At 46.2% G+C, this 72,089-nt stretch overlaps 1 protein-coding gene across 1 annotated transcript; it reads left to right on the top strand.

Moving 5' to 3' along the window:
- Positions 1-17,863: 17,863 nt before the first annotated feature.
- LOC136572058 (nicotinamide N-methyltransferase-like) lies at positions 17,864-55,158 on the top strand. The gene is made up of 3 exons (XM_066572674.1): positions 17,864-18,035; positions 20,116-20,323; positions 54,486-55,158. Exons 1-3 carry the CDS (start codon positions 17,903-17,905, stop codon positions 54,913-54,915), a joined length of 771 nt encoding a protein of 256 aa, XP_066428771.1. The 5' UTR covers positions 17,864-17,902; the 3' UTR covers positions 54,916-55,158.
- Positions 55,159-72,089: the final 16,931 nt, after the last annotated feature.

The following is a 72,089-nucleotide window of genomic DNA, read 5'->3' as shown; positions in this document are numbered from 1 at the left end:
TGCTCGCTCATCTCTAAACACTATCAAGTACTGACACCCTAGACTCCTACTTTGTGCAGTGCAATTAGAAGGTGCTGTACATTCCCGCCTGATCTAATAGCATGGGTGCAACTAACTGTGAGCCTGTATGGTGCACTACACATTACTGTGTGACTGGCATCTAATAGAAGCCTTTTCTATGTACAACTACGGTATAATACTATGCAGCCTCCTGAATGGTAGGTGGTAGGCGAGTGACTGTTCATCAGCATTTTGCACAATTGCTACCTCCACCATATAGCATTTTGCCTTTCTGCATGTTGCTGTGACTTAGTGTTTGTACTTCTGTATTAGCAAGTATGAACTTTTTATGTAGTTCTACAGTATAATACAATCTGTATCTCGTGATTGGTAAAAGATAAGCTATATACTGTAGTTTATTTGCATGCACTGTATGGACTCATGTACTGGTTTGCACAAGTACTCACATACATGTCAGAGCTACAAAGTACCAGACCCAATAACACTGCTTCCAATAATGGAGGGAGGTGGGCCATCCTCCCCTTGACTTCCCCCCAACGAATTTAGAACCGACTCCAAGGATCCCCCCCCTGCCACAGTGAGTATGACTTGAAAATCGCAAGCCTTCGAAGCACCCCACAACAATAAAACTCTCTCAATCCCCTTCTGAATCGCACACTGCATTTAAATGGACACTGTCATTGAGCTAGTAGTTTCCGGGCCCTGACTCTAAGTCTGAATGCCTAATTACCACTTCCCCATTACGTGCCATAAAAGCGGAAATTGCCCAATTAATTTTCACCTGTGTGTCGGGACTCAAACCCAGAATCTCTTGCTCTTAGAGCGACGGCTCTCCCTGCTTAGCCATCCAGGCCTTTAGAGAAGTTCCCCTGCATACCTTGACCTTGTTTCCAGATCCTACTCTTGAACCCCTGTTTTAGCTCCGCCTGTTCCTGATTAGGACTTCCTATAAAAGCCTGGCCATTCCTTGCATTATTATTCTGCTCCACAGCATTGGTCAAGCTCCACTTCTGCCGGCTCTTCTGCTATTGCTACAAGACCTCCTGATACTGACCCTCGTCTTCCCTTCGGACCACACTACCCACCTCAAACATCTGTACTGGAAACAGAGACCTCCCGTTGTTGACTCCTGGCTCTTCTCAGACTACTCTCCAGACTTGCAGCTATTACATCTGAGGCTCCAACCCAATGCTTGAAACTGCTACAAAATGACACCAAAACATGGAGGCCATAGTAACCGCCCTGCAGAAGCAAGTTACAGAGCTCTGGGAATTTTGTGTCTCATATCAAGAGAAGTTCGCTGGATTACAGGCACTGGTGCTAGATCAACAAAAGGAAATAATCAGTTTACAGAGGCAACTTTAAATTTTCATCACTCAGACTCTGATGTCCACATGTCGCTGCCTGCAAAATTTGTTGAGGATTGTCGTCAGTATAGAGGCTACCTTAATCAATGCCAGATTTATTTTCAGATGCAGCCCACCTTGTTTACCAGTGATAGGAAGAAGGTGCTTTTCATCATTAACCTCCTCACTGATGAGGCTCTCGCATGGGCCTCGCAATACATAGAGACCAACAGTAATCTCCTTGACAGCTTCGATATCTTCACGGCCGCTATGGGTCAAATCTTTGATGATCCAAACCATTGTGCCATGGCTGAAGGGAGGTTACATAACTTACAACAAGGGCGACGTTCCGTTGCAGAGTATACAGCGGAAATTCGTTGCTGGGCGAATGATACCACGTGGAACCCAGCCATCATGAAATGAGGGGATTCCACCAAGCACACCTTTGCACCGCTTGTTCAAGATGGTGTGAAAACCCTTCCTCCGCTCCACCATTTTGTCCTCCTAATAGAGATCAAAGGAAATCAAAGGACGCAGTACTCAGCAATGTTGGATTAAGGAGCGGGGGAAAACCTCATGGACTTAAGATTTGCTCTTGACCAAAACATTGCAACCAGACCTAAGTCCATACCTGTTGATCTGGAAACCATGGATGGGTCACCCTTGTCCTTGGGACCAGTCACACAGGAGACAATCGAACTGGAGTTACGCATGAAACTTGACCAGCAAGAAATGATCAGCTTCCAGCTCATCTCTTCCCCTAAATTTCCTGTGATTCTTGGGACCCCCTGGTTTTCTACCCATAATCCCTCCATCAACTGGGAGTCAAGGACCATTGCCTTACCTTCAGAGTACTGTAAAAAGAACTGCAAGATAGCAGAATCCACCCCTAAACCAGTGCAAGCCCCTGAGGAGGCGTCAACGGGACTTTGAGAAGTTATCGGTTCAGTACTAGATGTTCAGGGATGTCTACTCTGTTTGGGTGGATCTACAACCTTTCAGAACTGGAGTTGAAAATACTTCGAGAATACGTGGACACAAATTTGAAAAAGGGGTTCGTTCAAACTTCTTCTTTCTCAGCAGGGGTACCCATATGTTTCCTGGAAAAGGTTGACTCAACCCTGTGACCATGTATCGATTACAGGGAGTTAAATAAGATTATGGTCAAGAATCACTAGCCCCTTCCCTTGATTTCAGAATTATTAGAGACTCCGCTCTGCCAAGATCTTCTCTAAACTGGAGGGGCCTATAACCATATACTAATTCGCTGAAGGGGCAAATGAAAGATTGCTTTTAGGCAAGATACAGTCATTTTGAATACCAATGATGCCATTCGGCCTTTGCAATGCTCCCACCACTTTCCATCACTTTGTCAATGACATATTTCGGAACCCATTGGACCAATTCGTAGTGGCTTATTTCAACGACATCCTTATCTTCTCTGATAACTTGGAGGAACATTGCAGGCATGTTCAGGTGGTATTTGAACGACTCCAAAAGAATAATCTCTACATCAAACTAGAGAAAAGTGAGTTTGAACAAACCCAAATGTAATTCCTAGGATTCATTATCTCCCCAGATGGCCTTAGTAAGGCTTTCAGCAAGATTAAAGCCATTATGGATTGGCCCATTCCAAAAAATTTGAAGGAAGTACAGCGCTTGATCGGTTTTGCAAACTTCTACAAAAGATTTATTAAGGACTTCTCAAAAGTCATCTCTCCCATCACCTCCCTCAGAAAGAAAGCACATACGTTTTACTGGTCCCCAGAGGCACAAATTGCACTTGAGAAACTAAAGACTCTGTTTACTTTGGCACCAGTACTGATCCACCCAAGACCGGAATTGCCTTTTGTTGTTAAGGTGGATGCCTCCATCTCTGCAGTGGAATCTATTCGGTCATGACAAGTCGGAAATAAAATGCAACTACATCCGTGTGCATTTCTGTCCTACTCCTTATCACACGCGGAGAAAAACTATGTCAGTGGGAAGAAGGAGCTTCTGGCCATTAAGGGGACTTTCACCAAATAGAAACACCTCTTGGAAAGAGCTCACCATCAAGTAATGGTTTTTACTGACCATAAGAACTTCAAATTTATCTGTACCGCCAAGAGGTTACCTGCGAAACAAGCACAATGGGCCCTGTTTTTTTTTCAGGTTCAATTTTATCGTGTCCTACCACCCCGGTTCCAGAAACGGCAAGGCGCATGCTTTGTCCAGGATATCTTCAGAGCCCGAAGAGGGGTCAAACATAGACTATACAATCTTGTCCCCAAAGAATTTTTTGGGTATCCTGCACTCTGAAGATCTTCTAAATAAGTTTAAGGGAGGATACGAAAATGACCCCAATTATATGTTCCCGAGGCTGGTCAACTCGAAGTCCTTAAACTAGTCCATGATTCCAAGCTTGCCAGTCACCTTGGGATCACAAAGATTTTGGAAGTTCTGCTTTGTTCCTTCTGGTGGACCGACTGCAAGAGGGATGTGAAGAGTTATGTCACATCTTGTGAAGTATGTGCTTGGAACAAGACACCACAAGCTCATCCACTGGGTTTTCGACAGCCCCTTCTAGTCCCATCCAGGCCATGGGAGTCTATATATATATATATATATATATATATATATATATATATATATATATATGGACTTCATTGTAGATCTGCATCCCTCGAAAGGGATGACCACCATTCTTTTGGTCGTGGATTGACTTATGAAGCTGGTTCACTTCATCCCTATCAAAAGAATTCCCACCACCGAGTACACTGCAGAGTTGATGATCCGAGAAGTTTTCTGCCAAGATAGTATTCCTGATGATGGGGTCTCTGACAGAGGGGTAAAGTGCACGTCAAAATTCTGGAAACACTTCTGCACGGCCCTGGGAAGTTTTGTGAATCCCTCCTCTACCTTTCATCCTCATTCTAATGGCCAGACCGAAAGAACAAACCAGACTCTGGTGCAATATCTCCGATCTGCAGGACGACTGGGTGGATTATTTATCGACCACAGAGTTTACTTACAATAACTCCCAACACAGTTTAACCGCCCAGAGCCTGTTCTATTCCAACTACGGTACACATCCCGTTTTTATTTCTGGTCTTCCCATCAACACTCCTATCTCGAATGTTAATCATAGGCTGATGATGTTAACAGACATGCAGAAGCAATTGAAGAAAATCTTAGGAAGCCCAGGATGCTTATAGGAAAGTGGCGGACAGACACTGCCAAGCTGCCCCTATCTTCTAGATTGGTCGCCTTCTGCCTAAAACTCCCTTGCAAACTTAGAATTCATTCGATTTCCATGTGTTGCTACTCAAACTGTTCAAGGAGAACATATTCCCTGCAAGAAGCCAGCCACCTCCTCCACCAGTGAAGGTCCAGAGTGAAGAGGAGTTTCAGAAAATAGAGGGAGGCTGCAGTACAATGGAAGGGCTATGGCCCAGAAGAGAACTCGTGAAAACTCTCAGGCTCATGAACCAGTTCCATCATAGGTACCCAGGAAAGCCGGTCTCTAGGATGTTCGGAGGCCACTCGATCCTGGGACCTTTTGCTCTCAGAGTAGTGGGTCTTCCTAATGAGCCATCCAGGCAAGTTCCCCTGCATACCTTGACCTTGTTTCTAGATCCTACTATCCCCACTCTGTTCCGCTTGTTCCTAATTAGGACTTCCTATAAAAGCCTGTCTCTGACACATCTTCCTTGCGTGATTTTTCTGCTCCACAGCATTGGTCAAGCTCTTCTTCTGCCTGCTCTTCTGCTATTGCTATAAAACCTCCTAATACTGACCTTTGGCTTCCCTTCTGACTACGCTATGCACCTCATCAATTTGTACTGCAAATCAAGACCTCCCATTGCTGACTCCTGGCTCTTCCCTGACTACTCTCCAGACCTGTGCTATTACACCTGGGGCTGCAACCCTGTGCCTGAAACCACTACACCATGCCTTATTAATGACTGACCTAGTATTGTGCCACATTTTACATGGGATAATTTCTGACCATACTATTACTAAACCAGGAAAAATAGACCAAAGGCACAAAACATGATAGCGGATATCTCGCATCAGCTCACCCAATGTGTGGCACTAAAATGTCTGGGGCCCCATCCAAACAGACAAAGCATTGTACTTTAGGTAAAACTTGGCAGCAGACCATGCCACACAATCCTAAACAGCGGACCATAGTGATTCGTGAGAAAAACCCAGCTGTCTACCGTTTGCAATGATTTTTGCCTATTCGGCGCCACATACATGTACGAATGGCCCAATATGCAAATTAGAGCTTGATCCCAACCTGCAAGATAAGAAAGAACAAAGCCAAAGCCGCTATGAAGTGATTAACCTTGGCTATAGACCAGCCCGCAATGTATGCATCACCCAGCCAATACAATAGTGCTCCCACTCTATTGTCCTCAGTCCGTATGTCACCCGAGACCACCCAATCCTCCATTACCTGCCAAGCTGCCTTGTAAGCTGTCAACGTAATCTGCATGCCGACGCATGAATGAGATGACTTGCTGCTCGTCGACCAATTTCCAAAGATATGATGGGCAAATTCTCCCTTTCTCCTCCGCTTCTGGAGCTAAGGATCGAAAACACTCTTACTGAAAGTGAGAGAGAGAGAGCCCGCAAGTGAATTCTCAAAACCCAGCACATGTACAACCACTATCCAAGGGACGGAGATTGTAACAAGCAAACTAACTACAGGAGGGGAGGACGCTGTTGAGCTGTCAGCAGGCTGCACCACTCCTAGATTATCACAGTGAAACCTAACCTTTTTTGTAAAACCATGTGGCCCATAGCATTACTACAACAATAATAGGGAAGAGCTCAAGCAGCACAAAATTCTGCACTATTCCTGACACAATCCAATTTTCTAGCCATTGAGTGGCGCAACATTGCCCTGAAAATACATGCCAAACCCAGAACTGCCCGTCGCATCTCTAAATAATTCACTGTCAAAATTTTCAATTGTCTCCAATGATTTCCCATTATATAGTTACAGAAAGGACATCAACACCTCCAAATCTGCCTTTTGTTTTCCAAACAAATCTAATGATGAGCCACTTTTACTCCTGATGTGACGGCTGCTGAACGTCGGCAAAAGACATGCAAAATTAGGTTTTCCCACGAGGGATTGTAAATCCCGTAGTGTAATCTTATTAACATGACAAGCCCTACCAATCTCTTACTGCAGGAAGTCCAATTTGTCTTCTGGTAATCTACATTCCATGTTCTCCGTGTCAATAATAATGCCTAAGAAACTTGTGCAAGTGGAAGGACCTTCTGTTTTTTTGGGAGCCAGCGGGACACCAAAACATTGTGCTACCCATTGTATTGTCAATAGAAGAGTAGGACATACTGGTTACTCGAACGAGCATCAAGCCGTGTTCGACCCTGCCCCAGTTTTTGGCTCCTCCCCGCTGTGATGTGCCTGTTTTGGCCCCTCCGCGCCGCAGCAGGCGTCATGGGAAAAATTTTTGTCAGGCAGGAAGGGGGGAGAGAGAGAGAAAAAAAACACGAACCAAGAGATAGAAAAAAAAAAAAGCTCAGGACCCAGCGTCCCACATACAAAAATGGTCGAGTCTCCCATTGTAGTCAATGAGGTTCGTTACTCGAGTAGAGCTCTCAAATTTTACAAAAAGCTCGAATCGAATAACGTGGACCCGAGCATTTGGGTGCTCTCTCAACTCTAGATGTGATAGATGATGTATTAGGCAAAACTTATTCAGCTCCTTTTTGGGGACCAATCAGGAAACAACAAAATCTGGAAAAGGAGGTTCTTTGAAAGGGCCAGTCATGCAACTCCAGAACATTTGTTTCTGCAGCTTGTCCCTAACTAATGCAGAAGGGCAGACCTGAGATTTCTATTGGAACAAGGAACTCGATGTAGCGGGTGAAATCCTAAAACTATCATGGAACCTATTTAGAAATGGAAGTTTCCCCGGCTTCGTCTCTTTGTCCAACATTAGATGTTCCCTTTCCTTTTTTTAAAACAGCGGAATGCCCTGTGGGATGCCCCGTTACAATGTGAACAGATGTGTTTAAATTTACAGTTTCCAGCGAACTTGCATTGGCCCCTCATTAAATTGCCAACACAAGCCTGTCTTTTGTCCTGCTGACTGCCCAGACTGTTTGGAACCCTAATGACTACCGGCTGAGCTAGAAGACCCAGCTCCCCCTTAAAAGGACTGTCCATATCTCACTGGGGCCATCATCTTTAACAAGAGGCCAATGTTCTTGTGATCCCACCTATTTAGACAAAAGTCTGTCTGCCATATACTCTGTATGATACCCCAATAGCATGCGTACAGCAAAAAAGTGGGAAACAGTTTTCTGGCGCCTTTTCCCCAATGACGCTAACTAAAATGGCGAATGCCTGCAGCCACTTTATGAACACCTGCTGGCCGTTGCTAGTGACCTGCTGCAGAGTCGACCGAACAGCTGCTTGATCCTACTATTCCTTTTTTTCTCTTTCCTCTGCAGGATGACTGGGAAGCTCCCCGACTAGAACCTTGCTAGGTGAGCTTCCTGCTGGGTTGTTTCTGGTAGCTGTCTTATGGGTGCCAGGCCCCGTGACCACCTCAGATCAGTGCCTACTACCCACCACTGAGCCCATACATCTCCTAAGATTCCTCCCAAGCCAACTCTCCCCACTGGTAGGGGTAGAAAGAAAGACCTGGCTTGGAGGGTCCTGGGGGCTCCTCAGATGCTGCGGGGCTTGAGGCGCCACATCAGTGCTGAGGCGTGTCGGTGGCCTTGTTCTCCTTGTCCACCACCTCTGACTGAACAGAGGAATGGCCACTGCGCTCGCACCTTGCAGGACCCCCTCGACCTGTTGTTGCAGCCACTCCAGGCCATGGATGACCGCAGCAGCACGGAGCTGCTCCAGGACCACTTCAATCTCCATGAGGTAAGTCTTTCTCTTCCCAGGCTTTCCCCTAACTGCTTTTCTCGCTCTTAGCTCCTTAATATTAACTCCTTTAGTGCCCCTTTCATCGCCTCTACCCTTATACCCTTAACCCTATGAATCCCGCTTCCTACAAACCCTGGTAATGTGGGTCTTCACCTGCAGCCCCTGGCCTGCATTCCGGCCCTTATTGCACAACCCTTTTCCCCTTTCAGTAACATAGAGGGGCTGCAGTCAATAACAGAGCTTAGCAACCAATTGCGCCTGTGTGAAAGAGCCCTTAGTAAGTAATTGCCAATAGATCTCATTCACATAAATGGGGCTGACCTGCAACACCAGACATGGCACATAGAGAAAAGTGTCACCTCTTTGTTGTCATGACCACTAGATACCCTTGTAGTCAGACCCCCAACCATGACCACACACTGATACAGTAGCACATCTACAGGTACATATTCAGCGTTGGTACACACTCCAAAATTCAATCTGGTTTGATGGCCGCAACAGGGGACCCCATTCTAAATAATGAACCCCTGTGATTACTCATTACTCCTTTCTTGGGAATATTTTTGAAGTGTCCAAAGACTGGTACCCCTTCTATTTTACCCATACTGCAAGGGTTCATCTAATATAAAAATGAAATTCTACAGTCAGACTAATTTCTTATGAGCTTTGCTGCATCTACATTCATTTGATCTCTTGCAGAGTTGTCTGGCTTGTCATAAACCCTCAGTAGTATGGTAATTACATGTGAAGTGAGACATTCCCAGTAGAGTCACACCTAATGAGAGACTTTTCCCAGTAGAACAGCATCTGACACGGAAGGAGAAAGGTACCGCACAGGGCTGTCATGAAACAAAACAGGGAAGGATAACAGCAATGCAACCTCATATGAAACAATTAAAGGAAAGGGTTTCATTGAGCCCGCTAGGTGACAGTGAATTAAGATGATATATCCGCGAGGTTTCCTTCTGTAATAACCGTCGATCGGCATTACCTCTTCGATTCGACATCCGTAATACCTCAATTCCCTGAAAAACCAGTTGTTCCGGGTTATCGGCATGTACCAGCTGCATGTGGTCCAATAATGGTGTAGGTTCATTGCACCTAATATTTCCAAGATGTCCCATGATACGCCTGCAGAACTGTTGGATAGTTTTACCCACATAGTTTCGTGGACAGGGACATGTAGCCATGTATACAATGTGGGAAGTCCGACAATTAATAACCTCACGGTTCTGGTATCTCTGATTAGTTGAGGCGCTCACAAAAGTATTGCTCTTCAGAATTAAATCACATGCAACACAGTTAGAGCAGGGGAAAGTTCCCGACGGTCTATGAGAACCAAGCCAAGTTGAGTTGATGGATAATGGATGCAGATGACTTTTCACAAGGTGATCTCTGTATGTTATAGATGGTGTATCAGGGAGGATTTGTCTCAGGTCCTCATCATTTCTGAGGATATCCCAGTATCGGTTGAGCATCTCTCGAACTTGACTTGCGCACGTGTCATAGGTCCCAACCACATGTGGTATGTTCTCATTTTCCCGAAGATGAGGGACCAACAATTCACGCCTATTCCTTTGACATGCAAATTCATAGGCCTGCTTGATCACATCCAGCGGGTAACCTCTTTCCAGAAACCTATTCATAAGCCAGTTACTTTCTTGCTCAAACTTCGTTTCATTGGAGCAATTACGTCTGAGATGAAGAAAGTGTCCCTTAGGGATACCCATCTTCAAGGGCCTAGGATGGAAACTTTTCCAATTGAGTAGACTGTTCATTGCCATAGGTTTCTGAAATAATGCAGAGGTCAGAGTACCATCAGGATTTTTTCTCAACCACTATGTCCAAGAATGGAGTCCTTACTTGTGGCTGAGGTGAAATGTAAATTCAATGAATTATCATTGAGTTTGGCCACAGAGGACAAAAATGAGGCTTCATCCCCTATTCCAGACGATGAACACATCGCCTATGAAACGGAGCCACAGCAGGATCTGGTCGGACCAATCATGCAGTTCCACCGGAAAGACCACCTTTTCCTCCCACCAGTCCAAGTACAGGTTGGCATACGATGGGGCACATGGCGTTCCCATCGGGGTGCCCCTGAGCTGGTGGAAGTACTTGGTGTCAAAGAGGAAATAGTTATGGCGCAAAATGAACTCCAGTAGTTCAACTACAAACTCGTTATGTGCTGAGCATTGGGGTCCCCTCTGTTGTAAAAAGAATTTTACAGCTTTGATCCAACCAGTGTGTGGGCTCAAGCTGTAGAGGGCCTCAATATCGATTGTAGCTAGCACAGTATTAGAACCAACCGTTATGCCCTCCAGGATCCTCAATAGATCCATTGCATCACGAATATGGGATCTGAAGGATGTAACAAATGGTCTCAGGAGTTTGTCTACATAAGTACTTAGGTTTTGGGAGAGATTGTCAACCCCCGAGACAATGGGCCTCCCCCTAAGGGGGCTAGTACCCTTGTGCAACTTAGGTAACGCGTAAAATGTGGCAACGGTTGGAGCTAAAGGATACATGAATCTAAATTCAGAGTCACTAATGAGTCCATGGGTTAAGGCTCTAATTAATAGTTCTTTAAGTGAATCTGAAAAAGCCACAGTGGTCTCACCGTTCAGAACCGAGTATGTAGCAGAATCACTTAGCAGGTCCATACACATATTAATATATTAGTCCCTCCCCATCACCACAATGTTCCCCCCCTTATCTGCTGGTTTGATTATCAATAAATCCTTAAATAATTGATAATCCTTATTATGAATTATCCTTAAAAAACATCTTCTTAAATATACCCAGCTCAGGACACCCTGGAGCAGGAGGATTCGATGTATTTGATGGTTTTAAATTTGTAAATGGTCCCTGGTCAGACGGACGGGCAGATTCAGTTTCCAGGTCCTGTAGGACCTGTAATGCCGATGCATCTGACATGTCAAGGCCGAGCTCCCGCAAATTCTCACGACTCTTGATGGCATAGAATTTTTTCCATCTTAGACGTCGTACAAAGAGGGAGATGTCCTTTGTCCACACGAACGGATCAAAGCAGGTTGTGGGGACGAAGGACAGCCCCCTCTCAAGCACACTAATCTCCCCTGCACTTAAGACACAATCTGACAAATTGATGACCTGAAGTTTGTCAGACTCATGTGCATGAACATCACGGGGGGTCGGTGGTGTCAGTAGAGAACCACCTATAGGGGCGGGTAAGGATCCCGTCTTGTGCGCAAAAAATAGTTCGAGATTGGTTGTCCCAAGATTCCCTCATTAGAGGAGCTACGTTCTTGGCCACGTCTATGTGAAGAAAAACAGCCACGACCGCGTCTAGAAGAAAAATGCCTTCTCGGTGGACCAGGGGCCTTTCTGTCCGAATGATCGAGATCCGAGGAACTAAAGTCAGAATCAGATTGTTTGTTATTACTAGAATAAGCTCGATGTTCCCTAAACTCAGTGAGATCCCGATTAAATTGAATGTGCTTGCGTTCTTTTATTTGACAGATGTATTTATCAACATTCAACTGTAATTTATTTTCTTTTTGTATAAAATCGGGGTCAATGGAGAAGATCTTAGCCTTCTGGATTAATTCTTCCAGTGACTGTTGGCTCTTCTGCAAGTTCATTTTCTCCTCATCGACACAGAGATCATATTGTTATTCCAGCAGCAACTTCAGATGACACATAAAGCACATAAAATCATTTTAGAGGTGTTGTATGAGTTAGTAAAAATGTCCCCAAATTCAGGGACCTGTACTTGGACTGGTGGGAGGAAAAGGTGGTCTTTCCGGTGGAACTGCATGATTGGTCCGACCAGATGCATGAACATCACGGGGGGTAGGTGGTGTCAGTAGAGAACCACCTATAGGGGCGGGTAAGGATCCCGTCTTGTGCGCAAAAAATAGTTCGAGATTGGTTGTCCCAAGATTCCCTCATTAGAGGAGCTACGTTCTTGGCCACGTCTATGTGAAGAAAAACAGCCACGACCGCGTCTAGAAGAAAAATACCTTCTCGGTGGACCAGGGGCCTTTCTGTCCGAATGATCGAGATCCGAGGAACTAAAGTCAGAATCAGATTGTTTGTTATTACTAGAATAAGCTCGATGTTCCCTAAACTCAGTGAGATCCCGATTAAATTGAATGTGCTTGCGTTCTTTTATTTGACAGATGTATTTATCAACATTCAACTGTAATTTATTTTCTTTTTGTATAAAATCGGGGTCAATGGAGAAGATCTTAGCCTTCTGGATTAATTCTTCCAGTGACTGTTGGCTCTTCTGCAAGTTCATTTTCTCCTCATCGACACAGAGATCATATTGTTATTCCAGCAGCAACTTCAGATGACACATAAAGCACATAAAATCATTTTAGAGGTGTTGTATGAGTTAGTAAAAATGTCCCCAAATTCAGGGACCTGTACTTGGACTGGTGGGAGGAAAAGGTGGTCTTTCCGGTGGAACTGCATGATTGGTCCGACCAGATGCATGAACATCACGGGGGGTCGGTGGTGTCAGTAGAGAACCACCTATAGGGGCGGGTAAGGATCCCGTCTTGTGCGCAAAAAATAGTTCGAGATTGGTTGTCCCAAGATTCCCTCATTAGAGGAGCTACGTTCTTGGCCACGTCTATGTGAAGAAAAACAGCCACGACCGCGTCTAGAAGAAAAATACCTTCTCGGTGGACCAGGGGCCTTTCTGTCCGAATGATCGAGATCCGAGGAACTAAAGTCAGAATCAGATTGTTTGTTATTACTAGAATAAGCTCGATGTTCCCTAAACTCAGTGAGATCCCGATTAAATTGAATGTGCTTGCGTTCTTTTATTTGACAGATGTATTTATCAACATTCAACTGTAATTTATTTTCTTTTTGTATAAAATCGGGGTCAATGGAGAAGATCTTAGCCTTCTGGATTAATTCTTCCAGTGACTGTTGGCTCTTCTGCAAGTTCATTTTCTCCTCATCGACACAGAGATCATATTGTTATTCCAGCAGCAACTTCAGATGACACATAAAGCACATAAAATCATTTTAGAGGTGTTGTATGAGTTAGTAAAAATGTCCCCAAATCCAGGAGTTGTGCTAAAACTTCAAAGATAGGGTATACTCAACTGTTTAATCCCCCCACCACCCCACTACTTCTGTCCTTCCACTGGGCTTTGTTAATTTTGGTTTCTGCAGATTGTTTTATTGTTTATTTGATGTTCTGCTGTGTTAGTGATTTGTAAACTACTGTGACTAGAAGAGGTGAGGAAAGGAGGAGCAGAGCTGAGCAGGAACAAGAAACAGGAAGTAGTAAGTCTATGCAGCTATGCTGCAATGTGGGCAGCTGGGGATACTCCATTGGATCTGTGCAGCCATGCTATAAAGTGAGCAGCAAGGGCTACTCCCTGGTGTTAGAAAATCTATAATCTAGATGAACCCTTCATGCGTGAGCTCCTCAATGGGACAGATGTTTCTTTTGGATAAAGACTTAGCTGAATACAAATATTGGAGAGACTTCTGCCTCCTTGTTCCGCTCCTCTCTTCTGCCCAAGAACGTTGATGTGGTACAGACCTGCTAGAAACTACATTACAGGTGACTCAGTAAGGACTTTTGAGAAATCTGTTATATGGGGAAAAGAGAACTTAGAAGACTGAAACCTCAGTTACCAGGTAAGGCTTTTGAGAAGCCTGATATATAGGTACTGGTCTTTTGACACAATGCCGCTAAACCAGATCCTCTGAAATAGCTGACCGGTACACGTCCCGGAGTCACCCCAGTATGGGACTTTAACAGTTTATCTGTTTTCTTTTTATGTTTTATTAAAGTTTGTTACTGAAAGCATACATTTCAGCTTTGCATTGCATGTGGGCTATCTCCGGAGTCTCCATGCTACTGACACTGTTGGGATTGGGGTTCGGGTAAGGGAAGTCCCTGAAAACTGCCTGCAACCCCTGTCCGTACCTATTTCCCCCTGGGCTAGGCCCTAGGGCGACAACTGGGCGACAGTCCCTAGGCTAAGTAGGGAAGCGGGGCAGGGAGTCAGACTACAGACAAACAGACACAGAAACAGGTCAGTCAATCTGGATCAGTAACGGGAGAGAACACAGTACAAGGGGTCAAGCAAAGGCGAATTCAGGGTCCAAGCAAGTAAGTCAAAACCAAGCATTAAATCAGGAAACCATGGGTGCAGTTGAAGTCCAAACATACACTGGCAAACTGGAAAGGAAGTGAAAGGTTTAAATGCTGTCAGAACTCCCACTCCAGCAGCTGATAGGGGCAGGGAGCCTGACAGCTGCAGGAGCCAATCATGGGACACTGAAAACACCGCCCCCAGCACTTGCTGGACAGGTGGAGACAGAGGACGTGACCCCGGCTGTCATAGCAACAGGAACGCGGCACGGGAGGGCGCCCCATGCGTCCCTGGCAACCCAGCGATATACATGACTAGGGCAGCCAGGGGAAGTCACCAACACAAGGGCTGCCCTGTGCACCCCTGCCGCCCAGGTGATACGACCGGCGGTGCGAGCATGGAGGCCCCGGGCGCCGCCGGTCCTGACAGATATATGGCACAAGAATGCTGAGGCTAGTGTTTGGGTGCAGCAGGCATATGGGGTATGCAAGCACATCACCACTCCAGCCAAGTAAGCAAAGCCCAAAGGAAAGGACCAAAGTGGCGGGTATTAAAGTGACCCTTCAGTTTTAGACAAAATTCTATCCCGTAAACAGAATGGTCAGGGAGTATGTATCTGCTGTCCTTCCTATTCACTGGTTCCCAGTCCTGCTATTGGTCATCCAAAATGGCCAACACAAACTTCAGACTACCAAATCTTCCACAGTGCATTAGTAGTGTTAGACAACCAATTCACTATACAGTACCTTCTCTCTGATTTGCTAGCATTGCTCACATGATCAGCCCTGACCAATCAGAGAACAGTGCACAGTGTACATTAGTTAGTTAAAAAATTGGCATGGCCATCTTTGACAGCTGAAAATGGAACCCGGAATCAGCAGATCAGAGAAATGGTAAAGAACAACAACTGCAGGTGATATACCCTCCTGCTTTCTCTCACCCTGTAACTGAATTTTGTCCTGAAACTGGAGGGTCACTTTAATATTAAAAAATGTCTTAAAACATATGTTAAATCAGGGGGTCTGAGAGGTGGGGTATCCAGGTTTGTCAGGAACCTCTTCCTGTGTGTGAGCCCCTGATAAAAACAAAGGGGGTCCTCAGAATCATGTCCTTTGGTGGGCCCAAGGATGTCCAGTTCAACACTCATCTATTCTGGTGCCATACTACATTGGTCACATCAGAGAAAATGTACATTAAAGGCAATTTTATTTTCACTTACATGCATGTATTTTGGGATGACAATCATTTTTGTTTTAGGGATTAATTAAATGCTTTGCACCCGCTGCCTTCTGCAGCTTGTACATATCACTGTATATAGATACTGTGATATATATGAACTAGCCCTTATTAAACTTAGCTGCCCATTTAAATCAATAGGAGCATTGTTATGTGTGCTGCTGGGATCTGTAGTTCAGACCTTGTCAGCAGCACAGCTCCACAGGAGGTTAAGGTTAATTGATTGAGCTGGCTGGGTGTGGTACTTCCTGCTAGCCAATCTCCTGGGTCTGTGCTCACATATAAACCCAGCTCCTGGTCAGTCTGTCTCTGGTGTTCATGGTGAGCAGTCATGAATCCTTGTCTGTTGCAAGTTTGCTGTGTGATCTGTGTCTTGCTGGCTCATGTCCCTTTGTTTGTTTATATTCTGTCAGTTTGTGTTAGCTTGCTGTGTGACCTGCAATCTGTGTCCTGTCCTGTTGCAGCGTGCTGTGTGAACTGTGTCCAGTTCTGCTGGACTCCTGGTTGTGTAGGGACTAGCAGTATAACCAGGAGCCGTGAAGTGGGCTGCTAGCTTCCACGTCTTGTACATAATGTCAACTAATACCTGGTATTTATATTCAGCTTATCATCTGTTGCTAGTGGTTACATTTTGGCTGCTGTATGGTGTGTATTCTGGTTCTGTGTGTCCTGTTGCTCAGTCCCTGTCATGTAGCATGTGTATGTCTTCTGTGGCGTGGCTCCTAGGATCAACTAGGGCCGAGATCCGAAGACCGCTGGGCTGCCCTTATTGGGGCAATGTCCCCGCTTAGGTAGGGCTATGCCATTCCCCCGTGCTTAGTTTGCCCACATGATCGTAACAAGCATGCTTGCGTTTTTTTAGCATGCAAAAACGCAGTGCATGCGTGAGTAAAAAGAAGGAAAAATGAACGCAAACACCCAATGGCAATAATGAAAAAATGCTGAACAAAATGTGCACGTAAATGCACTTATGATCAAGAGAATGAGCCTTTGTTGCATACATATACAGTGATATGTATAAGTGCAGAAGACAAACAGTGCAACATTTTTAATCAAACCCTACTGTAAGAATGATTATCGGCCCAAAATACATGCATTGAAGGGAAAAAAGTCCCCCCCCCCCCCCCAAAAAAAGGTGTCCCTAGCCTGTAAGTATGGCAGAGGTAAGGCTCTGTACACATCTGTTAGAGGCTCCGCATGGAGCCCCTGTTGCAAAATATGGCAGATTTCACAGGAAGAATATTACATGTATCGCTATTCATCTCATTCAATGCTGGCAACTATTTTAAGTCAATGAGCTCCATCATCACTTCCATTATAAATTCTGCTTCCCAGATCCAAATAAAAAAATGTCCAACTAGGGTTACCACCAGGCTGGTAAATCAAAGACCCGAACAGTATGTAAACGGTAGGCCAATGCCAGTAAAAGCTGTGCAGTGTGTATATAGAGCAGATACTGTACAGTTTATCTGTTGAGATGTAAATTGCATATATATTTAGGACATCTGTACAGGGGTACTGTGCGCTAATATACAGGATAGAACTGTCAAATTACACTCTGTGTTAAGCCACATCCCAAAACCATACCATTTTTTTTAACCCTGGCCGGTATTATTTGATGAGAAAGGTGGCAACACAAGGCTCAACATGAGCTTTTCCCAGACTTTGATCACCTCTGACCATTAACAGGGATTATACTAATCCAAAATTTACTGAAGATGTGACATTACGCTGATCCTTACAGTTAAATACATTTTATTCACCCGATTTCCCCCCAAAACAAGCAGTAACTGTGTGTACAGTACTTCTGATACATGCAATCTACATTCTGTTCACTAGATGGCAGCAAAGTCATTTGTACACAAGCTCTACATGACACAACCTCTGCACATAAGTAGCACAGAATGATGTAGAGCAGAGATGGAACAAGGACTTTCATGGACACAGAAGGCTCTTTTTCCGAACTAATATTATAGGGGAGCACCTGAATCCCCCTATGTAGCATGATGGAATCCACCCCACAGCCACTACATATATTAATAGGGATTGCAATGGTGAATGAACTCAGCAGTCATATCATAGTGACTGACACCTTTAATATTTTTCCTAAAATCACAGTTGTTAGATGACAAATATATTTCTAGATCAAGCATCACCATCTTATCTCATGATCGCTGCAAAGAAACATTACGTGCCAGCTTAAGTTATTGACACTAGTTGGGGGTGTGGTGAGTCTGGCAGTATAACTCTCAGTGTGCGCTCCTGATCCCGTATTCCTGAAGATGGAGAAGGCTCACTACCACGACAAACATGATCACACTGAAGCATTTTATAGGACGTTCCTCTCCAGGGATGCAGATCCACTTGCAGAGGAGGTCAATCTATACCCTGCGGAGAGATTACTTGGCATATTTGGTAAAGTAGAGTTTAGGCTTCTTCCTACAGTATTTTGCTGGCCTTTTTTGAGGCTTGTAAAAAACACTATGAATTTCAAGTATTTTTTACAAGCATTTTTAGCTGGTGCTTATTTATATGCATGTGCGTTCTTTTTTTTATAGAGAAGACTGTGGGAAAATATCTAAAATAAACTTGCATGCTGCAAGTGAAAAAAACCCACCATGGATCCAAAATGATGCACCAAAGTGAGGACAAAGGCCAGGGAAAACGATTGCTTACAGTGCATTTTATAAGTTGCTATTCATCTACAGTAACATCCTATCTATCTATCTATCTATCTATCTTCTATCTCATATCTATCCATCTCATATCTATCTATCCATCTATCTCATATCTATCTATCTAACAATCAATCTATGATCTATCTATCTATCTATCTATCTATCTATCTCATATCTATCTAGCTATCTATCTAACATCTGTCTATCTATCTATCTATCTATCTATCTCTCTCTCTCTCTCATATCTATCTATCTAACATCTATCTATCTATCTCATATCTATCTAGCTATCTATCTAACATCTATCTATCTATCTATCTATCTATCTATCTCTGGTATAAGTTATACATCTCCCTGTATTTACTGTATATAATTTCACCCTTCACACACAATTAAATACGCATCCAAACCACATGCAGTTTTTGATTGTGTCTGCAGCTCCTTAATGACATACGCGGTCTTTAAATACTGCATGCAGGTTTTTTATGTGTTTTTCTTAATTGTGGTCCTAAAGTACAGCAAAAACATGAACACACCCTAAGGCCGCTTTTACACGTGTTCAGAAAACGCAGCTTGTAATCATGGCATTTTTACTGGAATTTCGCTCAGCGTTTTTGAACACAGGTTACAGCGTTTGACAGTGCTTCTTAATGCACCCCATCATTGTGAGGAGGTGCGTTAAAAACCACAAAAAAGCAAAAATAAAACAGACAGCACTTGAAAATCGCGGGGTTAGAAACACCGCGTTTGAGTAACCTCATTAAAATCAATGGGAGTGTTGTACCGTGGTTAGTACGGCGCCCGGAACACCGCGCTAATAGCGGTAAAAAGTGGTGTGTGTGAGAGTGGCCTGCGGGGCTACAAACAAAACTTCATGTGCAGGAAATGCGTCATGTTTGGAAAGATTACGCCAAGGGGCTAGATCATATATGCAGCACGATATAGGTATGGGTACGGGGGAGTGTGGGGTTGAGGCCTGGGGTGGGGGGCCCGAGCTGAACTTTTGCACCCGGGCCCCTGAGCCTTTAGGTACGCCCCTGCCTGCAGCCCTTCTGATCTTTGTTGTGGAACAGATACCACCTGATCAGTGCAACCAATCAGAGGCTTGGGATGCCAGGAGAATGGTACTTGTCTCTGATTGGCTGCAGCAGTCAGGTGGTATCAGTTCCACACCCACGAGCTTAAGGGTCACAGAGCTGCAGCGCTGTATCACCAGGACAGAGGACAGGTAAGTACTGCTGCTTTTACTATTTTAACACATTTGAACATACTTAAAAAAATGTCATTCAACAGGACAACCCCTTTATCTGCATAGTCCATAGCAGTTTGGGTAGTCTGAAATCTATCTCCTGCTGCATCAGTAATTCATGCAGCAGCTTTATCCCCCTCCATGTTTTGCACTGCAGCTTTGTCCCCCCTACATGTTTTACACTGCAGCTTCCCCCATTCTATGATTTACACTGCAGCTTTGTCCCCCCCCTACATGGTTTACCCTGCAGCTTCTCCCCTCTATGATTTACACTGCAGCTTTGTCCCCCCTACATGTTTTACCCTGCAGCTTTGTCCCCCCCTCTATGATTTACACTGCAGCTTGGTCCCTCTCAGTTTTTTATATTGCAGCTTTGCTTGTTCACATTGCTAGTTATTAATAAGCAAAAACTTAGTGGAAAGTCAGCAAGCTTGCTGGGCAATGTAGTAGTCTGCTGCATTAGAAATATAGAGTACACATTAGTACATAGCTATAGCAGGTATATTGTAAACCATGTGGTGTATATATATATATACACTCACTAACTATATGACATCTTCTGTTCTAGAAATAATTTGTGGAGGCTCTGTGATTGAGTTAATTACGGGTCTAGGCATTGCCCACCTCCTAGTACTGCCAGACACCTGCCAGGACATCACTCTGTTGAATGCCAATGCACATAATGCTGCAGAACTGGAGAAGTGGAGACAGAACCAGCCGGATGCATTGGATTTCTCCCATACGATGCAGAAAGTTTGTGATCTCATCGGCAGCAGGTGAGGAATACGATGAATTGTTTTTGGATTGAAAAGGAGGATGTTAGTGATGTCACTGACTCTCACTGGCAGGCCCAAAATGGCAATCTGCCTGACCGGATAGTTCCCCGGTGGGCCTCGCTAGCCATTGTTTAACATAATGAGTGTCAATTTTGAAAAGGTCAAAACATATTAATGTAAGTAATATTTAAGGTTCTATTCCTTTAATAGCTTAACCCATCAGAGGTAAAATAGAATCAGCCCAAGTAGGGGGGGGGGGGGGATAGAAAAAAAATGAAGAAAGTATGTAAGGAGAAGATCAGGGGGTGAAGGCAGTTAGGCTGTACTTATTGCTTGTCCTATTGATGCATCTGTGTTGGGAAAGTAAAGTAAGCTCTTCTGTTGACTAGCTCTGAAGATATGTAAGTGTGTTTGGGGATAGAGGATATACTTGGTATGTAAGATAGATTCCCCTGGAAGGGACCATGATATGGCTGTTGGGTTTCAAAGATGCACACTCGCCATTGAACCAGTGAGTGGGCCCATGTTTAAGTACCTGTCATGCATTACTACCCTGTTCCCCTGAAAATAAGACATCCCCTGAAAATAAGACATATCATGATTTTCCAGAATTTTCGAGGATGCAAAATGATTTTTCAGGCTTTTTGAGGATGCTTGAAATATAAGCCCCACTCCAAAAGTAAGCCCTGCTAACAGTTAATTAAAAAAGTCAATTTAAATAGTGTCCAGGCAGCTATACATATAAAAATTAATATAAGACACTGTCTTATTTTCGGGGAAACACGGTAGTGCCTCCGACTTTGACTGCAGCCAATGCAAATACGTTTTTCCACCCCTTTTTAAGACTAACCTGACACTGGCTGAAGCACCAGAACGGTTCTCCACGCAGGCGTGTGGTCAGGACACTCTGTTCAGGTGGAGTTAATACTGCCTCTGCTTATTTTGGGCGGTCATGTTAGCTCCACCTCCAGACTAGTCCTGTGCCACTAGTACCTGGGCTGCCGGGTCAATTAGTAGGCAGCTGGAATAATTAGTGCACTGCTGCGTCGATTTGTGGTTGTCTGGACTAATTAGTAGGCTGCTGGACTAAAGGTTCCTTTACACGGGACATATGTCAGGCAAACGATACCCAACACTCGTCCCTGTATTTCCTCGCTCCCGTGCTCCTGCACAGAAGCTTGCAGAGCTGTCTGGACCCGGCAAATCCACCCTTAGTAGTAGATTGCTGGGGCTACCAGTTATCAGTGCCACCCACTCCATGAGCAGTTATGCTTCTGGTGAGATCTTGTGAGTGACACCACTTTCATTTTTAGTACACAGCGCTCATTAAGCGCTGTACACTCGGGGAAGAAGAAGGCAGAAAGGGTTAAAACTGCCTCCTGCCTCCAGGTTATCAGCTGTTACTAATAGCTGACAACCCATCCTGCTTCTGATTGATTGCAAAAGCAGAAGGCTTTAACCCCTGCCGTAATTTTACATACGGCAGGGCTTAAAGCCAGGGAACAGGAGCCATATATTTACAGTGCCTGGTCCTAAATGGGTTAAGTGCAGAAGGACTTATCCATACAGGCCTAGTGCAGACGCCAGGCAGTCAGCAGGAGAAGGGAATACTAATACAGATAGTAATATCAAAAAAGAGGTTTGGTACCATCTTAGCCAGTAGAGTAAAGTGTGATTGTTCTCAGTAAGAAAAACCAAGTACAGTAGAACCTCCAATAACGTCATTAATCCGCCCAAAAACAATGGACTTTAGTAGAAATCAATGTTAGTTGAGGACTAGAGATGAGCGAGCATGCTCGGATACAGCAGTTACCCGAGCGAGCACCGCTCTTCACGAGTAACTGCTTACTGGTCCGAGCGTGCTCAGGGGTGCGGTGGGGATGAGTGGTGGGGGAGAGAGAGGTCTCTCTCACTCTCCCCCCGCTACCCCCAGCCGCCCGCCACCCCCGAGCACACTCGGACCAGTAAGCAGTTACTCGAGAAGAGCGATGCTCGCTCGAGTAACTGCTGTATCTGAGCGTGCTTGCTCGTCTCTATTGAGGACATTATTTCCATAGGAATTAATGTAAATCCAATTCATTGGTTCTAGACGTTCCAAAAAACACACCAAACCCCATTTAATAGAGAACAACTCTGGTCTTTAATACTAAAAACAATAACAATACTGAATGAATATACAACATAGCTGTAAAGAATAAATTAACATTGCAGGGACATCATTATAGCAGTATGTATCACTGTTATATGTGGTTTGACATAGCACTGCAGGGACACACCCCTTCACTTCCAGTTGCAGGGTGTGGTTCACTTGTGAGCAGGTGCTAGCAGCTCCAAGCTTCTCTCCTTCTCCTCCAGGGCCTGGGACTTTTTGCTCTCTCCTACCCAGGAGGGAGTGAGGTCCTGGGCTATGGCTAGAGGGAGGACCACTACGCCCACTCTCCGGAGCCAGCCGGCGGAGGATGGGGATGCTTCACAACCGGCTACCCAGGAGGGGCTGAGGAGATCTAGCAGGAGACGCAGCGATGTGTCTCCTGCACCCCTCCTGGAGACCACCCGAGGTGGCCGTCGGGCTAGCCAGGGTGAGGGACGGCGGCCCTCCGGGACCTCGGCTGCTGGGACTTCCAGCAAAGGCCCTCCTGGAGCCAGGCCAGGTACTCCAGGGGGAAACCCCAGTCCTACCATCGAGCACTGGGGGACACTGCGGCCTAGGGAGGATGTAACCGTCTTTGCTGCCAGGCTCGCTTCAAGGACCCAGGAGTACCGTGAGGCCGGTGGCACCATCAGAAGGCTTCAGGAGGAGTTAAAGGCAGCCAGGTCCCTGGCCAACAATTCAGGTGGGTCAAGGAGGGCCCAATACAACCAGGCCGTCCAGGAATTGAAAAGCGAGATCCTCACCCTGGTTGAGAGGAGGGCGGACATCTTAAGGGGTGCAGGTCCTTTCGCAGAGAAGTTGGTGAATGGAGACCGGTTTGAAGGGTCTCAGCCGGCTCTGGCTGGGGTCTGTGAGGATATGAAGGGCCTAGTGTCCAAGATGGAGCAGGCCCCTGCTGGAGAACTGCAGACAGCGGATAGTCAGCAGTCCCTGTGCAGTGACCTTCCAGCTGGGCAAGCTACTATTATTTCAAGCTCAGACTCCTCTGGGGAAGAGGGCGAGGACAGCGGCCCGGGGGGCAACTAATGGCGTACATAAGTCATCTGGAATCCCCTGGAAGCCTGGAGGGTCTCTATTTTGGCAATGACCTTCCTGAGCGAGACCCCCCAGGCTAAAAAGAAGAAAAGTGGCAAAAAGATCACCCAGGTGGAGTACAGGTACGTCAGCCTCCCTGGGCAAGCCTCTGAACCAGGGGAGGGGGGTAGCTGCATGGGTAGCCCCCGGGTCCGACCCAGCCTGGACTCTGCTAATGTGGGTTCAGTGCAAAGGAAGGGGGAGAGTACTAGGCATCCTGATCCAAACACCCCCCCGGTTCGTAATAAAAGGAGGGGTGACGGGCAGAAGCTGGTGTCTGACAGTGAGATTCCTAAGAGTGGGGGTCATCCGGCGTCGGATGATCCAGGTAAAATGTCAAAAAAGGCTGCGAAGGTGGGGGGTCATCCGGCGTCGGATGATCCAGGTACAATGACAAAATAGGGTTGCGGAGGTGGGGGGTGCACCGGCATCAGGTGGCCCCCAGAAAGGCCCTGCGGTGGGCCTAAGTAAGGGGGGTCTCCCGGCGTCGGGTGATCCCAAGAGTTCAGGGAAGGTGGAGGAAAAGATGGGGGGTCATCTGGCGTCGGCTGGCCCCCAGAAAGGTCCTGCGGTGGGCCTAAGTAAGGGGGGTCACCCACCAGCAGGTGATCCCATAAGTTCACGGAAGGTGGGGGGTCATCCGGCGTCGGGTGGCCCCCAGAAAGGTCCTGCGATGGGCCTGGATAAAGGGGATTGCCCGGCGTCGGGTGATCCCAAACATCCTGGGAGTTTGGGGGGCCATCCGGCGTCGGGTGGCCCCAATAAGGGCCCTGCGGTGGACCCTAAAAAAAGTGGAGACCCAAAACGCCGGAATTCTTTTGCTGGGGTTACACGAAATATGATGGCAGGAGGCGGAGCCAAAGGTCCTGAATGCATGGCTGGAAGTCCCTTTCCCCCCAGTGCTAAGGGGGGTGGGTCTGGAGGCTCGGAGGGGACTATATTTAAGAAACCCACCCTGGGTTGCTCCCCTGCAGGCAAGGGGGGAGCGGCTGGGAAACCTCCGGGCCGCCAGGTGCCCCTTACTCTTCCGGCCAAGAGAGAAGCCATTACCGGTCTGGTCGCAAAGAATAGGGAGAATGATGAGCGTGAGAGTATGGAAGGCATGGAGGTGTGTGAAAGGGATGAAGGGAGCAACATCATGGTGAGAGGTGTGCGTGAGGGAGAGTCCAGGGGTGTGGGGAATCTAAATAATACAAGATTAAATGTTGGAGTGTCTGCTGGTGGAGGAGTATCTGAGGGAAGTACAGGTAAATTTACAAAAGTCACAAGTGAGGGTGGAGTGTCTAGTGGTTTGGGGAGGAGTGGGGGCCCTGGTCCAGCTGCCGCCCCGGCGGTGACTGCTCCTAGAAGCTACGCTAGTGTTGCCGCCGGGGTAAGTGGGGGACCTTCACCTCCCGGCTTCAGGGACCCCAGGTCACACGAGCTATTCCTATCCGCCTTAAAGAGGGGAGAGAGGTCCGTCACTATAGAGGGTGAAAAGCGCGACCTATCCTTTTGGATAGATAGGTTTGGCACAGGGGCCTTCCGAGAGCAAAGGCAGGGAGAAGAGGCATGGTCGCTTCCTACAGCCGGGCAGGGGGGGTCCAGAAGGAACGTGGTTCGTCTCCGATGGGAAGGCAGTGAAGCCTGCCCTAACCGTACTAGGGTGGTGGAGCTTCTCCTCGGGACGGAATTCAGGGTGAGTGACATCTTTGCCCTGATCCACCCCTTTGGGACCTCCCTGTTTGATGTTAGCTTCATGAGACCAGAGGGGCTTAAGCTCTTCTGGTCAAAATACGAGCTGGCTCAGACGGAGCCCGAGTGGCGGGATTTTGCAGTTCAAGCAATTACCCGCCAGAATGACACTAAGAGAGTGACCGTTCTGACTAGTAACGAGTCTCTCTCTTATGTTGACATCATGACCTGGATGGGCAGGTATGGGGAGATTCTCCATCCTCCCCAGAAAAACAGGGACGCACACGGTATCTGGTCAGGGGCCTGGACTTTCATGGTAAAGTTGAAACGTGCAGGTAATTCCGTTACCCACATCCCTTCTTCTGCGTTCCTGGGAAGGGACAGGATTCTGGTTTTCTACCAGGGGCAGCCGAAGGTCTGCCACAGGTGCGGGGACCCCACACATTTCAGCGCACAGTGTAAGGTGCTGGTGTGTGCGCTGTGTGGGGGCAGGGACCACCCGTCCTCCTCCTGTGGCAGCATTCGGTGTAACCTGTGTGGTGCTTTAGGGCACCCATTCAGTCGTTGTCCCTTATCCTTTGCCAACATCGGCCGAGCCCAGTCAGAGGGCCAGCGGGCCCGTCGCTCCAGGGGCGAAGCAGGGAGGAGGAAGGGCTACGGGGTCTCGGCGGGGTGCCTGGCCAGCCAGGGCAGGAGGGGAGTCGAGCTGCTGAGGCCCCAAGGGATAGCGATGTGGATGAGGAAACCAGAAGGATGGAGAGAGAGGAGGTGGCTGCCAGTTCTGCCGGATCCTCCCGTGAAGAAAGTGTGGACGAGGAAAGCGAGAAATGGCAAAAGCAGAAAAAAAAGGGTAAGGGAAGAACAAGAAAGAAAAATAGGGGTTCTTCCTCTCTAGAGTGGGATGACTCGGTCCCACTCACTCTGGTGCAGATACCAAAGGAAGGCCCCATCAGTTCCCTTACGGTCGACCTCTCTAACCGGTACCAAGCTCTCAATAACACCTCCTCTTCCCTGCCAGGGGGAGAGGCTGGGGGTGAGGTACCGGAGGCGGTGGCGGAGATAATTGAGGAAGGAACCCCGGGGGACGCTGGGTCTCATTCTGTGGGGGACCCGGTTTCTTCCGGGAAGGGGGCCACCCTGAAGCCGGAAGGTGAAGGCAAGGATGAGAGTGGTGATATGGATGTCTCAATTTCATTAAAAAGAAATAAAGGAGAGACCTCTTCTTCTGACAGGGAGGAGGGGGAGAGTAAGAGGAAAGCCATCCAGCTCGATCACCAATGATGGCGGCACTCGCCCTGTTGACGCTGGCATCCATTAATGTTGCCAGCATTAAGTCAGATGCGGCTAGGTTTGCGGCCTTTGATTTTCTCAGCCGAGTTGAAGCTGACATTTTATTTTTGCAAGAGACCAGGCTGATAGATTTGTCGGTCATGAACAAAGCCAAGCGTGAGTGGAGGTGCGGAGCCTCCTATTGGTCTCTTGCGGCCAAGCCGTATATTGGGGTGGCGGTCCTTTTTAAGACCGCACAGGTAGAATGCAGACGGGTTATCGAGCTGGAAATGGGGAGGTGCCTGATCTTGGATATTCTCATGGGAGGTCAAGAGTTGCGTCTTATTAACATCTATAGACCCCAGTCAAAGGAGGGGCGCAAAGACCTCTTTATGAGAATTAAGCCTTTCCTTTTTACAAGCCAGCAAGTGGTCTTTGGAGGAGACTTTAATAATGTCACGAGGCTCTGTGATAGAGGAGGTTCCAATAACCAGCTAGGCTATGATAGCGTCGCGTTAAATAGAGTAGTTAGTGAGGCACGCCTTGTGGATGTCCACGTTCGGCACACCCCAGGGCGCACGGGATTCACTTGGTTCAGAGGTAGTTATTGCAGGTCTAGGATAGATAGGTTTTATTTAAAGGAGGAAGCCGTCTCCTCACCGTTATCGGTGGTGGAGGTGGAGTTCTCCGACCACTGTATGATTCTTTTTTCTCTGAATGTCACAGAGACCCCTCGGATGGGCAAAGGTTTATGGAAGTTGAATTCGTCACTCCTGGAAGAAGCGGAAATAAGACGGTCCTTTGAGGATTTTCTTCAGAGCCAGGAACCGCTACTGGGCCTATGCAGCAGTAAGTCAGAGTGGTGGGAGATGTTCAAACATCGGGTAAGAAGGTTCTTCCGACAGATCTCCAACCTCAGAAGCCTGAACAGAAAGCGTATGTATCAGAGCCTGAGGAGGAAACTCGAGCGTTTGGTCTCGACTGGAGGTAGCCGCGAGGAGATCTCCAGAGTGAAATCCTTGCTCAAGAGATGTCAGTATGATAGGCACGCATTTTGGTTCTTGAGAGGGACTTTGGGAAGTACCGCTCGCCTGACCCCTACAAGAACTGTAAGATGTCAGTGAGTTGTAAATTGGTTACGGGTCTGCTAGACAGTACAGGCTCCCTGAAAAGGTCCAGATCAGGGATACTGGAGGTCGTCAGATCCTTCTACTCACATGGGTGGGAAAGAACTTAATCGGCACGGAATCTCGACTTTCCTGGCAGAAACCGTTCCCGAACCAGGAGTAGACCCCTCTCTTGGCGTTTTGACAGAAGCAATTACGGAAGATGAAGTCGGACTGGCGATTGATGGGCTCCGGTCCAAAAAGTCGCCAGGCCCAGACGGCTTAACATCTGAGTTTTATAAAGCCTTTAAGGAAATTTTAGTTCCCCTCTTGACCGAGGTTTTTAATGAATGTCTATCCTTGGGCGTTCTGCCGGAGTCAATGAGGAAGTCGGCCCTAATTATTCTGTCAAAGGGTAAAGATCCGCTCCGTATTGAGAATTGGCGTCCCATAGCGCTCCTCAATACAGACAGAAAGATTCTGGCAAAAGTGCTGTTCAGTAGGTTGGTGAAATTTGCACCCCAGCTCCTTTCTGGGGCTCAGCACTGCTCTGTTCCCAGTCGAAGCACGTTTAGCGCCGTGCTGAGTGTCCGGGAGGCTGTGGAGCAGGGCAGGCGGGTCTCTGGAAGGGGTTTTTACTTTCCCTGGATCAGGCTAAAGCTTTTGATCGAGTAAACCACGAGTACCTTTAGTCGCTCCTTTTGAGATACGGTCTGCCGGTGGGGTTCGTAAAATGGTTAAAAACATTGTATTCAGGGGCTGAGAGTTTCCCGCTCGTGAACGGTTGGGTTGGCCGTCCTTTTGTAGTCGGGTCTGGAGTTCGTCAGGGATGCCCTCTGAGCCCCTTGCTTTACGCATTCGCTGTCGATCCCTTCCTCAGAAGGGTAGATGGGGGACCGTTGGCGGGGGTGAGGATGGACCCGGGGGTCCCGGACCTGGCCTTGAGGACAGTGGCGTATGCTGATGACGTTACTATCTTTGTCTCCTCTCAGGAGGAGGCGGGGTGGGTGATGTCGGAAGTTGTCCGCTACTTGGAGGTCTCCGGGTCAAAGATCAATTGGGAAAAGTGTGAGAGTCTCTGGCTGGGAGGGGGAGATCCTGCTTTTGATTTTCCGGACGCTCTCCCAGAACCCCAAGATTCCGCTAAAATTTTAGGCATCGATTTCGACCAAGGGAAATATCCCGAGAAAAACTGGGAAGGCAGATTGAGGAATGCCGCTCAAAAGGTGGATCAATGGAAAGGGTGGTCTTTGACCCTGAGAGAAAGGGTTTGCTTGATCAAGACTTACCTGCTCCCTTTGTTAATGTACCTGGGAAGTGTCTGCATTTTGCCAGAACCTCTTTGGTCACGGGTCTACAGCCTGTTCTTCCAGCTGTTATGGGGGAATAGGTTGAACCCAGTCAAGAGGGAGGTTACTTACCGTACGAGGAGACTAGGCGGGTTGGGTATGGTCAACCCAGTGGTATTCCTCGTGAATACCTTTTTGAAAGCTAATATCGCAAACCTCTGGAAAGAGAGGGCTCCTCCGTGGGTATCCTCCTGTAAGGGATGGTTTCGGCCGTTCTTCCAGGAGTGGGAGACAGGAGGGCGTGTGAAGGACTTTCGTACACCGCACGGACATCTTCCGGCTTACGTTGCACCGGTTCTGAAGGTTTTACGCCAATGGGGGCTGACCGTGGGGGAAGTCAGGACGCTGGCCAGGCGTGTGCTGGACCAGAGGGTCTTGGCAACCCACTTTCAGAATCCATTGGCCCTCAGAGACTGCCCAGGTGGGGATTTGAGGGTGGGTTTGTCTCTTTTAAATTCGGTAAGAATCCCCTCAAAGTATTGGGACTTGACCTGGCGCTGCTTCCATGGTAAGCTATATGTGGGGGACAACTTGAAGCACAAGAACACCGAGGACAGAGGTTGTCCCCGGGAGGCATGTGGCAACACTCTGGAGAGCATGGACCACTTCCTGCTTCATTGTCCCTTTAATATAGAGGTATACAAGAGGGTAGGGGCTTCCATCGGTTGGCCTCGGCTGGCTGACCTTACCTACGCTGAGTGGTGTTATGGAGCATTCCGAGATCTGGGTGGCAGGGACCGCTGCACTTTATTTTTAGTAAGTCTAGTGGTTAGGTATCACACGTGGAGCGCACGGTGTGTAGTATCGACGCAGCATAAAATTCTCCTCGAGGACGAGGTAAGTAGGAATATTCTCGGTGACCTGGTGAAGGTGCGTTCTCTGGAGTTTGAAAGGTTGGGTAGGCCTCGAGCAGCCTTCCTTTGGAGGGGTTTTTGCTTTGGGGTTCCCTAGCCTGGAGAACTGTTTCCCGGTGGGGGGCTGGATTCTTTCACCCTAGCTTTTTGTTTTGTTTTAAGTTAAAAGTTGAATAAAAGGCTTACGGGACCCGAACCAGGGCTGGAGGTAATGGTTATATTTTTGTTATTTATATATTTTTCTGTATATTTAGGCTGTGGATTATTATGCATTATATGGGTTTGTGGGTGGTATTATGTTTGTTTGTTTTTTCGTGGGTGGTTTCATGTTTCATGGGTGGTATTATGTGTTTTCGTGGGTGGTATCTTTATGGGTGGTATTATGAGTTTTTGTGGGGGGTTAGTATTACGTTCTGTGTAGAGATGAGCGAACGTGTTCGGCCCCGCCCCTTTTTGCCCGAACACCGAACTTTGCGAGGAATTCCGTGCTCGGGCGAAAAAAGTTCGGGGGTCGCCGTGGCAGCGCGGGGGGGTGCGGCGGGGAGTGGGGGGGAGAGGGAGAGAGAGAGAGCTCCCCCCTGTTCCCCGCGGCTGCCGCCCGCGCCGCCGTGCCTCTCCCCGCCCCCCGGCGCCCCCCGGCGCCCCCCGAATCTTTACGCGCGAACACTGAAGTCCTCGGAAAAGCCGGTGTCCGGGTGCGTAAGTACTCGTTAAGAACACGTTCGCTCATCTCTAGTTCTGTGTATTTACAAAAAAAAAAAAATAAAAAAAAATTAATTAATTAAAAAAAATATGTATGTGTATATGTATATATAGGTATGTATGTGTGTGTATATGTGTGTGTGTGTGTATATATATATATATATATATATATGTGTTCATAAGCATGATTGGCAGGTATTGCAGCGGACCAGGGAATGGGTAGAGGGTAATGTGTGTGTAGTTTAGAGGGGAGGGGGGGCGGGGGAATAAATAATAATAAAAAATAAATAAATAAATAAATAAAAAAATTTAAAAAAAAATGTAAAAAAAATTAAAAGAAAAATTTAAAAAAAATAAAATAAAATTAAAAAAATTAAAAAAAACAAACAACATTTATATATATTCTTGTTTTACGAATGTGTGTTTTTTTTCTCTGTTTAGTAGGTTGGAATATGCAGCACCACGGGATTATGGAATAGGTTGTCTAGTTTTTGTTGTGATATGTTTTCTTATGTCAATTTTGTAGTGTAAATGGGACGTGTGAGATTGGGGATGCGGCCAGACCGGTAAATTTTCACTCCTGTACAGTTTTTTGTAAAATTTTGTAAATATGAATATGTTTGGCTATTATTTCTTGCAAATATTTCTGTTAATTTCTGTTATTTTTGCAAATATTTCTGTTTTGTAAATGTGTGTGTATATATGCTTCTTGCGATTGTATTTGACAAATTTTTCTGTTATTTTGCTATTTTTGTTATTACGCCCTGTAATGTTTTTTACTTTTATAATAAAAAGATTATCACTGTGTTATCTGTGCTTTGACATAGGACTGCAGTATTTATTTGCAAGCGTTTCTTTACTGTACTGTACTCATCTGTACAGTACTTACATTTTGCAGTACAGTGTGGATTCAGGAGGCAGGCAGCGTTCAGCCAGCACTTTGGGGATTCAGCTGCTGTACTGTGTCACTAGGCAGGCAGACACAGCAACGTTCAGCCGGCACTGTGTACTGTGGAGAGGGGAGGGGGAGGAGTAGGTGCGCGCTGATGCAGGAGAAGCAGCGGTGCCCGGGGTCATGGAGTGGTTGGCGCCCTTATCTGAAGAATGCAACTTTATTTGAGGGACCGCCGCTGCCCTGACACATCGACTTTAGTTGAAAACAGCTTTACTTCAGAGCAATGCTACTCAAGGGTTTACTGTAATCTTGTAGATATGATACCTTTTAATGGCTAACAAAAATACATGATGTTGCAGAAAGCTTTCGAGATATCCCCTTCCTCAGGCTAATGAATGAAACTAGTTTGGATGGCACATAATTATAGCATACAGATGCAGAGGGGAGCGGGATACCCCTCTTAATCTAAATAAATGTTCAGACACAGAAATTTGAGACTTGAATAAAACAAAAGACAGTCTGAACAGAGAAACAAGAACTAAATCAGTCCACTGAGCTGAGGAATGCGACAGTTTTTATGGTGTCTCTTATCTCTGATGCATATAGAAGAGGATCAAAGAAGATGGAAATACTACCTTAGCAGCACCACCCTTTTCCTCTCCAATTAAGTGGCAATGGGATCTCATCCTGGCTCTCAGTTTTTGTCCTGTTTCCCCCGACAAAAAGCCCCCCAACAGGACCTTTACTGCATCGGATCAGGTACACAACACTGGACATGGAACATGTGAATGTCCCCAGAATCTTATTTCCTCAAATTAGGAGGTTGCCTTTAACACAGGACAGGGGGTCCAGGAATATGGTTTTCAGACGGTCATCCATGGGTAGGGTATGATGAAGTTTATTTGCAATACAGTAAAATGAAAGCAGCAGCACTCCCTCAGAACATGACAATAGTGCGAGGGTTCCACCAAACATGCAAAGCTCCAAGTACAGGGCTTGACTCCAGAGACCTTAAAGGGGTTGTCCCGCGGCAGCAAGTGGGTCTATACACTTCTGTATGGCCATATTAATGCACTTAATTATGAGCCATACAGAAGTTATAAGAAGTTTTTCACTTACCTGCTCCGTTGCTAGCGTCCTCGTTTCCATGGAGCCGACTAATTTTCGGCGTCTAATGGCCAAATTAGCCGCGCTTGCGCAGTCCGGGTCTTCTTCTTATCTCAATGGGGCCGCTCGTGCAGGATGCCGGCTCCGTGTAGCTCCGCCCCGTCACATGCCGATTCCAGCCAATCAGGAGGCTGGAATCGGCAATGGACCGCACAGAAGCCCTGCGGTCCACCGTGGGAGAGGATCCCGGCGGCCATCTTCAACCGGTAAGTTAGAAGTGACCGGAGTGCGGGGATTCAGGTAAGCGCTGTGCGGTTTTTTTTTTTAAGTCCCTGCATCGGGGTTGTCTCGCGCCGAACGGGTGGGGGGGGGGGGGTTGAAAAAAAAAAAACCCGTTTCGGCGAGAGACAACCCCTTTAATCCATACAGGAAAGTGAAGAGATGAGCAGAATACTTGGTTATTCTTTTAAACATGCATCCAGAGAATGGTCCTTCATTGCTTGACAAAGCCCCTGTGGGGCTGAAACGTTGCATGTACTTTCATCTGTTGGGGTTTCTTTGCAGTCTTCCTTAGAACCTCTAGCTGTGAATTGTAGGTCACTACTCGAGGCACGTCTGTTTTTTTTTCCTTTCTCCTTGTATTGGAGTAGTTGATTTCTGGGTATCCTGGTGGCTCTGGTGATTTGGTCATCAATTGAGGTGGGATGGTAGCTCTGAGAGGGGAGTGGACCTATGGTTGACAGTTTTTTCAGTAGGTCCGTGTTGTCCTGCAAGTAGCTGGTTGTGTTCCTCACCAGTGGTTTGAGGATACCTTCCACCCATTCTGAGACTTTTTCAGTGAGAGTTCCCACACCTGAGATAATTGGCCTCCCTAGGTTGCCAGCTTTGTGTAGTTGGTGGAGCATATAGAATACTCCAACTCTGGGGTTCTCCGGTATCAAGTCCAAGAGTCTGTTGGAGCCCACAGATAGGCTTCTGATGACCCTTCTCAATTCCCTCACATATTTTTGAGTCAGGTCTTGATCCAGTTTGGTGTAGTATCTGAGCTCCACATAGGTGGGGGTGTGAGATGACAGATTGGTAACACAGCTGATTTTACCTTTGTCCATGTCCTGTTGGGGGTTCTGTTCCATCCTGCCAGCCTTGGGGTGTTCCTGATCGGTGTTTGAGTACAGACCTGCATTGTAGTGTTGTGTAATAGTGTTGCATTTCAAGTCCTCTGTAATTGTGTTCCTTAAAGCTTGTATCTCCCTATGGTCCTTTTCCTTGTTTTGTTTTTTTTTTCAAGTCTCAAATTTCTCAGGAGAAAGTCAGCACAACATAAAAACAACATTGTGCATAACATGACATATGAACACCACTCAGAAGTCCTGCATGCCATCAATGCAACCAAAGCAGTATGGAGCCACCACACAAGGGTGACGGGGCACCAGGAATCACCCACCTGTCATTGAAGGAACACTGTGGCCGGCATCACCAGCCTGCACCATGCCCAAGAACATCCGATGTTTGGAAGCCACATCTGCAAAGGGATAAGGAGAAACCTGCGGGTGTATGCACCTGTGTGGTCACCATACCACACACTACTCGATGCATGCACGCCAGAATGCAAGGAGGGGAGGGATAGCAGGAGTCCAAACCATCTTCAGGGAAGACGGGGGAATTCACACCCACAAACACATACAAAGACACCACATTCTTTGCATGCGCCACTGTGCCTCATGTGACTGTGAGTGTTAAGGAAGCAGAGATGCAGTTCTAAGCTCTCGCTCATGACATGAAGGTTGTGAGTTCAATCCCAGCATTGGTTCAGGTAGCCAGGTCAAGCTCAGCCTTTCATCCTTCCGAGTTCAGTCAAATGAGTACCCAGCTTGGTGGGGGGTAATAAATAAAATACCTAAAAGTGCTGCGGAATAAGTTGGCGCTGTACGAATAACAAGATTTATTTATTTTTTTAAATTTACATTCTGAGCAAACACCAGGAACAAATGCAACAGTCACACCTGACCGCCCGTAACATAGACATGTCACAAACATAACGCCCCTCCTTTAAAACTGGGGGGCATTATCTTTCATTCAAGTGGGTAAGGGAGCACCAGGCCCACTCGAACGTTACTATGGATAGGGAACACCAGGTAAAACTACCACTGATTAACACCTCTCTCTATCTTCTACATAGGAAGATGACCAAGGACCTACCTGAGTGGGGACATCGCCCCAATAAAGGGCGGCCCAGTGGTCTTTGGATCTGGGCCCTTGCTGCCCCTTGGAAGCCATGCACTCAGGCTAGGACGCATAAACATGCCACGACTGACAGGGACAACAGGAAAGGATAAGAAGGCACACAGAGCCATAATCACACCATACAGAAGCTAATACGCAAACACTAGTAACAGATGTTGTTAATGCTATAAATGCCAGGTATTTGGCCAAAATATTGAAGCTAGCGGGCCACGCCACAGCTCCCAGCAATACCGCTAGTTCATACACTACCCAGGAGTCCAGCGACATAACCAAACAAAACCACAAGACACAAACTTTTCTTGCAGCCTCCATATTATGATCGTGTGGGCAAACTAAGCACGGAGTCCACACAATCGTGAGTAGGAGAGATATGCACACTGGTTTCTGGCAAACGACCCTATGCTACCGGGAGGATGACATGGCCATACCTAAGCGGGGACATCGCCCCAATAAAGGGCGGCCCAGCGGTCTTCAGATCTGGGCCCTGGCTGCTCCTAGGAACTGCGCACCAGGACAGGACACATACACATGCCACATGACAGGGACAACTGGACAGAGTAAGATGACACACAGAGCTGGAATCACAGCATACAGCAGCCAAAATGCAACCACTAATAGCAGATAGTAAGCTATATATAAATACTAGGTATTAGTTGACATTTTGATCAAAATGTGGAAGCTAGCGGGCCACTTCACGGCTCCTGGCTATACAGCTAGTCCCTACACTAACCAGGAGTCCAGCAGAATCGGACACAGTTCACACCGCAACACACTAGGGTTAGCATGCCAGACACCCAAACACATTGAACAGGACAATTCACTCCTCATGTCTAGCCACCTGCTCAGACATACAGAACTTGACACTGTTCACACCAAATATCCCCTACAGGGCTATCCACACCTAATGTCTGGCCACTTGCCAAACACTGGACACCAGTCACACAGTGAGCTGCAACACAGAAGTAACATGACTGCTCACCCTGGACACCAGACACTGACCAGGAGCTGGGTATATATGTGAGCAAAGACCGGAGATTGGCTAGCAGGAGATCACCACACCCAGTTAGCACAATCATTCACCACCTGTGGGCTGTGCTGCTAGAAACCCTAGTACTACAGGTCCCAGCAGCACAACTTAACAGTACCTCCCCTTTAAAAAAGGTGCCTCTGGACCCTTTAAGCATAAAAGAAAAAAAATGATGCAACTACTAAGCAGGACCACTGCGCCTTATACAAAAGGCCACCGAACAGTAGCCTGCACAGAAAATGCACCAGTCCAGAGGGTAAAGATGGCAACCCCCCTACTGACATAGCGTGCACAGAACTTATCACTACAGAGCTGATGCGGACCAGTAGGCTGGTCAGTATGTTACGCACCTCGCCACAGCACAGACGCAGATTCGGTATCGCGTCCTTAGAGAACGCGCTTGATGGAACACCACTCAGACAACATGCATGCCACCAAAGCTGTATGGAGCCACCACAACACTGACCGTACAAGGGGAAGTAAAAATCGTGGCCGGCATCACCTAGCCTGCACCACGCACAGGAAATCAGATGTTTGGAGGCTGCACCTGTCAAGGGGAGGGAGAAACCTGTGAGTGGCTGCACCTGTGCGGTCACCGTACCACACACTACTGAGTGCACCACCCCAGAGCGCCAGGAGGGAAGGAATAACAGGTGCACAACCCATCTCCGGGAAAATATGGGGGAGACGCTCCAAACTGCATGCAACTCCACCACAATCTGAGCACCAACATAGCACATACAACATATGAACACCACATACTCAGAACAAAACTATCCACACCTGATTTCTGGCCACCAGCACAGACACTGGACCTGTCACTGATCACACACCACCATGTAATGCATACCAACATACCAACATCGTCTAGAGTAACCTAGTCCATAACCTATAACATAGCATAGCAACATACTAACATAATGCCCCCCCCACTTACAAAAGGGGGTGCATTATGTTCTATGTTGATATGTTCATGTTATGTTGTGCTACATGTATGTTGTATGCTCTATGTTGGTTTGCATTATATGTTGTTTGTGAACAGTGACAGGTCCAGTGTCTGTGCTTGTGGCCAGACATCAGGTGTGGATAGTCCAGTTCTGAATATGTTGGTGTTCATATGCATGTTAGACACTTTGTGTTATAGTGTCTGTTGCATGCGATTGTTGGAGCAAGTTTCCTCGTATTTCCCCGCTGATGGTTTGGACACCTGCTGTTCCTCCCCTCCTGGCGGTCTGGGGTGGTGCACTCAGTAGTGTGTGGTACGGTGACCGCACAGGTGCAGCCACTCGCAGGTTTCTCCTTTCCCTTGGCAGGTGCGGCCTCCATACATCTGATTTTGTGTGCGTGGTGCGAGCTGGTGATGCCGGCCACAATTTTCCTTATAGGCCAGATAGGTGTTCTAGCGGTCCTTTCCCTTGTACGGTGTGGTGGCTCCATACAGCTTTGGTGGCATGCATGTTGTGTCTGAGTTCCATCTCTGTCTGTTACCCGTCCTGCGTTATGCAGTCTGTATTCCTGTCTCGGTGTCTGTTTTGTGGCAAGGTGCGCCATGCGGACATAATTTGCTGTAGACCCGTGTGTGGTATGTACCTGTGTGTATTTCCTTCTCCTGCTGACTGGTTGGCATCCGCATCAGGCCCATAGTAATAAGTCCTGTGCATGCTATGTCAGTAGGGAGGGTTGCCATCTTTCCCCTCTGGACTTGGTGCATTTTCTGTGCAGGCTACTGTTCAGTAGCCTTTTGTATAAGGCGCAGTTGTCCTGCTTAGTAATTGCACATTATTTTTTCTTCCTCCTAGTCAGGATATAGTGGGTGTTTGCATCAGGCCCGTAGGATAAGTCCTGTGCTACGCCTATCCTGGTAGTGACATGTGCGGTGGTACTAGGCTATTGGGTAAGTCCTGTACTGCGTAGTGTCTTTTGGATGGAGTTGCTTTACTCTCTCCCTTTTTGCCATCTTTGCCTTGGTGTCTGGTCCTTTATAGATAAATCCTGTATATGTGCGCTTTTTGGAGGCGTTGCATAATTTTTGTTGTTATGCTTAAAGGGACCAGAGGCCCCTTTTTAAAGGGGAGGTACTGTTACGTTGTGCTGCTGAGACCTGTAGTGCTATGGTTTCTAGCAGCACGGCTACACAGGTGGTGAATGATTGAGCTGGCTGGGTGTGGTGACTTCCTGCTAGCCAGTCTCCTGGGTCTTTGCTCACATATAAACCCTGCTCCTGTCAGTGTCTGACTAGTAGCTGGTTGTGTTCCTCACCAGTGGTTTGAGGATACCTTCCACCCATTCTGAGACTTTTTCAGTGAGAGTTCCCACACCTGAGATAATTGGCCTCCCTAGGTTGCCAGCTTTGTGTAGTTGGTGGAGCATATAGAATACTCCAACTCTGGGGTTCTCCGGTATCAAGTCCAAGAGTCTGTTGGAGCCCACAGATAGGCTTCTGATGACCCTTCTCAATTCCCTCACATATTTTTGAGTCAGGTCTTGATCCAGTTTGGTGTAGTATCTGAGCTCCACATAGGTGGGGGTGTGAGATGACAGATTGGTAACACAGCTGATTTTACCTTTGTCCATGTCCTGTTGGGGGTTCTGTTCCATCCTGCCAGCCTTGGGGTGTTCCTGATCGGTGTTTGAGTACAGACCTGCATTGTAGTGTTGTGTAATAGTGTTGCATTTCAAGTCCTCTGTAATTGTGTTCCTTAAAGCTTGTATCTCCCTATGGTCCTTTTCCTTGTTTTGTTTTTTTTTCAAGTCTCAAATTTCTCAGGAGAAAGTCAGCACAACATAAAAACAACATTGTGCATAACATGACATATGAACACCACTCAGAAGTCCTGCATGCCATCAATGCAACCAAAGCAGTATGGAGCCACCACACAAGGGTGACGGGGCACCAGGAATCACCCACCTGTCATTGAAGGAACACTGTGGCCGGCATCACCAGCCTGCACCATGCCCAAGAACATCCGATGTTTGGAAGCCACATCTGCAAAGGGATAAGGAGAAACCTGCGGGTGTATGCACCTGTGTGGTCACCATACCACACACTACTCGATGCATGCACGCCAGAATGCAAGGAGGGGAGGGATAGCAGGAGTCCAAACCATCTTCAGGGAAGACGGGGGAATTCACACCCACAAACACATACAAAGACACCACATTCTTTGCATGCGCCACTGTGCCTCATGTGACTGTGAGTGTTAAGGAAGCAGAGATGCAGTTCTAAGCTCTCGCTCATGACATGAAGGTTGTGAGTTCAATCCCAGCATTGGTTCAGGTAGCCAGGTCAAGCTCAGCCTTTCATCCTTCCGAGTTCAGTCAAATGAGTACCCAGCTTGGTGGGGGGTAATAAATAAAATACCTAAAAGTGCTGCGGAATAAGTTGGCGCTGTACGAATAACAAGATTTATTTATTTTTTTAAATTTACATTCTGAGCAAACACCAGGAACAAATGCAACAGTCACACCTGACCGCCTGTAACATAGACATGTCACTAACATAACGCCCCTCCTTTAAAACTGGGGGGCATTATCTTTCATTCAAGTGGGTAAGGGAGCACCAGGCCCACTCGAACGTTACTATGGATAGGGAACACCAGGTAAAACTACCACTGATTAACACCTCTCTCTATCTTCTACATAGGAAGATGACCAAGGACCTACCTGAGTGGGGACATCGCCCCAATAAAGGGCGGCCCAGTGGTCTTTGGATCTGGGCCCTTGCTGCCCCTTGGAAGCCATGCACTCAGGCTAGGACGCATAAACATGCCACGACTGACAGGGACAACAGGAAAGGATAAGAAGGCACACAGAGCCATAATCACACCATACAGAAGCTAATACGCAAACACTAGTAACAGATGTTGTTAATGCTATAAATGCCAGGTATTTGGCCAAAATATTGAAGCTAGCGGGCCACGCCACAGCTCCCAGCAATACCGCTAGTTCATACACTACCCAGGAGTCCAGCGACATAACCAAACAAAACCACAAGACACAAACTTTTCTTGCAGCCTCCATATTATGATCGTGTGGGCAAACTAAGCACGGAGTCCACACAATCGTGAGTAGGAGAGATATGCACACTGGTTTCTGGCAAACGACCCTATGCTACCGGGAGGATGACATGGCCATACCTAAGCGGGGACATCGCCCCAATAAAGGGCGGCCCAGCGGTCTTCAGATCTGGGCCCTGGCTGCTCCTAGGAACTGCGCACCAGGACAGGACACATACACATGCCACATGACAGGGACAACTGGACAGAGTAAGATGACACACAGAGCTGGAATCACAGCATACAGCAGCCAAAATGCAACCACTAATAGCAGATAGTAAGCTATATATAAATACTAGGTATTAGTTGACATTTTGATCAAAATGTGGAAGCTAGCGGGCCACTTCACGGCTCCTGGCTATACAGCTAGTCCCTACACTAACCAGGAGTCCAGCAGAATCGGACACAGTTCACACCGCAACACACTAGGGTTAGCATGCCAGACACCCAAACACATTGAACAGGACAATTCACTCCTCATGTCTAGCCACCTGCTCAGACATACAGAACTTGACACTGTTCACACCAAATATCCCCTACAGGGCTATCCACACCTAATGTCTGGCCACTTGCCAAACACTGGACACCAGTCACACAGTGAGCTGCAACACAGAAGTAACATGACTGCTCACCCTGGACACCAGACACTGACCAGGAGCTGGGTATATATGTGAGCAAAGACCGGAGATTGGCTAGCAGGAGATCACCACACCCAGTTAGCACAATCATTCACCACCTGTGGGCTGTGCTGCTAGAAACCCTAGTACTACAGGTCCCAGCAGCACAACTTAACAGTACCTCCCCTTTAAAAAAGGTGCCTCTGGACCCTTTAAGCATAAAAGAAAAAAAATGATGCAACTACTAAGCAGGACCACTGCGCCTTATACAAAAGGCCACCGAACAGTAGCCTGCACAGAAAATGCACCAGTCCAGAGGGTAAAGATGGCAACCCCCCTACTGACATAGCGTGCACAGAACTTATCACTACAGAGCTGATGCGGACCAGTAGGCTGGTCAGTATGTTACGCACCTCGCCACAGCACAGACGCAGATTCGGTATCGCGTCCTTAGAGAACGCGCTTGATGGAACACCACTCAGACAACATGCATGCCACCAAAGCTGTATGGAGCCACCACAACACTGACCGTACAAGGGGAAGTAAAAATCGTGGCCGGCATCACCTAGCCTGCACCACGCACAGGAAATCAGATGTTTGGAGGCTGCACCTGTCAAGGGGAGGGAGAAACCTGTGAGTGGCTGCACCTGTGCGGTCACCGTACCACACACTACTGAGTGCACCACCCCAGAGCGCCAGGAGGGAAGGAATAACAGGTGCACAACCCATCTCCGGGAAAATATGGGGGAGACGCTCCAAACTGCATGCAACTCCACCACAATCTGAGCACCAACATAGCACATACAACATATGAACACCACATACTCAGAACAAAACTATCCACACCTGATTTCTGGCCACCAGCACAGACACTGGACCTGTCACTGATCACACACCACCATGTAATGCATACCAACATACCAACATCGTCTAGAGTAACCTAGTCCATAACCTATAACATAGCATAGCAACATACTAACATAATGCCCCCCCCACTTACAAAAGGGGGTGCATTATGTTCTATGTTGATATGTTCATGTTATGTTGTGCTACATGTATGTTGTATGCTCTATGTTGGTTTGCATTATATGTTGTTTGTGAACAGTGACAGGTCCAGTGTCTGTGCTTGTGGCCAGACATCAGGTGTGGATAGTCCAGTTCTGAATATGTTGGTGTTCATATGCATGTTAGACACTTTGTGTTATAGTGTCTGTTGCATGCGATTGTTGGAGCAAGTTTCCTCGTATTTCCCCGCTGATGGTTTGGACACCTGCTGTTCCTCCCCTCCTGGCGGTCTGGGGTGGTGCACTCAGTAGTGTGTGGTACGGTGACCGCACAGGTGCAGCCACTCGCAGGTTTCTCCTTTCCCTTGGCAGGTGCGGCCTCCATACATCTGATTTTGTGTGCGTGGTGCGAGCTGGTGATGCCGGCCACAATTTTCCTTATAGGCCAGATAGGTGTTCTAGCGGTCCTTTCCCTTGTACGGTGTGGTGGCTCCATACAGCTTTGGTGGCATGCATGTTGTGTCTGAGTTCCATCTCTGTCTGTTACCCGTCCTGCGTTATGCAGTCTGTATTCCTGTCTCGGTGTCTGTTTTGTGGCAAGGTGCGCCATGCGGACATAATTTGCTGTAGACCCGTGTGTGGTATGTACCTGTGTGTATTTCCTTCTCCTGCTGACTGGTTGGCATCCGCATCAGGCCCATAGTAATAAGTCCTGTGCATGCTATGTCAGTAGGGAGGGTTGCCATCTTTCCCCTCTGGACTTGGTGCATTTTCTGTGCAGGCTACTGTTCAGTAGCCTTTTGTATAAGGCGCAGTTGTCCTGCTTAGTAATTGCACATTATTTTTTCTTCCTCCTAGTCAGGATATAGTGGGTGTTTGCATCAGGCCCGTAGGATAAGTCCTGTGCTACGCCTATCCTGGTAGTGACATGTGCGGTGGTACTAGGCTATTGGGTAAGTCCTGTACTGCGTAGTGTCTTTTGGATGGAGTTGCTTTACTCTCTCCCTTTTTGCCATCTTTGCCTTGGTGTCTGGTCCTTTATAGATAAATCCTGTATATGTGCGCTTTTTGGAGGCGTTGCATAATTTTTGTTGTTATGCTTAAAGGGACCAGAGGCCCCTTTTTAAAGGGGAGGTACTGTTACGTTGTGCTGCTGAGACCTGTAGTGCTATGGTTTCTAGCAGCACGGCTACACAGGTGGTGAATGATTGAGCTGGCTGGGTGTGGTGACTTCCTGCTAGCCAGTCTCCTGGGTCTTTGCTCACATATAAACCCTGCTCCTGTCAGTGTCTGACTAGTAGCTGGTTGTGTTCCTCACCAGTGGTTTGAGGATACCTTCCACCCATTCTGAGACTTTTTCAGTGAGAGTTCCCACACCTGAGATAATTGGCCTCCCTAGGTTGCCAGCTTTGTGTAGTTGGTGGAGCATATAGAATACTCCAACTCTGGGGTTCTCCGGTATCAAGTCCAAGAGTCTGTTGGAGCCCACAGATAGGCTTCTGATGACCCTTCTCAATTCCCTCACATATTTTTGAGTCAGGTCTTGATCCAGTTTGGTGTAGTATCTGAGCTCCACATAGGTGGGGGTGTGAGATGACAGATTGGTAACACAGCTGATTTTACCTTTGTCCATGTCCTGTTGGGGGTTCTGTTCCATCCTGCCAGCCTTGGGGTGTTCCTGATCGGTGTTTGAGTACAGACCTGCATTGTAGTGTTGTGTAATAGTGTTGCATTTCAAGTCCTCTGTAATTGTGTTCCTTAAAGCTTGTATCTCCCTATGGTCCTTTTCCTTGTTTTGTTTTTTTTTCAAGTCTCAAATTTCTCAGGAGAAAGTCAGCACAACATAAAAACAACATTGTGCATAACATGACATATGAACACCACTCAGAAGTCCTGCATGCCATCAATGCAACCAAAGCAGTATGGAGCCACCACACAAGGGTGACGGGGCACCAGGAATCACCCACCTGTCATTGAAGGAACACTGTGGCCGGCATCACCAGCCTGCACCATGCCCAAGAACATCCGATGTTTGGAAGCCACATCTGCAAAGGGATAAGGAGAAACCTGCGGGTGTATGCACCTGTGTGGTCACCATACCACACACTACTCGATGCATGCACGCCAGAATGCAAGGAGGGGAGGGATAGCAGGAGTCCAAACCATCTTCAGGGAAGACGGGGGAATTCACACCCACAAACACATACAAAGACACCACATTCTTTGCATGCGCCACTGTGCCTCATGTGACTGTGAGTGTTAAGGAAGCAGAGATGCAGTTCTAAGCTCTCGCTCATGACATGAAGGTTGTGAGTTCAATCCCAGCATTGGTTCAGGTAGCCAGGTCAAGCTCAGCCTTTCATCCTTCCGAGTTCAGTCAAATGAGTACCCAGCTTGGTGGGGGGTAATAAATAAAATACCTAAAAGTGCTGCGGAATAAGTTGGCGCTGTACGAATAACAAGATTTATTTATTTTTTTAAATTTACATTCTGAGCAAACACCAGGAACAAATGCAACAGTCACACCTGACCGCCTGTAACATAGACATGTCACTAACATAACGCCCCTCCTTTAAAACTGGGGGGCATTATCTTTCATTCAAGTGGGTAAGGGAGCACCAGGCCCACTCGAACGTTACTATGGATAGGGAACACCAGGTAAAACTACCACTGATTAACACCTCTCTCTATCTTCTACATAGGAAGATGACCAAGGACCTACCTGAGTGGGGACATCGCCCCAATAAAGGGCGGCCCAGTGGTCTTTGGATCTGGGCCCTTGCTGCCCCTTGGAAGCCATGCACTCAGGCTAGGACGCATAAACATGCCACGACTGACAGGGACAACAGGAAAGGATAAGAAGGCACACAGAGCCATAATCACACCATACAGAAGCTAATACGCAAACACTAGTAACAGATGTTGTTAATGCTATAAATGCCAGGTATTTGGCCAAAATATTGAAGCTAGCGGGCCACGCCACAGCTCCCAGCAATACCGCTAGTTCATACACTACCCAGGAGTCCAGCGACATAACCAAACAAAACCACAAGACACAAACTTTTCTTGCAGCCTCCATATTATGATCGTGTGGGCAAACTAAGCACGGAGTCCACACAATCGTGAGTAGGAGAGATATGCACACTGGTTTCTGGCAAACGACCCTATGCTACCGGGAGGATGACATGGCCATACCTAAGCGGGGACATCGCCCCAATAAAGGGCGGCCCAGCGGTCTTCAGATCTGGGCCCTGGCTGCTCCTAGGAACTGCGCACCAGGACAGGACACATACACATGCCACATGACAGGGACAACTGGACAGAGTAAGATGACACACAGAGCTGGAATCACAGCATACAGCAGCCAAAATGCAACCACTAATAGCAGATAGTAAGCTATATATAAATACTAGGTATTAGTTGACATTTTGATCAAAATGTGGAAGCTAGCGGGCCACTTCACGGCTCCTGGCTATACAGCTAGTCCCTACACTAACCAGGAGTCCAGCAGAATCGGACACAGTTCACACCGCAACACACTAGGGTTAGCATGCCAGACACCCAAACACATTGAACAGGACAATTCACTCCTCATGTCTAGCCACCTGCTCAGACATACAGAACTTGACACTGTTCACACCAAATATCCCCTACAGGGCTATCCACACCTAATGTCTGGCCACTTGCCAAACACTGGACACCAGTCACACAGTGAGCTGCAACACAGAAGTAACATGACTGCTCACCCTGGACACCAGACACTGACCAGGAGCTGGGTATATATGTGAGCAAAGACCGGAGATTGGCTAGCAGGAGATCACCACACCCAGTTAGCACAATCATTCACCACCTGTGGGCTGTGCTGCTAGAAACCCTAGTACTACAGGTCCCAGCAGCACAACTTAACAGTACCTCCCCTTTAAAAAAGGTGCCTCTGGACCCTTTAAGCATAAAAGAAAAAAAATGATGCAACTACTAAGCAGGACCACTGCGCCTTATACAAAAGGCCACCGAACAGTAGCCTGCACAGAAAATGCACCAGTCCAGAGGGTAAAGATGGCAACCCCCCTACTGACATAGCGTGCACAGAACTTATCACTACAGAGCTGATGCGGACCAGTAGGCTGGTCAGTATGTTACGCACCTCGCCACAGCACAGACGCAGATTCGGTATCGCGTCCTTAGAGAACGCGCTTGATGGAACACCACTCAGACAACATGCATGCCACCAAAGCTGTATGGAGCCACCACAACACTGACCGTACAAGGGGAAGTAAAAATCGTGGCCGGCATCACCTAGCCTGCACCACGCACAGGAAATCAGATGTTTGGAGGCTGCACCTGTCAAGGGGAGGGAGAAACCTGTGAGTGGCTGCACCTGTGCGGTCACCGTACCACACACTACTGAGTGCACCACCCCAGAGCGCCAGGAGGGAAGGAATAACAGGTGCACAACCCATCTCCGGGAAAATATGGGGGAGACGCTCCAAACTGCATGCAACTCCACCACAATCTGAGCACCAACATAGCACATACAACATATGAACACCACATACTCAGAACAAAACTATCCACACCTGATTTCTGGCCACCAGCACAGACACTGGACCTGTCACTGATCACACACCACCATGTAATGCATACCAACATACCAACATCGTCTAGAGTAACCTAGTCCATAACCTATAACATAGCATAGCAACATACTAACATAATGCCCCCCCCACTTACAAAAGGGGGTGCATTATGTTCTATGTTGATATGTTCATGTTATGTTGTGCTACATGTATGTTGTATGCTCTATGTTGGTTTGCATTATATGTTGTTTGTGAACAGTGACAGGTCCAGTGTCTGTGCTTGTGGCCAGACATCAGGTGTGGATAGTCCAGTTCTGAATATGTTGGTGTTCATATGCATGTTAGACACTTTGTGTTATAGTGTCTGTTGCATGCGATTGTTGGAGCAAGTTTCCTCGTATTTCCCCGCTGATGGTTTGGACACCTGCTGTTCCTCCCCTCCTGGCGGTCTGGGGTGGTGCACTCAGTAGTGTGTGGTACGGTGACCGCACAGGTGCAGCCACTCGCAGGTTTCTCCTTTCCCTTGGCAGGTGCGGCCTCCATACATCTGATTTTGTGTGCGTGGTGCGAGCTGGTGATGCCGGCCACAATTTTCCTTATAGGCCAGATAGGTGTTCTAGCGGTCCTTTCCCTTGTACGGTGTGGTGGCTCCATACAGCTTTGGTGGCATGCATGTTGTGTCTGAGTTCCATCTCTGTCTGTTACCCGTCCTGCGTTATGCAGTCTGTATTCCTGTCTCGGTGTCTGTTTTGTGGCAAGGTGCGCCATGCGGACATAATTTGCTGTAGACCCGTGTGTGGTATGTACCTGTGTGTATTTCCTTCTCCTGCTGACTGGTTGGCATCCGCATCAGGCCCATAGTAATAAGTCCTGTGCATGCTATGTCAGTAGGGAGGGTTGCCATCTTTCCCCTCTGGACTTGGTGCATTTTCTGTGCAGGCTACTGTTCAGTAGCCTTTTGTATAAGGCGCAGTTGTCCTGCTTAGTAATTGCACATTATTTTTTCTTCCTCCTAGTCAGGATATAGTGGGTGTTTGCATCAGGCCCGTAGGATAAGTCCTGTGCTACGCCTATCCTGGTAGTGACATGTGCGGTGGTACTAGGCTATTGGGTAAGTCCTGTACTGCGTAGTGTCTTTTGGATGGAGTTGCTTTACTCTCTCCCTTTTTGCCATCTTTGCCTTGGTGTCTGGTCCTTTATAGATAAATCCTGTATATGTGCGCTTTTTGGAGGCGTTGCATAATTTTTGTTGTTATGCTTAAAGGGACCAGAGGCCCCTTTTTAAAGGGGAGGTACTGTTACGTTGTGCTGCTGAGACCTGTAGTGCTATGGTTTCTAGCAGCACGGCTACACAGGTGGTGAATGATTGAGCTGGCTGGGTGTGGTGACTTCCTGCTAGCCAGTCTCCTGGGTCTTTGCTCACATATAAACCCTGCTCCTGTCAGTGTCTGACTAGTAGCTGGTTGTGTTCCTCACCAGTGGTTTGAGGATACCTTCCACCCATTCTGAGACTTTTTCAGTGAGAGTTCCCACACCTGAGATAATTGGCCTCCCTAGGTTGCCAGCTTTGTGTAGTTGGTGGAGCATATAGAATACTCCAACTCTGGGGTTCTCCGGTATCAAGTCCAAGAGTCTGTTGGAGCCCACAGATAGGCTTCTGATGACCCTTCTCAATTCCCTCACATATTTTTGAGTCAGGTCTTGATCCAGTTTGGTGTAGTATCTGAGCTCCACATAGGTGGGGGTGTGAGATGACAGATTGGTAACACAGCTGATTTTACCTTTGTCCATGTCCTGTTGGGGGTTCTGTTCCATCCTGCCAGCCTTGGGGTGTTCCTGATCGGTGTTTGAGTACAGACCTGCATTGTAGTGTTGTGTAATAGTGTTGCATTTCAAGTCCTCTGTAATTGTGTTCCTTAAAGCTTGTATCTCCCTATGGTCCTTTTCCTTGTTTTGTTTTTTTTTCAAGTCTCAAATTTCTCAGGAGAAAGTCAGCACAACATAAAAACAACATTGTGCATAACATGACATATGAACACCACTCAGAAGTCCTGCATGCCATCAATGCAACCAAAGCAGTATGGAGCCACCACACAAGGGTGACGGGGCACCAGGAATCACCCACCTGTCATTGAAGGAACACTGTGGCCGGCATCACCAGCCTGCACCATGCCCAAGAACATCCGATGTTTGGAAGCCACATCTGCAAAGGGATAAGGAGAAACCTGCGGGTGTATGCACCTGTGTGGTCACCATACCACACACTACTCGATGCATGCACGCCAGAATGCAAGGAGGGGAGGGATAGCAGGAGTCCAAACCATCTTCAGGGAAGACGGGGGAATTCACACCCACAAACACATACAAAGACACCACATTCTTTGCATGCGCCACTGTGCCTCATGTGACTGTGAGTGTTAAGGAAGCAGAGATGCAGTTCTAAGCTCTCGCTCATGACATGAAGGTTGTGAGTTCAATCCCAGCATTGGTTCAGGTAGCCAGGTCAAGCTCAGCCTTTCATCCTTCCGAGTTCAGTCAAATGAGTACCCAGCTTGGTGGGGGGTAATAAATAAAATACCTAAAAGTGCTGCGGAATAAGTTGGCGCTGTACGAATAACAAGATTTATTTATTTTTTTAAATTTACATTCTGAGCAAACACCAGGAACAAATGCAACAGTCACACCTGACCGCCTGTAACATAGACATGTCACTAACATAACGCCCCTCCTTTAAAACTGGGGGGCATTATCTTTCATTCAAGTGGGTAAGGGAGCACCAGGCCCACTCGAACGTTACTATGGATAGGGAACACCAGGTAAAACTACCACTGATTAACACCTCTCTCTATCTTCTACATAGGAAGATGACCAAGGACCTACCTGAGTGGGGACATCGCCCCAATAAAGGGCGGCCCAGTGGTCTTTGGATCTGGGCCCTTGCTGCCCCTTGGAAGCCATGCACTCAGGCTAGGACGCATAAACATGCCACGACTGACAGGGACAACAGGAAAGGATAAGAAGGCACACAGAGCCATAATCACACCATACAGAAGCTAATACGCAAACACTAGTAACAGATGTTGTTAATGCTATAAATGCCAGGTATTTGGCCAAAATATTGAAGCTAGCGGGCCACGCCACAGCTCCCAGCAATACCGCTAGTTCATACACTACCCAGGAGTCCAGCGACATAACCAAACAAAACCACAAGACACAAACTTTTCTTGCAGCCTCCATATTATGATCGTGTGGGCAAACTAAGCACGGAGTCCACACAATCGTGAGTAGGAGAGATATGCACACTGGTTTCTGGCAAACGACCCTATGCTACCGGGAGGATGACATGGCCATACCTAAGCGGGGACATCGCCCCAATAAAGGGCGGCCCAGCGGTCTTCAGATCTGGGCCCTGGCTGCTCCTAGGAACTGCGCACCAGGACAGGACACATACACATGCCACATGACAGGGACAACTGGACAGAGTAAGATGACACACAGAGCTGGAATCACAGCATACAGCAGCCAAAATGCAACCACTAATAGCAGATAGTAAGCTATATATAAATACTAGGTATTAGTTGACATTTTGATCAAAATGTGGAAGCTAGCGGGCCACTTCACGGCTCCTGGCTATACAGCTAGTCCCTACACTAACCAGGAGTCCAGCAGAATCGGACACAGTTCACACCGCAACACACTAGGGTTAGCATGCCAGACACCCAAACACATTGAACAGGACAATTCACTCCTCATGTCTAGCCACCTGCTCAGACATACAGAACTTGACACTGTTCACACCAAATATCCCCTACAGGGCTATCCACACCTAATGTCTGGCCACTTGCCAAACACTGGACACCAGTCACACAGTGAGCTGCAACACAGAAGTAACATGACTGCTCACCCTGGACACCAGACACTGACCAGGAGCTGGGTATATATGTGAGCAAAGACCGGAGATTGGCTAGCAGGAGATCACCACACCCAGTTAGCACAATCATTCACCACCTGTGGGCTGTGCTGCTAGAAACCCTAGTACTACAGGTCCCAGCAGCACAACTTAACAGTACCTCCCCTTTAAAAAAGGTGCCTCTGGACCCTTTAAGCATAAAAGAAAAAAAATGATGCAACTACTAAGCAGGACCACTGCGCCTTATACAAAAGGCCACCGAACAGTAGCCTGCACAGAAAATGCACCAGTCCAGAGGGTAAAGATGGCAACCCCCCTACTGACATAGCGTGCACAGAACTTATCACTACAGAGCTGATGCGGACCAGTAGGCTGGTCAGTATGTTACGCACCTCGCCACAGCACAGACGCAGATTCGGTATCGCGTCCTTAGAGAACGCGCTTGATGGAACACCACTCAGACAACATGCATGCCACCAAAGCTGTATGGAGCCACCACAACACTGACCGTACAAGGGGAAGTAAAAATCGTGGCCGGCATCACCTAGCCTGCACCACGCACAGGAAATCAGATGTTTGGAGGCTGCACCTGTCAAGGGGAGGGAGAAACCTGTGAGTGGCTGCACCTGTGCGGTCACCGTACCACACACTACTGAGTGCACCACCCCAGAGCGCCAGGAGGGAAGGAATAACAGGTGCACAACCCATCTCCGGGAAAATATGGGGGAGACGCTCCAAACTGCATGCAACTCCACCACAATCTGAGCACCAACATAGCACATACAACATATGAACACCACATACTCAGAACAAAACTATCCACACCTGATTTCTGGCCACCAGCACAGACACTGGACCTGTCACTGATCACACACCACCATGTAATGCATACCAACATACCAACATCGTCTAGAGTAACCTAGTCCATAACCTATAACATAGCATAGCAACATACTAACATAATGCCCCCCCCACTTACAAAAGGGGGTGCATTATGTTCTATGTTGATATGTTCATGTTATGTTGTGCTACATGTATGTTGTATGCTCTATGTTGGTTTGCATTATATGTTGTTTGTGAACAGTGACAGGTCCAGTGTCTGTGCTTGTGGCCAGACATCAGGTGTGGATAGTCCAGTTCTGAATATGTTGGTGTTCATATGCATGTTAGACACTTTGTGTTATAGTGTCTGTTGCATGCGATTGTTGGAGCAAGTTTCCTCGTATTTCCCCGCTGATGGTTTGGACACCTGCTGTTCCTCCCCTCCTGGCGGTCTGGGGTGGTGCACTCAGTAGTGTGTGGTACGGTGACCGCACAGGTGCAGCCACTCGCAGGTTTCTCCTTTCCCTTGGCAGGTGCAGCCTCCATACATCTGATTTTGTGTGCGTGGTGCGAGCTGGTGATGCCGGCCACAATTTTCCTTATAGGCCAGATAGGTGTTCTAGCGGTCCTTTCCCTTGTACGGTGTGGTGGCTCCATACAGCTTTGGTGGCATGCATGTTGTGTCTGAGTTCCATCTCTGTCTGTTACCCGTCCTGCGTTATGCAGTCTGTATTCCTGTCTCGGTGTCTGTTTTGTGGCAAGGTGCGCCATGCGGACATAATTTGCTGTAGACCCGTGTGTGGTATGTACCTGTGTGTATTTCCTTCTCCTGCTGACTGGTTGGCATCCGCATCAGGCCCATAGTAATAAGTCCTGTGCATGCTATGTCAGTAGGGAGGGTTGCCATCTTTCCCCTCTGGACTTGGTGCATTTTCTGTGCAGGCTACTGTTCAGTAGCCTTTTGTATAAGGCGCAGTTGTCCTGCTTAGTAATTGCACATTATTTTTTCTTCCTCCTAGTCAGGATATAGTGGGTGTTTGCATCAGGCCCGTAGGATAAGTCCTGTGCTACGCCTATCCTGGTAGTGACATGTGCGGTGGTACTAGGCTATTGGGTAAGTCCTGTACTGCGTAGTGTCTTTTGGATGGAGTTGCTTTACTCTCTCCCTTTTTGCCATCTTTGCCTTGGTGTCTGGTCCTTTATAGATAAATCCTGTATATGTGCGCTTTTTGGAGGCGTTGCATAATTTTTGTTGTTATGCTTAAAGGGACCAGAGGCCCCTTTTTAAAGGGGAGGTACTGTTACGTTGTGCTGCTGAGACCTGTAGTGCTATGGTTTCTAGCAGCACGGCTACACAGGTGGTGAATGATTGAGCTGGCTGGGTGTGGTGACTTCCTGCTAGCCAGTCTCCTGGGTCTTTGCTCACATATAAACCCTGCTCCTGTCAGTGTCTGACTAGTGTCCTGAGTGAGCAGTGATAGATCCATGTCCATTACAGCTTGCTGTTAGTTTGGTGTCTTAATGGTTCATGTCCATTTGTATTTTTATTTTCTGTCAGTTTTGTGTCAGTTTGCTCTGCTGGACATCTGGTTAGTGTAGGGACTAGCGGTATAGCCAGGAGCCGTAAAGTGGCCCGCTAGCTTCCACATTTAGATCAAAATGTCAACTAATACCTAGTATCTATATTCAGCGTATCATCTGCTATTAGTGTTTGCATTTTGGCTGCTGTGTGTTGTGTTTTCTGGCTCTGTGTGTCCTGTTGTTCTGTCCCTGTCATGTGGCATGTGTATGTATCCTGTTCTGGTGCGTGGTTTCTAGGAGCATCTAGGGCCCAGATCTGAAGACCTCTGGTCCGCCCTTTATTAGGGCAATATCCCCGCTTAGGTAGGGCCATGTCATCCCTCCCCATAGCACAGGGACAGTTTCCTGAAACCCGCGTGCGTATCCTTTCCTTGGTCACGATCGTGTGGGCCCCATGCTTAGTTGCCCACACGATCGTAACACGCCACACATAGAGCCTGCTCGCACAACACAGAGAGAGAAATGAGAACAAAGAACACTGAACACACTCACACCTGGGAAGACAGCTCTTATGTGTACTGACCTGGAGTGATTGTCTAACTAGAGACACACACATGCTCAGCTAGCACAATCCCCCACACCTGAGCAGGAAAGCTCCAGAGAACCTGTAGTACCACGGATCTCAGGAGACAGACATGCACCTAAAGTTGTTACAAAACCTCCAAGAGCCATTAGGTTTGGGAATCAAGACCACTGGGTTTGACCACCCACTTTTTGATTCCTCAATCACCCCTAACTCAAGCATGTGCTTAACTTCAGTAGAGATTGCCTCTCTGCATGCTACAGGGATCTTATGTGGTTTTAGAGTCTCCAGGAACAGTTATTATGTCATGCTTGAGTATGTGAGTATGACCGGGAGGTCAGAGAATTTACTGTGGTTTTTCTGTTGTTGACGCATCAAGAGGCTTTCCCCTACTTTGACCCCAGGAAGGGACAGGCATGATCTTTCCTTACTCCCTCTCAAGACCCACAAAGACTCTCTCTCCTTCCAGAGCTTAATTAGATTGTTATGATGAACCTGATATGGCTTCCTTCTTCCTGGCTGATGTACCTTATAATTTACCTCACTGACTTTTTCTATGATTTCATAAGGTCCTTGCCACTGGGCAAGAAATTTACTTTTCAAGACCAAGACTTGATCCCCAGGGTTGAAATTTCTAATTTTAACAGAACAATTAAAGATCCTGCTCTGAGCCTCTTGTGTCCTCTGTAGGTGTTCCCTAACAATAGGCATTACCATAGCAATGTGATCTTGCATTTGGGCCACATGTTCAATTACATTGCTATATGGAGTGGATTCTGTTTGCCGCGTTTCTTTGGCTATATCCAGTTTTGCACGTGGCAACAACAGACTGCTGTGGTAACCCCCAGCTGGGCAAAGATCCCAGCTTTTAGCCTAGCATAGTCCTGTAGTTTCTGCTCACTGAGATCATGGTATGCTTTCTGGAGTTCACCGATGATATAGGGGGCAAAAACCTCCACACATTCCTCCTCGGGTAGCCTTTCCCTCTTAGCTGCCCTTTCAAATATGGTCAAATAGGCCTCTATATATCGTCCTCCAATGTCATCTTTTGCAGCGATCGCTGCACCGCCTTTCTTGCCCCTGGGACTTCCAGAATCCCTTCCTTTTTTAAAGCGGGGTGCTTTAGTAGGACGTCTGTCAGCCAAGACATCTGTGCAAACAGCTCCTCCATAGGACGTCCAACCAATATACTAAAAAGAGAGTTTTCTATTCCAGTTATCAATTGTTACTTGGGCCATTTTCCCTAGCAACCAGGAACTGCATGCATTAGCGCCACCAATTGTGACTCCGTTCTGGTAGGGGAGGGGGAAAAATTAGACAAAGGCTAGAAACGTCCTCCAAGAATAAGTCTGTTTATTCTGACAACAAGGGTAACAGCAGGTGAAGCAGAAACACAAAAGAACAGTCTTTATATCAGGATTCATGGATTATGGCTGAAATAAACATTCATAGAGATCTTGGGACGTATGAAAAATATGGTAAAACTACGCCTGGAATGCCACTTTAATGATCGTGTTACCCCTTACCCCCATTATGGTGACAGAATTATATATACTCTATGCAACTGAAGGGCTGATAGTCAAAGACAGTCCACTGCATTACTTTGTATCTGTGTTTCAGAGAAAGAGCTCAGGAGCTGGAGGAGAAACTGAGAAAAAAAGTGAAGTGCATCCTCCACTGCGACTTCACCAAAGAAAACATCACCGACCCACATGTGCTTCCGAAAGTCGATTGCGTCATCAGTGTTTGGGGTCTTGGCCCAGTCAGCAAAGACCAAGCTTCCTACACTGATAACACGAAGAAGTTGGCTTCACTGCTGAAGGTCGGGGGGAACCTGGTGTTGATTGGAGGGTTCAATGCCAATCATTTCACAATTGGGGGCAGGAAATATCACACAATAATGCGTGATGAAAAGATGGTGAGGATGGCGCTGTCAGCTGCAGGATGCTCCATAAAAAGCCTCCAGGTGGAAGACAGTAAAATTCCAGATCACCACGTAGATAATACTCACTTCAACTTTGCTTTGGCTGTAAAAGAGCATGAGGTCTAAAACTGCGATGATCTCTGAGTGTGATTTTAAGGGGATTGTCCGATTTCTAGATGTCTTGCTGTAGGAAGCAGACAGCTCCATACACTGTGCAGTGGCTCGGGCTGGTTCTGGTCTACAGCTAAAAAGGTTCAGAAACAAAAGTAGACGAATATTTCTAATTCGAGGCTGTTGAACAAGAATCTGACAATAAATATTGCAATTTGGCTCTAGTTTTCAAAATTTCAGAAATAAATGTTCTCTATCAACATATAATCCTGTTTTTATTTTACTTTATTTTTAAAATATTTATGATATATGTGACACTTACTTTGTTTTACTTTCTGATCCTATTCATAAGTCATAGTGTCAGTCAAGGAATTCTCCTATCAGCCTCTTCTACTTCTGGCAGCAGCCACCAGATGTTAGATGGCAATAGTAATCAGAGATTGCATCATTCTGTGGAAGTCGCGTCAGTTCCCTTTCTGAAATCTAACATTACAGACATGAAAGATTTACTTGTATTGTTTTTTCCAGTTTATCAGAAAGTGAGTGTATTTAAAACATAATGCCTCGAATGTGTGTGAATAATGTTGACAATTTTTGTGGAGAATTTATGTCTTCTTCGCAAAGGCGAAATATCACTCCACTTGTAAGAACTGCCTGAAAACTATACTTTGATTGTAAGCTGGGCAATCAGGATAAGGCATGGGCCCCATACATAGGTTGTAACCATTGTATAAGAACTCTTTGTGAGTGACTGAAAGGAAAGACTTGCTCCATGAAATTTGGTGTTCCTATGGTCTGGACAGAGCCTACGAACCATGTAAATAACTGGTATTTTTGCTTGGTACCTCCAATAAGTAAAGGTTACTCAAAGAAGAAAAAATGGATGATAAATTATGCCGATATTGAATCTGCACGTCGACCTGTTCCCCATAGTGAAGATATTCCAATTCATCAGCCACCAGAATCATATTCACTTGACACCACAGAAGAAAAAAATGCAATTCAATTTCATGATGGTGCAGAGCCATCAACATCAACATTACATGGTTCTGTAAACAATGAGCATGGCAAATGCTTCCATCAGGACATAAAGTCAAAGTCTTTTCAATCAGGGGTGGACACTGACTGCAGATGGTCCCTATGCAAGAAGTGGTATGGGATTTCCTTATGCACTACTTACATACTGGACACGTGGTGCATATGAAATGGTGGTCCCCTGGGTAGTATTAAGGCCCTCTTTCTTAACTTTGGGGACAAGAGCATGTCTTCTTCTTGGCTGACATTGAGTCTACTGGCTGATACCACCAGCTGTGAAGAGGGTCTCCTCTCCTGCTTGGAAGTCAGTTCTAGCACCAACACTCAAGCCATTACCAGTGTCCCATAGTTCTGAAGATGAGCCTGGTCACATATATGCAATGTTTAGGATAGGGACTCGTGGTGGGACACAACAAAGGGGCCAGTCCTGATGGTGTAGAATCTTTTTTTTAGAACTTTGCAAACAGGAGGCTTATGAAATATTGGAGGGTCCATTTTTAGAACATTACACTTAGCAAACTGTCCACTAATTCCAATAAGCATAAAGATATAACTCACCCTTGTTAATTAGGACAGTCTCTTTAAATGCAACTTTACTTCAACGAGGAATAGGCCAAAGGCAAGTCCAAACAGAGTACACATTGTGGTGGTTCCTCTTTGTTGAGAGCAGTAATGAGTACAATCAACAAAACTGTGAAGTCGAGGCCATGGAGCATATGTCCCTAAGGGTGACCGGGACGCACGTGAGCAGTCATGAACATCTGCAGCTGCAAAACCATCGGTCTTGATGGTGCAGGGGAAACTATGAAGCATGAGCACACACTTTAGCAACACGCATCTCTTTAGGCTGTAAGCCTAACTACAATGGGCCATGACAAAAGGCCTAATGCAGTGCAAACACTGGTGTGAACTATGCTTGTAATAGGGAAATTATTTGCTAATTGGTATGTTTTCAGTTATCCAAATTAACAGTCAATTCTCAAGCATCAAGGAAGCTTACAAATCACATACACCATTGAATTTGATTAGAGGTCATCTTATTAATTCCACAAACCACAGAGATATTTTATACAAAGACATTTGAAACGAGGCTAGAATGCACCTTCCTTGTAATAATTAGAATTTATTATAAATCACTTAATATCATTGGCTAATGAAAACTCAATAAGAACGGTGATGTCTTAGTTAGAGGCAGGCCTTCTCTCAAGCTGTTTTTCATAAGTCTTCTATAAATGACCTTGTCAAACGGCCTTGCATTCTTATGATAGCAACAGTAATATTAGCTAAAGAAAGACAGTCAAAAACTGTAATAAGAGCAGGCTACAAGATATGAGATAGAAGATACCAAATTGTATAGCTTCCCTCACAAATCCCCCCTTTTGCGACTGTTTCCTTTCCTTATGTTACACAGCACCCACAGTTAGCATAATTTCCATTCTCTTCCCAGAAACTTAAGCTAACCACCAAGGAACGTGTTGCCTTACCTAACTTCTAGGAAGATAGACGGTCCTAAAAGCTATCCATGGTCCTCCTGCTTACACCCACATAGGATGTCCCCAGCCCATCCACAAGGGCTCTATTTTAACCCTGGGTCTAAGGGTAGGAGTCTCATGTGTTCTGTATACTGGGATAGATATAGTACAAAGAAAAATGATGGAACTATTTAGTTATGCCTGGGTTGGATATCCTTTAATTACATGAGTTGCAAATTTGTGTATTCGTGGACCAATTATAAAAGACCCACTAGATTTGGTATGCACTGAATACGACAGCAAGGGAGTATACAACTTACCACTACACCACAAAGGATACCAAAAATAAGACAAAGCCAAGATGCACTGAACCATGAACCAGAAAGCCAATCAAACCATCCCTGGTTTTTATGTTGTCTGAGTGTCTGTACTAACTTTTTGAATATTTTTGTGAATAGATTCCGAATCATCAGTTAGGTTAAAACAACACACACCTTCAAATTTCTCACATGCAGGATTAAATCCCATCAATTGTATCTCTGTTCTGTAAAGCAGCTGTGACGTTCCTGGTGCTGGGTTTGGAGCCACGGGTGTAGTAGCTGCAGCTCTGGAGAATGGCCAAAGAAAGCCAGGAGTCAGTATCTGGAGGTGTTTTATTGTGGTACGAATGGAGGAGGCAGCTAGCATTGTCAGAAAGGAAAAAGCAGAGGAGTAGGCAGGAGTGAAGCATGATCAGGGCTATGGAGCACAATAAACACACGTTAAGGGAGTGGCAGGACCAAGCTTTTATAGTTGTTATCTTTCCGTGAAGGTATTTTCCAGGAATGGTTTTAGTAGGGACACATGGAAGATGGGGTGGATACCCAGGCTGCCCAGGAGTTTTAGGCAGAAAGCGACCTGGCAAACCCTCGCCGAAATTGGGGAGGGTGCAATAAACTTTTTCCCCAAGTTTGGGAGAGGGCACGTGGGCCTCCAGATTCTTGGTGGATAACCACACACTTCCTTCTGTATTTCAGCCAGCGCAGTCAGTCTGTGGGTGACAGTCAGAACTGGAGTGTTAATAGGGAGGTCAGGGATGAAGTCAGGATGTGAACTGTAGCTGATATAGAATGGTCTCTGGGTGGTTGAACTATGTTGGGCATTGTTGTAAGTGAACTCGGCTGTTGATAAAAAATCCACCCAGCTGCCCTGAAGATGAGAAATGAAGCAGCGGAGATACTGCTCCAGAGTTTGGTTTACTCTTTTGGTCTGGCTATGAGACTGCAGATGGAAGGCAGAGGAGAGATTCATGGTGCCTTTCTTTCTCAGTGGTGGAAGGGGGTTTACAGATGCCATCAAACTGCATCGGTTCTAGTGCGGCTTCAGTCCTTGGCTGGGGAATCAACATGGATTGACTGAAGGAGTAAGGGGTATTGGTGCCCAAACCCTGCAGTCTCTCCTTTCACCGCTCGGAAAGTCTATGGTCAATTCGGATACATAGTTGGATAAAATCTTCTAGGTTACCTGGGGTCTCCACTCTGGCAAGTTCATCCTTATTGCACTCTGATAAACTCAACAAAATTGGCTTAGTTGTGCAGCTTGGTTCTATGTATTATCAGTCACCCATAGTCGAAATTCTGCTGTATATTCTGCAATGTAGCGTCGCCCTTGTCGTAGGTTGTCTAGCCTACCTTTGGCTGTGGCACAGCAATTGGGATCCTCAAAGATTTGATCCATAGCAGTCGTGAAGGCAGCGAGGCTATCAAGGAGATTACTGTTGGTCTCCATGAATGTCAAGCCCCTTGCAAGTTCCTCATCAGTGAGGAAGTTCATGATGAAGAAGACCTTCCTGTCGCTGGTAAACAAGGTGGACTACATCTGAAAATAGATTCAGCATTAGTTGAAGAAACCTCAATAGTGATGATGATCCCCACTGAATTTTGCTGGCAGTGTCATGTGACATCTGCACCTCAATGATGCAAATCCAGAAGCTGTTTCTATAAGCTAATTATCTCCTTTTGTTGATCCAGCACCAGTGTCTGTAATCCAGAAAACCTTTCTTAGTAGGAAGCACAGCATTCTTGGAGTTCCGTGACTTGTTTCTGCAGGGTGGTCACTACGGACTCCACTTTTTGGTGTAATTATTGTGTGGCATTTCTGGCATTGGGTTTGCAGCCATGGGTGTAGTAGCTTTAGCTCTAGAGAATGGTCAAGGAAAGCCAGGAGTCGGTATCAGAAGGTCTCATGTTGCAGTATAAATGGAGGAGGCAGGTAGCCTTGTCAAGAAGAAAGCCAGAGGCTGGTATCAGTAGATCTTGTTGAAATAGCAGCTGAGTAGGCAAGAGTGAAGCTTGATCAAGGCTGTGGAGCACAATATTCATGCATTAAGGGATTGGAAGGACAGGCTTTTATAGTCAGCCTACTTAGAAACAGAGGCAGGATCAGGACAAGGGTTAGCATGTTAGCTGAGCTTGAAAAAGACCTGTTTATATAGGTCAAAACGTCACCAGCTTGATAGGTTGTGCTGCTGGAGTTTGTTGTTCTACAGGGCTCCAGGAGCACACCTGCACAGGTGAGGGTTAATTGAGCTGGCTGGGTGTGGTTGTTCAGGTCAGCCAATCCCCTGGGTCTGGGTGTAGATATATACCCCAGCCAGTCTACAATAAGGAAGCTGTATTTCCTCAGTCTTGTTTGCTGTGTGAGTAGTGTCTGGTCAGCTTGCAGCTTGCTGTGTGAGTAGTGTCTGGGTAGCTTGCAGTTTGCTGTGTGAGTAGTGTCTGGTCAGCTTGCAGCTTGCTGTGTTAGTAGTGTCTGGTAAGCTTGCAGTGTGAGTAGTGTCTGGTCAGCTTGCAGTGTGAGTAGTGTCTAGTCAGCTTGCTGTGTGGGTAGTGTCTGGTAAGCTTGCTGTGTGTGTAGTGTCCTGTGCTGCCTGTTTAGTGTCTTGCTAGAGTAGGGACTGCAAGTCACGAGGAGCCTTGTCGCGACCTTGCTGCTTAAGTTCATTGGCCAATGTACGAACTAACCCCTGCTATTCTATTCAGCCTTACCATCTGCTTTAGTGTGCGAGGTAGTGTGGTAGGTGAGTTTGTGCATTTAATGTGTCAGTTCCGCCTGGTTGCGAGTGTCACCCTTTCAGGGAGAGCAGGGCCGAGATTCCAGCGTAGGTCCGCCTTTATTGAGGCAATCGCTCTGCTTGTAGGTAGAGCCAAGTCATCTTCCCTGTAGCACAGGGTCAGTTACCCCTAAGCCATGTTTTCGGGTCACGTTCGTGTGGGCCTGGTGCTTAGTTACCCACACGAACGTAACACAGCTATTTTATTATGGAGGAATAAAGAGTAACTTTTTAATACATCTTATGCTGCCAGGAACATGTATTTTTGCTGGATCAGTGGGAAGTTTTTCCCACATGTATTTTTGCTATAGTTGCCGAGGTGGAAGCAGCTCCCCCCATGCTAGAAAAAAAAAAAAAAAAGAGAAAGTCAAAAACATTAGAATAGTATTTCTTGTACAGTTAGGCTTAATGTCCACTTGCACGCAGGGATTCCGCTGATGAATTCCCACAGCAGAATCCCTGTGTGCCCGTGGACATGGGGAGGAAAATGACAGTACACTCACCTGTCCCGACGCTGCAGTTCTCCCCTCCGTCGCGGACGGATCTTCTTTTTCTGCCCCGCGGATTTGCTCGGCATGCACTCACCTGTCCCGACGCTGCAGGTCTCCCCTCCGTCGCGGCCGGATCTTCTTTTTCTGCCCGGCAGATGTGCTCGGCATGCCAAAAGAGTGCTGCACACATGCGCTATGCACATTTAAAAAAAAAAACCTCCTGCTCTCCCACGTATCTGTAGCACAAAAACAGCTGCAGGTGTGCCTTGGGTACGAACGGCTTCCATGGACTTCAATAGTAGCCACGGGAGCCGTCCGTGTGGGAGATCCACAGGAAAATGGAGCACGCTACGATTTCACATCCGCATGCTTTTAGCTGCCCTACAGATGCTAATGCATCCCTAAGGGCAGCAAGACGCACGGATCTCCCATGTGTGGGGCACGCGCAGATTTTATAAAATCTGCACATGGACATTGAGCCTTAGATAATCATCTAGAATGCTCCATTGTATTATTGATTTATGTTGTGAAAATAGTAGCCAGGACTTATGTGCCTCTGCCCTGTGCCTGGGTGTTTTGTTAAGTATCTGCTAAGAGTGGAAAGTAACATTATTTTTGCTATACTCGCTGGGGCTGAAGCAGCTCCCCCATGTTAGGAAAAGAGAAAAAAAGTCAAATACATTATAATAGGATTTCTCATAGAATTAGACAATTATCTAGAATGTTATATTGTTTCACTGATTTTTGTTGTCAACAAAGTACCTGGAAACCTTAACTAAACAGACAAACCTGGAAACAGCCAATGCGGGCCTCCAAAACACCCTCCCCAATCCTCACCTGCCGACAACCCCCCCCCCCCCCCTCCCCAACTTCCAAACCAGAACAACTTTGAAACAGAACAGGGTCAGTACAGTAACAACCTATATAAAAAACAAAACCACAACATGCATATCATGTCGTGAAACTTTAAGTGCTCCTTGCTCTCCCCACAAGAGGAACATGGTGCTGTGCTATCTCGAAAAATTCCTACCTGACCTGGTTTTGCTACAAGAGACACTTGTTAGAGAAAAAATTCTATCGCCTGAAAAAATCATGAATGGGCACAGTAGTCGGATCATCGGCTATGAATGGGAAAGCAGGGGTCATTATTCTAATTAACAAATCCTTCCAGGGCACCATGATTATGGACATCAACGATAAGGAAGGCAGATGGTCCCATGTGCTCCTAGAGCATGAGGGAACCCAGTACAACTTATACAACATTTATGCCCCAAATGGAAAGAATATACTTTTCTTAAAACACATAGAATAACTACTTCACAATGATCCTGTGGACCAAAAAGTGGTGTGTGGAGACATGAACACAGTAATGAACACACTAGAAGACAGAAGGAGAACATCCCAACTAGTTTGCAACAGAGACAGAATTGTCAAAGCTCTCACACAAGTCTAATGAAAGCCACAGATGTGGTATGCTTGTTATATAGATGATATCATCATTGTATAGCATAACGACTCCCAAAATGAGGCGATTTCAGAATTTAATGACTATTTCAATAATAATTCATTAAATTTACAATTTACCTGTATGCATCATGTTAAGGAGGTATCTTTTTTAGATCTCTCTTTAGTGGGTGACTTGGAAACTCATACAATTAAAACCTCTTTGTTTAAAAAACCTACAGCGGGTAATATAATTTTGGAAGCCTCTAGTGGCCACCCCAAACACACAATAGAGGCCATTCCAGTGGGGGAATTTATTCGGGCTATAAGGGCATGTTCTGACAAAGAAATGTTTGAGATGTCAAAAAACCTTATTTGTCATAGGTTGCAAGATTGTGGATATAGAAATGCTACCCTTAACCCCTTAATGACGCAGCCCCTTTTTCTATTTCCATTTTCGTTTTTTCCTTCCCTCGTCAAAAACATCGTAACTCCTTTATTTATCCATCGACGTCGCTGTATGAGGGCTTTTTTTTTGCGGGACGAGTTATATTTTTCAATGGTGCTATTTAAAGTACCATATAATGTACTGAAAAACTTAAAAAAAAATTCTAAGTGGAGTAAAATGAAAAAAAAAAACGACATTTCGCCATCTTTTAGTGCGTCTTGTTTCTACGGTGCACAAAGGGCAACAAAAGCGACATGATAACTTTATTCTATGGGTCGGTACGATTACTACGATACCAAACTTGTATAAGTTTTGTTTTTTACTATACTACTCTTTTCTTTTTTCAAAGACATTTCATTTTTTTCAATTATTTTCTGCAGTCATTTTGTGCGCGCAATAACTTTTTAATTTTTCTGTCGACGTAGTTGAGCAAGGGCTCATATTTTGTGGGTTGTTCTGTAGTTTCTGATAGTACCAACTTGGAATACATACGACTTTTTGATCGCTTATTATTGCGTTTTTTCTGGGAGACAGGGTAACTAAAAAAGTGCATTTCTGGCGTTCTTTATTTTATTTTTCGAACGACGTTCAACGTGCGGGAAAAATAATGCATTACTTTGATAGTTCAGGCTTTTACGGATGCGGCAATACCAAATACATATTTTTATTGTATGATTTATATTTTTTAATAATAATTATGGCAAAAGGGGAGTGATTTAAACTTTTACAACTTTTTTTTTTTTTACAATTAAAAAAACTTTATTGATTTTTTTCTTACATTACTTTGAAGTCCCCCTGGGGGACGTTAACATGCGATGCTTTGATCGTTCCTGCAGTATGACGTAATGCTTTAGCATTACGTCATACTGCTTTTTGACAGGCAGTCTATCAAGCCACCCCACGGGGATGGCTTGATAGGCAGTCTGGTAAGGCAGCCCTGGGGCCTTTCACTAGGCCCTCGGCTGCCATGATACCTGCATGGCTTCCCCGATCTTACCGTGGGGTGGTCGTGCGGGACCCCTGAACATCATTCCGGGGATTTAAATGCCGCTGTAAGAATTGACAGCGGCATTTAAATGGTTAATAACCGCAATCGGCCGCGTGGCCATTCGCGGCTATTGCCCGCGGGTGTCAGCTGTTATAAACAGCTGACGCCCGCACTGTATGAAGAGAAGTTGCCACGCAACCTCTCTTCATACATACCCTGCCGCTCCATGACGTGCTGGTACGTCATGGAGCCAGAAGGGGTTAATAAAGCCATAGAAAAAGTTAATAAGAGCAAACAACAAGATCTACTAGAAGACAGAATTCCACAAATCAATAGTAACAAAAATAAGTTGTTTTTTTTTCTAAAGCGTTTAGCAACAATTTCTACACTGTTAGGAATCTATTCTGGAAATTTTTACCAATATTGAAACAAGACGATAACCTGAAAAATATTTTGGAGAAAGGGGTCCTGTGTGTAGCTAAAAAAAAAAAAGCCTTGGAGATATACTATCACCAAGTTTATTTACATTGAAAAAAACTAAACATTGCTTAAACTACAGAGGTTTTTACAAATGTGGTAAACAATGACATGCAGCATGTTGTGTTGCTATAAAAAAAATAGTTTCAAAAATAGTGATCTACAAAGAATTATACTCTAAAAATGTTATTAGTTGTGAATCATGTGATGTAATTTACATTATTACTTGTACCAAATGCAAGTTGAATCATGTAGGTTGCACCACATGAAAACTAAAAACACGCATAGCAGAACACCTAAAATACATTAAAAATTTGAGTATTGGCAGTTCTGGAGCAGTGAGATATTTTTTTCAAAAAACACCAAGGAAACATAAGTATTTTTTATTTTTATGGCATAGAAACGGTTACTAATAATAGAAAGGTTAAAATAAATCAAGAATTGGTCCTAAAACGTGAGGCAATTTGGATCCTCAACTTCGACACAACAACACCAAAAGGGTTAAATGTAAGATCAGATTTATTATACATTTATTGATACCACAGTTTGAGATATTAAAAACCCAATATATAATAACTACAGATGAGCGAGCAGGCTCGATTAGGACAATTACTCGAACATGCATCGCTTAATTCGAGCGGGGTGGAGCGGCGGGGTGGAGCGGGGGGAAGCAGGGGGTGGAGCGGGGTGGAGCGGGGGGAAGCAGGGGGGAGATCTCTCTCTCCCCCCCGACTCCCCCCGCAATCCCCCGCCGCCCCCCGAATCTTTTTGGACAAGTAGGCAGTTACTCAAAAAAAGCGATGCTCGTTCAAGTAATTGCTCTAACCGAGCCTGCTCGCTCATCTCTAATAATAACATATAACAAAACATAGGTTAATGCAGGTGGTTTTCCTTTTTTTTTGCATGCGCTAATTTATATGCATGTAGAACATTGTATAATGCAATATATGAAATAACATAAAGGGAATATAAGATAATTCGTTTTTTTCTTGTTTATCATATATATTGTGATATGCTGATTTATTTATGCGTATCTATTTCATCTGTGGCTTTCATTAAAGGGGTTGTAGAAAGGTGCAGAGCATACCTTCACTGACTATATCAGAGAGGGCATTGACGCCCCATCGCCTCCAGAAGGCAGACTCTGTAAAACGATAGAAGTGTGGCAATTTGGGGTTGTTCCAGAGGGGTGTGTGTGGGGATCGCGTCTTCCCGTCCTCAGTGGATAGTTTCGAGGCCCGATGCCAGATTTTAAGTGTCACTAGCATGGGAGTGGGCAGAGATGCAACAGAGGATGAGGGGCCACTCAGTAGCAGCCCCCGAAGATTCTGGGCAGGGTTCACCATTCTACACTCCAGGCCCACTACTGGGTTATAATCTGACAAGGATAGCAACCACCCCGCATACACCAGTTGGCTAGCCAGATAGTAGAAGTGTGGTAAGGCCAAACCCCCCCCCCCCCCACTCGACGGGAGACACAGGGTCTCTAATCTAATCCTGGGTGTGGTGCCCCTCCACAATATGCGTAGCACAATCCCGCGGAGCGTAGTGAAGAACTTTTTTGGAACTAACGTAGGGGAGTTATATAGTATATACAGGAATTTTGGTAGCAGCTTCATTTTTAGCAGGTTTATTCTGCCCACCAGAGTGAGTGGGAGAGAGGCCCAGCGTACCGCCATCTCCTCAGCCCAGCCCAGGAGAGGGACCAGGTTGAATTTGTAAAAAGTAGATAACTCTGCTGACACCTTTACACCCAAATAGGTTGTCTGAGTTGTCCAACTCAGCGGGGCAGGCAGGGGGAGCTCAGCGGCCGCAGGATCCACTGCCAGTAGGTGGGTCTTGTCCCAGTTAACCTTAATGCCAGAGTGCATGCCAAATGCGTCGAATATAGCTAGCGCTGCGTCAAGAGAAGACTCCGGATCTTGAAGAAAGAGGAGAGTGTCATCTGCATAGAGCGCAATGCGCTCTTTGTAATTGCTCAGTTTAAATCCCTTCACTGTCGGTGATGTTTGGACCTGAATCGCGAGAGGCTCTATGGCAAGGGCAATAAAGGCGGGGGACAGAGGGCAGCCACATAGATAAATGTTTAATCCAAATTTATTAGTCACATTACCTTCATAAAATATTGCTGTCATTATTGTATATCTCCAGCAATTTGCTCATAATTATTAATAACATATATGGTGTTTTAAGGAGAGCTTCTATATTGAAGATAAATGCGGGAGAATTCCTATGATAGGAGGGGGTTAAAACTCTGTTCCTATCCGCTATAGCCAGTCAGGCGTATATAGGGTTAGTGCATCAGATGTTTTCTATTGTTTTTAATTACACATATGTTTTTAAATAGATGCATTTATTACTTACTTGTCAGAGGTGATGAAGACTCTTTTGTGAGTTGAAACGCATTCTGTCTAGTGTGATGCACCGTGGCACAATTTAATAAAGGCAAAGTACTGTTTCATGTCAAGCCAGCTTCTTGCATGTAATGCCACCAGGACTGGGTGTGATGCAAAGGATCCGTAAAACTACTGCCAGGAACATTTAGATGCCAAAGGATGAAGGGTAGGTGAGCAGCACCTTTTTCACTTTTTATATGTAAAGAAAAATGGCATCTCGCTAAAGCTGATTTGGATCTCTGGCTAGATAGGAAAGAAAGATCACATCAAAAGTATCTGCAAGCCGAGTTATACAAACATGGCAACAAAGTAGGCCAGCTTCTGGAGAGACTATCGAAAAGACAGCATCCCAACACACACTTAACATCCATGAGAGAAGAAGATAGCCAAACACAAAAACACCCGAGGTAAATGAACACAATACTCCAGAAATACTTTGCATCAGACAAACAATACGGAATGAGGAAAAGAATTCCTAAAGAAGGTTTCACTACACACACTAAGTCAAACAGAACTTGCATCACTAAATGAAAAAATAACAGAGGATGAAGTCAAACAGGCAATAACACAAATATCCAACGGTAAAGCACCTGGCCCAGATGGATACCCTGGGGAAGTTTATAAGTTCCTCAAAACCATGATATCTTCCACACTAAAAGATCTCTTCAGCAAAATACTTCAAACCAGAAAGCAGTCTGACCAAGCCAACCTAGCACACATAAAACTAATCCCAAAACCAAATAAAGACCTGGAACTCCCAGAATCATACTGTCCAACATCACTCATCAACCAGGATATCAAATTATTGTCTAAAATCATGGCGACAGACTGAACATCACATGACCTCGCTGGTAGGCCCGACACAGGTGGGGTTTGTGAAAGGCCGTTTGGCAATCACAAATAAATAAATCTTGGTATTTGTATAGGGCCAACTTATTCCGCAATTCCAGGCAATTTCGAATATCCTGCTCCAAGAAACACCCGGGAAACTGCTCACTTTCCTAGGGATTGGAGGGATATTGCAGAGAAGGCATACCCCAAGCCTCCAGCCTTCTGCACCCCTTTATGATTACCTGTCCCTTCCAAAATAGCACTCTTACATATTACAATTTGAAGTTGTATAATTCTGAATCCAGCTTCATTACTTCAACTGAATTCAGAAAAGAGTGGTGAGAAAATGTGCAACATCAAATGCAAATGCATAACTGTTTAGAGGTAATGGAAAATGAGACCAAGTGTCATAGAATCATAGAATAGAAAGGGAGTTCAAAGGGACCTCCAGGGTCATCGGATCTAACCCCCTACTCAGCGCAGGATTCACTAAATCATCCCAGACAGATATTTGTCCAGCCTTTGTTTGAACACTTCCATTGAAGGAGAACTCACCACCTCCCGTGTCCACCTGTTCCACTCCTTGATCCCCCTCACTATCAAAAAGTATTTTCTAATATCTAATTTGTATCTCCTCCCTTTCAGTTTCATCCCATTGCTTCTGGTCTTTTCTTGTGCAAATGAGAATAGGGCTGATCCCTCTGCACTGTGACAGCCCGTCAGATATTTGTAGACAGCTATTAAGTCTCCTCTCAGCCTTGTTTTGCAAGCTAAACATTCCCAGATCCTTTAACCATTCCTAATAGGACATGAGTTGCAGACTGCTCACCATTTTGGCAACTCTTCTCTGAATTTGCTCTAGTTTGTCTGTCTTTTTTAAAGTGAGTTGCCCAGAACTGGACACAGTATTTCAGATGAGGTCTGACTAAGGAAGAATAGACCTCACGTGATCTAGACTCTATGCTTCTTTTAGTACAACCCAAAATTGTGTTTGCCTTTTTGGCTGCTGCATCACATTGTTGACTCATGTTCAGTCTATGATCTATTAGTATACCCAAGTCTTTTTCACATGTGCTGCTTAGCCCAATTCCTCCCATTTGGTATGTGCTTTTTTCATTTTTCTTGCCCTAATGTATGACTTTAAATTTCTCCTTGTTAAATACCATTCTTTTTTATGCCACCCACTGTTGAAGCTTGTCCAGATCTTTTTGAATACTCTCACTCTCTTCCCTAGTGTTAGCTATTCCTCCTAGCTTTGTGTCATCGGCAAATTTGGTCATTTTTTCAATAAGTATGGTATGAGATACTTTGTCAAATGCTTTACTGAAGTCAAGATATACTATATCCACCGCATTTCCCTGATCAACCGAGTCAGTGATTCTTTCATAGAAGGAAATTAAATTTGTCTGGCATGACTTGTTTGTTAGAATCGCATGCTGGCTCTGGGTAATTACTCCATTTTTATCCAAGTACTTGCATACATGCTGTTTAATAATTTGTTCAAAGATCTTTCCCGGTACAGAAGTCAGGCTCACAGGCCTGTAGTTTCCTAGATCCACCTTCTTCCCTTTTTGAAAGATAGGGACAACATTTGCCCTTTTCCAATCTTCTGGGACTTCTCCTGTTCTCCAGGAATTTTCAAAGATTATGGCGTGCGGTTCAGGAATTACCTCTGCTGCTTCCTTTAGTATCCTAGGATGTACAGAACAGTATATGTACAAATCAGCAACTGGTGGACTAAAAACACTCACCATAAATACCAGGGAACTAGTCAGTCTGCAGGAAAATACCTTCCAATGAAGTCCTGTATAGTGGTGTTATCATGATTTGCATCACCTGAAGAGAAGTCTGGTGTAAACTACTCCTCACAAACTTTGTTTGGGGTGGTTATCGCTGCACGGTGAATGTAAAACTGAAGAAAATGCACATTGGCACTAGGTCACAAAAGTACGTGCCACTTCGGTTGCAAGCGGCGGTGTGAGAGAAGACTGAGGGCTTAATTGTGACGTCACTCAGCTGGCTATAGTGGCCGCTGCTGCCCAAAAAATTCCTAAGCGTTACAAAGCCTACATCTGGCTTCTTCATAGGGAAAAAAATAGGAGCACAGGAGTCACATAATTTGCTTCCAGGAGACTGGTTGTTCTTAAAAGAAATGTGAAAAAATGTTTGGAACCGAGATTTGATGGTCCATACCAGATCCAGTTGACAACTGCCACTTTCGTCAAATTGGAAGGAAAGGACATCTGAATATATGCCAGCCACAGAAGAAAAAAGGTTTAGCTCTAGACCCTGGGGAATTCTTAGAAGGCTGTTTGTACTGTCATGGACAATCCTCAGTATAAAGGGACTCTATGATGTGCTAAATGAGGATTGGGACAATAAATTGCTTAGCATCATGAGATTATTCTTAAGGTTTTCGATAAATCAGAGAAACTTAAGAATTGTTGGAGATGTACTAATAGCCCTATAGCCTCAAAGACCATGCCAGACGTAGTCATACTACTGAATCAAGGGGAACTTTATCAATTAGTTAAGGATGAACCTGACTACAGTAAAGTTAAAGGGGTTGTCCCGCGCCGAAACGGGTTTTTTTTTTTTCAACATCCCCCCTGTTCGGCGCGAGACAACCCCGATGCAGGGACGTAAAGAAAGCTTACCGGAGCGCTTACCTTAATCCCCGCGCTCCGGTGACTTCTATACTTACCGGTGAAGATGGCCGCCGGGATCCTCTTCCTCCGTGGACCGCAGCTCTTCTGTGCGGTCCATTGCCGATTCCAGCCTCCTGATTGGCTGGAATCGGCACGTGACGGGGCGGAGCTACACGGAGCCGGCATCCTGCACGAGAGGCTCCATAGAAGAAAGCAGAAGACCCGGACTGCGCAAGCGCGGCTAATTTGGCCATCAGAGGCCGAAAATTAGTCGGCACCATGGAGACGAGGACGCCAGCAACGGAGCAGGTAAGTATAAAACTTTTGATAACTTCTGTATGGCTCATAATTAATGCACAATGTACATTACAAAGTGCATTAATATGGCCATACAGAAGTGTATAGACCCACTTGCTGCCGCGGGACAACCCCTTTAATAGTTAGAGATGAGATGAGGCATATATGGTGCAGGTTGGTGCTTGGTTACAGGACCCTCGTTAATACTCAAACGCTCGCTTTTAAACTAAAGGGCTGTGCATAGTAACACCTCTTTCATTTTAACTCCTATCCAGATGTCCTGCTACCCATCAAGAAATATCTGTTCATATGTAGATATTAGGAGAAAGAGCATCACCCTCACATATTTTTGAGTCAAGTCTTGATCCAATTTGGTGTAATATCTGTTTTCCGCTTTATAATCAGGAGTGCATTGCCCTTTGACACACAAAAAGGATCTTATCCCTGCAATGTAAGGAGCTGCAAGACCTGCTCACATATACTGACTGTGGACAGGATACGGATCCCCAACACACAGCAGGACTATAAAATCCCAGGGACATTCACATGTTCCTCATCAAGGACCCCCGAGGAGAAGGCAGAAAGGGTTTTTACCCTTTCTGCCTTCTCCTTTACACATTATATAGCGCTCAATTAGCGCTATGTAATGCAGAGAGATTCCGGCCGGCGATCATGTGACCGCCGGTGTTACCTGACCCCAGCGGTCACATGAACCCCGAGCCAGGAGCCTGCACCGTGGGGGGAATGCAGAGTACTTCCGCATTCTCCCTTCTGCCTCCTGGCCCGGCGATCATGTGACCGCTGGGTGCCACCTGACCCCAGCGTTCACATGATCGCCGAGCCGGGAGGCAGAAGGGAGAATGCGGAAGTATTACTTCCACATTCCCCCTACGGTGCAGTGAGCACCTGCACCCTCCTGATCTCTGTCAGTTCAGGAGAATGAAGGGAATATGTATTTTTTCCTTATCCATTCTCCCCAGCTCCAATTTATTTGGAGCCGGGGTAGAATGGATGAGAAAAAATGAATGGATTGGAAAGGGTTAAACTGAGAAAGACAGAATTCCCAGTGGAGAAACATTTTTTTAGTCATACACACAACATAGAACATATGAAAGTTACTATATTAAAAGGCTATTTCAAATCTCAGCGTCACAGAAGGATTTGGTAATACAATTTTATAACCATCCTTGATACTCTCAAGAACAGAATGAACCTCGGTGGGGGCTTTTTGCATCAGTAGAGAATATCAGAAATCTGGAGCAGAGATAACACGCTGGCCTGGTGACCCCCCTAACACCAATTTAGAGACCATAAAACTTTCACATCCCTTATTAGTGGACTAACTAGGTATTTACTCCTCTGCTCATCCTGTTCTGGTATTGTTTTAAGTACAAATTAATCACACCATGTCTGTGCCTTTTCATATGTATGTGTATATATGCCTCTTCGGATCAATTTCATTTGACTGAAGAAGAAACCTGCGTAGGTTCAAAAGCTCGCTATAACATCATGCACTTTTGTTAGGCATTAAAAGTGTCATATCTACAAGTTTACTTGGTTTCTCGTGCTGAG

This window comes from Eleutherodactylus coqui, chromosome 6 (genome assembly GCF_035609145.1).
Source record: "Eleutherodactylus coqui strain aEleCoq1 chromosome 6, aEleCoq1.hap1, whole genome shotgun sequence".
In the NCBI taxonomy this organism is placed as follows: Eukaryota; Metazoa; Chordata; class Amphibia; order Anura; family Eleutherodactylidae; genus Eleutherodactylus; species Eleutherodactylus coqui.
The sequence above is the reverse complement of the archived record's forward strand: the minus strand, read 5'-3'. Positions and strand labels throughout refer to the sequence as shown.

What these genes read in the sequence shown, in the direction of transcription:
- LOC136572058 (XM_066572674.1), top strand. Translation starts at nt 17,903, where the DNA reads ATGGAGAAGGCTCACTACCACGACAAACATGATCACACTGAAGCATTT. An exon ending in GAGATTACTTGGCATATTTG is followed by an intron (nt 18,036 to 20,115) that starts GTAAAGTAGAGT and finishes CTTCTGTTCTAG; the next exon opens with AAATAATTTGTGGAGGCTCT. An exon ending in TGTGATCTCATCGGCAGCAG is followed by an intron (nt 20,324 to 54,485) that starts GTGAGGAATACG and finishes TCTGTGTTTCAG; the next exon opens with AGAAAGAGCTCAGGAGCTGG.